Source organism: Sprattus sprattus, assembly GCF_963457725.1.
Source record: "Sprattus sprattus genome assembly, chromosome: 11".
Taxonomy (NCBI): Eukaryota; Metazoa; Chordata; class Actinopteri; order Clupeiformes; family Clupeidae; genus Sprattus; species Sprattus sprattus.
In genome coordinates this window covers 19,146,117-19,218,205 of record NC_137909.1, presented here as the reverse complement: position 1 = coordinate 19,218,205, position 72,089 = coordinate 19,146,117, and the positions used below count along the sequence as shown (strand labels likewise).

At 42.4% G+C, this 72,089-nt stretch overlaps 2 protein-coding genes across 2 annotated transcripts in view; one reads left to right on the top strand and one right to left on the bottom strand.

Moving 5' to 3' along the window:
* The first annotated feature begins 13,956 nt into the window (after nucleotides 1-13,956).
* On the top strand, nucleotides 13,957-45,479 carry sppl3 (signal peptide peptidase 3). Its single transcript, XM_080848085.1, has 10 exons — nucleotides 13,957-14,402; nucleotides 31,600-31,677; nucleotides 31,912-31,985; nucleotides 33,783-33,902; nucleotides 35,872-35,950; nucleotides 37,320-37,432; nucleotides 37,689-37,795; nucleotides 40,291-40,654; nucleotides 41,441-41,550; nucleotides 42,155-45,479. Exons 1-10 carry the CDS (start codon nucleotides 14,380-14,382, stop codon nucleotides 42,224-42,226), a joined length of 1,140 nt encoding a protein of 379 aa, XP_080704211.1. The 5' UTR covers nucleotides 13,957-14,379; the 3' UTR covers nucleotides 42,227-45,479.
* A 15,851-nt stretch (nucleotides 45,480-61,330) lies between these two features.
* nt5c2l1 (5'-nucleotidase, cytosolic II, like 1) overlaps nucleotides 61,331-72,089 on the bottom strand; it is a 25,523-nt gene continuing 14,764 nt past the window's right edge. The window contains exons 7-18 of the mRNA XM_080847929.1: nucleotides 70,308-70,401; nucleotides 69,940-69,993; nucleotides 68,864-68,947; nucleotides 65,886-65,927; nucleotides 65,099-65,206; nucleotides 64,934-65,000; nucleotides 64,315-64,485; nucleotides 63,651-63,702; nucleotides 63,202-63,262; nucleotides 62,685-62,861; nucleotides 61,631-61,726; nucleotides 61,331-61,453 (exon numbers count right to left, since the gene is read on the bottom strand). Of these exons, the coding sequence (XP_080704055.1) occupies nucleotides 61,412-61,453; nucleotides 61,631-61,726; nucleotides 62,685-62,861; nucleotides 63,202-63,262; nucleotides 63,651-63,702; nucleotides 64,315-64,485; nucleotides 64,934-65,000; nucleotides 65,099-65,206; nucleotides 65,886-65,927; nucleotides 68,864-68,947; nucleotides 69,940-69,993; nucleotides 70,308-70,401 (1,048 nt within the window). The 3' untranslated portion in view covers nucleotides 61,331-61,411. The remainder of the gene's footprint in view (nucleotides 61,454-61,630; nucleotides 61,727-62,684; nucleotides 62,862-63,201; nucleotides 63,263-63,650; nucleotides 63,703-64,314; nucleotides 64,486-64,933; nucleotides 65,001-65,098; nucleotides 65,207-65,885; nucleotides 65,928-68,863; nucleotides 68,948-69,939; nucleotides 69,994-70,307; nucleotides 70,402-72,089) is intronic.

Below are 72,089 nucleotides of genomic sequence, written 5' to 3'. Positions count from 1 at the left end.
TGTACAGCAAATGTCAAATCATATGCTATCATCACCAACCATCATTACTTGGTCCTCTCTTCATGTGTTTGGGTTTTCACTTACTACTACACTCTGCTGCTCTATCAGCTGTCCTTCTTTCCACCAGTGTGACCCAACCGAGTACATAAAGAGTACTTGCATTCCTGTGTAGGTTAACTGGGAGAGCAAGGCGTAACAACAACAGAGTCACGGGTTTGATGCTCAGAGAGCTATGGCGTCAAGTGTGACAGACCTTATTTTGTATACAGTACAGAGGGCATTCTGTGCTACGACAGACATTCAATGCTGACTCACAGTATGTATCCAACCAAGGCCTTTCCTGCACATCATACTGTTATGTGGACAAAATGAACATTCGATGACCTAGGATATCTATTATGTGGATATAACTACTTTAGCTATCAGAAATTAGGTTGTTTTGTCCACAAAGTGAGAAATGCTTTCAGCCATTTCCCCCCCAAATAACTACATGAATCACTACATGTTTTTATTTCTGTCCACGAAAGAATGTGCTCTCTTCAAACCATCATGGACATAATGCTAACGCCTATGTGTTTTCTGTGGACATAAGGCATTGTGGTGTTACATGTGTAACAAATGAATGTCTGTCGTAGCTCAGAATACGTTCTGGACACAGAATAAGGTCTGTTATACTTGGAACACCCTTACTAATGTGTATTGTGATTCATTTAGGATAAAAACTGCCCATTGTTGCACCACTGAATCCTTTCCAATATTGCACAAGATACTGACTAATGGGAAAGGAAGTGTCTCTGTGGCAGTGTTTCAGAGCACAGCTCAAGTCTGTGAATGACATTTCATCAAAATGCCAAAGAAAACAATGCTGAACTTGTGTGCTATTTATCTGTCAGATTAGAGGAAGCTACCTGTTCCGATCTTTGCACCTTTTTCACTTCCATTATGAAGTGATACCATTCTGTGAAACCTTTTTCAGCAAAGGTCTAATGACAGAGAGGGCCTTCCACTTTGTTTTTTTGCACTCTGATAATGCTTTACCATTGAATTAGCATTAGTATTGAAAAACACTAGTTGAGGCGAAGGGGTGTTAACACATATTTTAACTCAAATCAAATGCTAAATGAAAACTAAACTGGAAGCCTGCTATTGGAGTTGTCCAGTAGTGTAGCCTAGCACCTATAAGTGCTCACCGAGAAAGCCTCTGAGTTGAGTTCATAACTCGGTGCACCCGTAGATGAGATCTGCAAAATGAGCATCGAAGCACATGACTGAGAGAGCACATGGATTTTTTTTTCTCCATGAGAGGCCAAATCGAGATTAGGTCCACATTTTACTGATCCACTGAGCCCATGCGTCTCTCGCAGGGCTCGATGAGCTGAGATGAGATGAGGAAATGAAATGGATCTAAGTGGCAACTCGTTCTTCTCATCGCCAGCACAGAGGCAGCACGTGGTTTTGGAAGGGAATCAGGAATGTTCAAGGCTCCATCGACACTACCCCTTCTTCTCATTATTCCTCATTTTTTCTCTTTTTCTCTCACACACACACATACACACACACACACACACACACAGTGTGATGGTGGGGGGTATGTGTATCCATCTTTCCCATTCCCTTTCCTTCCATCCTCTGTTTCCCTTTCTCCCACCACCCATCTACAATATTCTTCTTTTGTCTTCCTCCCCTTCTTTCTACCTCACCGCCTCCAACCTTCCCTCTCTCTCTTTCTCTCTCTTTCTCTCTCTCTCTCTCGCTTTCTCTCTCTGTCTCTCACCCCAGCCAACCCCCGACCCCTCCTCTCAGCTTCCTGTCTCTCTAATCCGTAATCCTGTGATATGCACTCAGGCGGCGCGGCATCTGCAGCTTTGATCAGCGCTCCTCTCGGAGGCCCTGTCAGCGCACCCGGATCCCAGGGCTGGCACCCCCCAAACCCAGAGGGGCGCAGTCGGGAAAAAAAACCTCCTGTACCCCACCCACCACCACCCCATTTCTCCACCTCTGTCCTTTATCTTTTTAGGAGGGTCTGCCCTCTGTGCATTAGAACCCACATACTGCCAGTGTATGAGTTTCAGCTGTGAAAACTAAACTTTTTTCTGAGACAGAGGAACCAAAGCTGTGTGTGTGTGTGTGTGTGTGTGTGTGTGTGTGTGTGTGTGTGTGTGTGTGTGTGTGTGTGTGTGAGAGAGAGAGAGAGAGAGAGAGAGAGAGAGAGAGAGAGAGAGAGAGAGAGAGGAAGAGGGAGAGAGAGAGAGTGAGGTTTGGTCTGTCGGTTAAAATGGCTTTCTCTGTGTTGACAGTAAGGTGATCTGTGTGTTGATAGTGAGACGACACTCTGGTCTCCCCGGCACGAGGCCTCTACCGCCCGGCGTCCATTCCACCCACTGGAATCAAGTACTGTGAAACCTTAGGTCTGCCTAGGGTTGCCCAACGCCATTACAATTATACCAGGTTTGTGCAACAGCACATTTCCCAAAACCCAAAAAGACATTCTAAAAGGTACTCGTTGTATTAAGGCCTTTCCATTATTAAAATCATTAAACAAAATGTGTGATCTGCTCTCTGTCTCCTGGATTGACAACCTCAAATTTGATACCTCAAAGACCTTCTAATGCTAAGGTCACTTCAGTCCTCCCAAGACCGCACTCGGCAACATGGCAGAGAGCAAGAGTGAGTGGCATCCCCTTCTACGCTAGACGAGAGATCAAGTCCCAATGAGATACCTCAGCACGCCGAGATCCAGGCCAAACTCACGGCAACCTTTTGACCTGGGGAAGATCCACACCGGATCAAAACATTGTCACCCTAGAGGAGGGAAACAGCAGGCGCTTTTCAAAGGCAAAACACACTTGTGCACAGCACACACGTCACACGTGACACATATGCACGTGTAAGTGTAGGATAAGCCAACACTGATACATAAGCAAACAGATAAACTCTTATCATTCTTCCAGTGAAAAAAAAATCCCCCTTCCTTCAATCTAATGTCCCCCATAGAGAGCTGCTGGTGAGCCATGGTGGACACTGTTGGGCTTTACTGGGCCCTAAACCATGGGGATGATGAAGACAGGCAGGCGACATGTGCACTGCACAGGCGCTGCTGACGCAAATGAAAGGGGTTAGAAGGAGGTCAACACATGGAAATCACATAAAGGCCTGCAAACACACACACACACAAATGCAATCTCATAGACGTACGCACACACACACACACACACAAATACAATATCATAGACGTAAACACACACAAAACAAGATAGATGTACACGCACACATACACACACACACACACACACAAATATAATATCATAGACTTACACACACACTCACACACACATACACACACACACAAATACAATCTCATAGACGTAAACACACACAAAACAAGATAGATGTACACGCACACATACACACACACACACACACACAAATATAATATCATAGACTTACACACACACACACACACATACACACACACACAAATACAATCTTATAGACATACACACACACAAATACAATCACATGGATGTACACACACACACAGGGGTTACACTGGGGTTAAACTGGGTGAGGGCTGTCTGGGGCTCAGCCCCGGCACTAACGCTGTTCACTGTCATCAGCGGTCAACCTCGCCACATACATCTTCAATTATATATTTTTTAAACTTGGGAGGCTCAATAATTCACAGAATGACTAAACCACATTTTCACTCCTACTATGATGTCTGACTAGATGAATTGCAGCCCTTGGTATGTATCTTTAGAGTGTGTAAGATGTAGCAATGTGCCAACATCAGAAGTTTCACAGGCTTTCCCTTTGTGCTGTCAATGGGTTTCCCCAAAAGCCACCTTGAAGATCAACCCCCTCTTTTGTTCGTATGATGGCGCGCATGGCAGAGAGATAGATGGATGGCAAGTTGGGGAGGAAAATAGGTTAGCAACTGATAGAGAGACCTGATTTCATTTCATAATGTATATTCGTCTTATATTCTGCTTCAACAACAGCCTAAGTGTCAATTTTGCTAAATGATATTTAATGTTAGACTGACTTTTAGCAAGACAGACGGACTGATTGCATCAAATGATGTTAAGCTAGCTAACTTTTACATAAGGGCAAACCCTCATTCAATTTTAACTGCCACGTGGTTTGAGCAGAATATCACAGCTACTCAAATTAAACCATGTCTAGGTAATGCAAGGTAGTCTGATTATTTCCTCTCTATAACTTTATTGACCAGTGTCATTGTGTATTTTAAAATGGTTGAAAGTAAGTAAATTACATTATTTAAAAGACTGGTCCGTTCATTTGAATTAATTTGCATTAATATTCTCTCCTTTATCTGCACCACCATTCCTATATTTGCTACTAATGGACAGCAGATTTCATTTATAGATAGGTTTTATTGTCATTAAAGCTGTAGTGTTGCACACTGCAACAATCAGAGAATTGTCTCAATGACACTTTAAAGTCAAATTGGATGATTTGCGATTCAAACATAGGCTTTCATATGTGAAACAATTTTGTGCGTCACTGTTGCGCTGATGTGCACCCCCATGTGAGACCATTGCAAACGACAGAGCCACCTCAATGTAACCCCTGCTCATACATATACACGCTCGAATGTAAGCACACATGCAAAACACAGTAACACAAACATGTGCTTGGTCACATGCCAGCACACACACTCACACACACAGACACAGACACAGACCAGAAGACAAATTACACACACAGGCACGCATGTCCTTCTTTACACTCAAAAACACACACACACACACACACAGGCTTACTCTCTGTCTTTGTCTTTCTTTCTCATACACACACACACACACACACACACACACACACACACACACACACACACACACACACACACACACACACACACACACACACACACACACACACACACACACACAAACTCATGGTTTATGTCTGAATGCCTGAACACACATTTTAGAGGCCTCACATGACTCAGGGCTGGGGTGGGGAGGACGAGGACGCGGACGAGAACGAGCTGCTACTCTCAGCTGACTCTGCACCAGCTCTGGTCCAGTACTGGCCCAGACGCGGCGCTGATCCAGCCCAGGCCTGGCTGATGTGTGTGTGGGAAGTGTGTGGAAGTATTGATGATCCCGTTTGAAAGGTAGTTTATGCATAGAGTTTATGAAATGGTGTGCCTGATGTCAGCAGAAAACTGCAGGAGCCGTTAGATAGACAGGATGTGACATCAGATAGGATCTCAACCGTTTCTTCTCTCTTTTCTGTCCTCTTAACAGAAACTGATGGCTATCTAACCTCCACACTCCACCTCAGCTTGCTGCTTCCACAGCATCGTGCAATATTTCTGTGTGTGTGTGTGTGTGTGTGTGTGTGTGTGTGTGTGTGTGTGTGTGTGTGTGTGTGTATCTGTATCTGTCTGCCTGTCTGTCTGTCTGTCTGTTCCGTCACTGTGTGTGTGTGTGTGTGTGTGTGTGTGTGTGTGTGTGTGTGTGTGTGTGTGTGTGTGTGTGTGTGTGTGTGTGTGTGTGTGTGTGTGTGTGTGTGTGTGTGTGCTTGCGTGCGTGCATGCATACATGTGTGTGTGTGTGTGTGTACGTGTCTGTGTGAAGGGTGTTATGGGGTGGATTCTGATGAAACATTTTGATATGCTTGGGCTTGAAATGCTTCTTACTGTTACTGATGAGAGAATTACACTCTCTGGTGAGAGGCCATGGTTGTGCAGAAGAGGGAGGGAGAGAGAGGGAGAGACAGGCAGCACAGATTTGAAGAGCAAGCAGGGATGAAAGAATGAGCACTCCCCCATCCTTGTTTTTGACCTAGATAGCATTCAACAGTGTATTTCTCTCTGTCTCTCTATCTCTCTCTCTTTTTATCTCCCCTTCTTCTCCTTCTTAACATTTCTAACCTCATGTCTATTTAGTATTTTTTCCAGACAGCGTAATGTACTTTGCTCCCTACTGACTCCTTGTTCTACACATACACTGACTAACAATGCATTCATAGACAGCCATAAAGGCGGCAGATGGTGCACTCCATTGTGGCATGTTATGGGGTGTGGAAGGTAGACATAGTGCTCTTTTATGGATCTATAATTAATGCTCACGAGTGGGCAATCTTGTGTAGAATAATAACGGCATCACAGAACGTATAACAGCTGTGCTGTCCTTGGCAGCATGTTCTTGTTCTTTGTCTTGACAATACTGCCACCTAGTGGAGATATGTAAAACCTCACCCAGGCCATTCACACAACCAGTGAGGCAAGCCACAAATTAACATGGCAGAGGTATGACATCATCTCCAGTGACTTTCTTCACAACTCTGCTCAGAGAAGTGGAGCAGCATAACATTTGGGTTTAGGAGAGTTGTTCAGTAGATCCAATGAGACTTATTTTTGATTCTTCTGTGTTTTTTTCTGTTCTGTAAGACCTGGCCCCTATTTTGGCGGCCATTTTGTCTACAGCCCATTAAGGTGTTTCTCTTTGTGCCCCTTTTAGCCTTTAGTCCATGGAGGGTTAAGACAAGCATGAGATTAACCTCAATTAATAAGTCCACTGCCAGACGAGGCCCATAACGAGACACACTATTCACTTCCCTATTAACCTGCCACCTTTTAGCTCCTCACCCCTGGCCCCCAACACACACATGTGCGCGCACACACACAAACACACACAAACACACACATGCGCACACAAACACACACAAACACACACCCACACACATGCGTGCGCACACACACACACACACTCACACACACACACACACACACACACACACACACACACACACACACACACACACACACACACACACATGCGCCCACACACCCACACACATACACACACACGCACACACACACACACACACACACACACACACACACACATGCGCGCACACACCCACACACACACACACACACACACACACACACACACACACACACACACACACACACACACACACACACACGCACACACACACACACACACACACACTCAGACATCAGACATACTGAGAGGAAGAGGGACCCAGCTGTCTAATCCTGCCCGAGGGAACAAAGCTGACTGCCTCACCAGGGACTCCACACTCCTTACAGTTAATCTACAGGAGATCCACTTTCCAAAAACCACAGAACACATCTCTTAGCATACAGTAGCCTCTCTGTGAGGGCACATGTCACAAGTGTCACAGAGGTTTTATTACCGGTCTATAAACCAAATTCATAAAATCGATATACGTATGTTAGTATAAATAATTAGTGACCATACATGTGGACTTGTACACATATAGAAAACAAATCATGTTATGGAGAAATATAGCAAACAGTAGGAAGCTATTAGTGCCATTTAATGTATTTCTGAAAGGAAGGAAACCTGGCGCCTGAGAAAGAAAAGCCTCACTTTATTGTACTCTGCATATTCCATTTGTAATACAATACTGCATTTCAGATATTTATCCATCCCAGTGAAGTACAACACAGAGGGCTCTGAAGTGCTCCTGTTATAAATGACAAAGTAGTTCATCAGCATCTATTTTAGCATGTGTAAAAATTACATTTTAGAGTCTGCATTAGTTTCTAAAAGTGACGTCAGAAATCATCAAAGATGTCTTACGTTGACTGACAGAATTGTGAAAATGTATCTCCAACACGTACAACCCATGTGCACAATACAACACACACAAGAAGAAGAAAAGTTCCACATTCAAATGGATGTTGAGGTTCGGAACATTATCATCTCTAAAGTAAAAATCTCGCTCTATTAAAACCTCTCTCTATAATAAAAGCGGTCTTTGAAGGTATATGTAAAGTGTTCTTCTCAGAACTCAGCTATAAGCTCTCTGGAAAAGTACCTTTGAAGCACCTTTAAGAGCACTATGAAAAAACCTCAAGGATGCTTTTATGAGAACAACCCAACCCTTTGTTCATAAAGTATTAACATCCAGCCATTTCATCTAAAGTTTTGTACTTCGAACTACACAGAATTTGTGTTAAAGAGGCATAATAGGTATTAAGTAGTGTTTAATTAAGAGAGGTATTAGGTTGACTGTGTATAACCTTTTTAAAGCAGACAACTAAATCTTAATAATTTTAGTGACATTACAATGCTACTACCATGCAATATGTAAACAGTAATAACAAATGTAGCTATTACAAATTACAACTAATCCATGCTCAGTACATTATCCTCAAATGACTGATTGTGGTAACTTAGTCAGTGACCCTACTACTCTAGAGATGTATATTGCAATGGAAAATTACATTACACTGACATTACGCTCAGCATTTGAAGACAAGCACATCTGTCATGCAGGCTGTGCACAGATACCTTACATGAATTTACAGGAAATCCTTAAGGGCTTTCTGGGAGCTTCTCATGGTTAGATGCCTGGCAGGGAGATATGCTAGCCATTTCACTCGAGTCCATCCAACCGAACAAAACAAAATAAAAGAGAAACATAAAAGTGGTTGTAATGAGGCCTGAAGTTGAATGTTTAACTACCTCCCTCAACTAAAGTCAGACAAAACTTAAGGTTTAATAGGGTACCTCATCCTATGCTAGGCCTTGTTTGATCAGCAATTGGTCCACTGAAAATGTACATCAAGCTTTCCTTTTAAAGCTTTTTTGTGTGTGTTTTTCTAACTCTTCAGTCTCACACAAAAAAGCTAAGACAGTCTTGCTTCAATCAGTCGAGGAACATACCTGAAGTCCAATCAATTCTGTCCTTTAATTACAGGAAATCACACAAAATTTCACTTAGTCATGACTAGACTATTGTATGCCTCGTTTACGTGCATTCTTCAGTCAATCAATAACCACACATCATATCACACAGAACTCTACTTAGACTCTCAATAAGAATGGCAGAGTCAGCACATATGACTGCTTCTTCAGCTGCTCAGCATGTGTTGCTGGTTAATATTAGAACTGATTTTTAACACATCACTCATCCCTTTCAAGGTTTTGATGCTGGCTGGCTGGCTCCTATAGTGACATTACAGGGCTATTGCATTTACGTTTACATTTAGTCATTTAGCAGACGCTTTTATCCAAAGCGACGTACAAAGGAGAGAACAATCAAGCTACGAGCAATATTATAAGACAATAACAAGAATATCGATGTTGTCAAGCTCCAGTATCGCCACTGTGCTCCTCTAAGAACCCTTTGGCTGTGCCAGAGTCCAGGAGTGCCACTTCTACATTTACAATTCTGAATTTAACAGACACTTTCATTCAAGCCATGTACAGTACCGATGTACATTATTATCAGTATGTCTGCTCTCTGCGTTTTGGACCAATGACACTGGTGTTACATGCAACATGCTCTACTCGTTGAGCCACAGGACCAAATTATATAAAGTAAGGCTGGTTGGACTCCAGCTGTGGCCCCTCAACACAGACAGACTTTTGTATGAGCCTTAAATATGTTGAACCCACCCGGTCTGTGGCCGCATCTATTCTGAATCTCAATTTACCAACCTGTCCACTCCCTTTATTATGGTTTCAACGTTTTTCTGATTTACGTCTACACTGTTTACTGTATGTTTACACAACAAACTGTTCTATTTTCCAGTACCACTGTAAAATGAAATGCTATGTAAGGGAATAATCTAATAAAGCGATCACAAAATGCTCATCAAGCATTGTTTTTACATAATCAACTGCATGCACTTTGTAAATCCGTTCAAACATTATTGCAGAGATATTTGATTAACTTTAAAAAATAACAAACTTTTTAAGCATGCCAGACTCTGGTCTAGAGCTACACAGCTTTCACGCAGTATTACATCATGGTAGTGTGGATGACTGGTTTCAGCTCCAATGAGATATCCATTAAAATGATATGATATTCTGAGAAATCTGTGCAATATACAGCCGCGGAAAAAATTAAGAGACCACTCCAAAATGATCAGTTTCTCTGGTTTTGCTATTTATTGGTATGAGTTAAAGTAAAGTTAACATTTTAGTTTTATTCTTTAAATTACTGACAACATTTCTACCAAATTTCAAATACAAATATTGTCATTTAGAGCATTTATTTGCAGAAAAATGACAATTGGTCAAAATAGCAAAATAAATGGAATGTTTTCAGATCTCGAATAATGCAAAGAAAACAAGTTCATATAGATTCTTAAACTACACAATACTAATGCTTTAACTTAGGAAGAGATCAGAAATCAATATCTGGAAACACCGCATCTTTTTTGTTATTTTTCCCAATTGTCATTTTTCTGCAAATAATGCTCTAAATGACAGTATTTTTATTTGAAATTCAGTAGAAATATTGTCAGTAGTTTATAGAATGAAACAAAAGTGTTTATTTTACTCAAACACATACCAATAAATAGTAAAAAAAAGAAAAACTGATAATTTTTAAAAAGTGGTCTCTTAATTTTTTCCGCGGCTGTATAGTAGCATAGTATGTTTTGCAGCATAACTGACAGCATATCAGAAGTCCATGACAAACAGCATTGCTTTTTGAACGATGCAGTTGGCTGATTTTATCATCAAAATACAACTACAGCTTACAATATTTACAATAATTCTAAATGAGCTCAATGAAAAAAATGATCATCATTATTCTCTCAATGAAGAATAAAATACTGTACCTTTAAAATGAATGGGAATTTCAGACTACTTACTCCTAGATGTGCTCTTTTTGTAGGCAACGGAAGAATTATACTGACACAACCCAAATTATCTCGACCTTTACAGCAGCAGCAATGCAAGAATGAACACAAATGTGTTGTTTCACCTCTCTGGTTGCAACCTCTCTACGCCCCTTATTTGGTGTTAGGCCAGCGTGTCTTCAATGGCAGCATCTGTGCTCACATACCCTAATCCACACTGAAGGACACATCTGCCCCGGAACCCCAGCATCTCTTCTCCTCACCACTTGTGCTCATTTATCCTAGCGACACAGTTAGCCACACATATCCTCGTTAGTCATTCTGACACCCCGGCCATAGTGGGAATACCGGTTCAAATTGACAAATTAAATGGACTTGCCTAGATCGAACGTTTTGTGACACTTTGTAAAGCCAACGGGCAGACCACCCATTTATGCTTCACTGTGGACAGCGGGATGAGATGGTCAAGGCTCTAGCCAATCACTTGCGGACTCATCTGATGTTTCTTTAGAGATGTGGGAATTTGTAGATATATTCGGAAGAATGGCAGATTCACTGTGTGCTCATAGGTGAAATATGGGGGGTTACAGGGAGACACTAAGCCTATGGCAATCCATCCCATGAATCACTTCACTAACTATAGTGCCTTTTAATGAATACTCTTCACAGTGACCATACAGAACAGGAAGGAACCCCTTTATTTGTATTAGATCCTTCCAGCCCCATTCCCATACTCAAGAACCATTCTGATGTGTGTGCTCATTTGCTGTCACCTGGCCAATGGGTGTTGTGCCTGGTTTCACTGAAGAAGAACACTGTTGAGTTTAAGCCGACATTTAGTTACAACCCCTACAGGTGCACTTACTTCTCTCTCTTATACCTGCCTCCAGGTGTCAGACCAGCCCTATGTGCACATGTCACTCGAAGTAAAAGCATTCTCCACCTCACCAGACTGTAAGGCATTCCTCTGGCTTATCAACCAGACCATCCAGCTGGTGTATATAAAGCCGGAATCAGTAACTGCATCTCAGATAACATGGTGTGTGGGATGTTATACTGGTGAGTGGACTGGTAACCTTTTGTAAGTTACTTGGCATAGCATAGCTATGTGCATCCATGTTTGTGTTGTGTCCATTGTAATTGTTTTCACTGTTTCATTGCCTGGCCTTTTTGCTTAAGGGTTGGGATTGGCTCACCTCTATACTCTGACCCGTGGGTGACCTCCCCTGTTTACTACTATGCCGGCGGATTACATTTTGGATTTATTGAACGTTACTCTTAATAATCAGCCAGACAAGCATGTTCCTCCCCCTTTTGCTGCTAATCAGCAAATGTCACAAAAAATAACCAGGGGCTGGTAAAGATGCAGGAGAAAAATGCCATTGTAAAAAAAAACAAGTGCACAACACCGGGGTCAATTTCAGAGGTAAAGAGCAATGTCGTAATTCAGTCTGACATCAGAGTGATGCATCAGGCCTATGGTGCATATAGAAAGGAGCAGACTTAGTAATGCAGAGCATAAAGAGCATCTTCATGTAATATATGGGAGGTCTACAGCAGACTAGGGTCTGTAATTAGGTCATAAGGTCATATCTGAGAGGCCTCTTCTTAAACACCAATGCCACCCATCCCATATGGGTATAGGCAGGATTACAGAAACAGTCCTGTCCAAGAACAAAGTCTTATTAATTGCTTATTACAGACTCTTAAAATACAGCTGCTTGTTGAAAAAGTAAAATAACTGACCTCAAACAACATTACAGTTAGCATAGGAGTGTGCCGATTGCTTGGTTTGAGAGCCCTCTAAAAGTGCGAAATTCTCCCGTTGGTGAAACCCAAAATGGTGATATGGTTGGAGGCAACAGATTGTGTGTAATCTCTTACACAAGCAGCTCCTTGCAGATTTTGGTAATCCCAGCACAGGCTACGGGGGGCTGGGGGTGGGTTCCAGACCCTCCAACCCCCAAGCCTGTTTTTTCCTCTTCAGTAAAGACACCCTCATTCGCAATCACCCTCCTTGTCCATCCTCCACTGAGCCACTTTACTAAGGAATGGATAGTCAGACAGCCTCCTAAAACTCATTTCCTGGATTATGCTCCCCTGATCGTAGCTCCCTGGCCATGTTCGTCATCTCCAACATCACAGCATGCTTTTCAGACAGAATTGAATTTCAACATTTTAACACCAGGACATCAACAGCATATAAAACACTGATGCTTTGCCCCATAATCTTGTGTTGTGTTTGCTTTGTTTTATGTTCTGTAAGGCTGATAAACTAACTTTAAGAATTGGCCCACAAAGTTTCAATTCCGAAATTATTCTTTTGTGGCAAAAGGTTTTAAATGGAATCCTTGGTGCTATAATTATGTTTACTTAAAAAAAAAGAATCTTTCCACCAATAATGCTCAAATCAAATACAGTGAAACAACGTTAATAGACAGCATGTATTAAGTCAGACATTCTTGACCTTAGACATTCACTGATACTTTTAGAAACGTGTGTGATGGCACAGTGAAGGTAGTTGTGAAAAACCTGAACGAAATGGGTGGGAAAAGGGCTTTGGAATGATGAACAATGACCTTTCTGTTAGTGACCAGTCTGACTGGCTCTGTGTTGTTTGTGGCCACAAACTGAACTCTATTTCCTAGACTACCTAATTTCCCTCGAGCTATTTTATGGATAACATGTGTGCAATCTATACTATAATTGTAGTTAATAAAGTGTGGTTAATAAAACTCGCTTTGGGCCTGATTAAGTGATGTAAAGAACAGTCGAGAGAATTACTGGATAGGTCTACTTAAGGCTTCATAATCATCTGTACTTAAAATAAATCAACTAAAAAGTAGTCAGCGCTGCATACAGGAATAGACACTGAGATTTCCCCTTCTCATCACAACACGGAAATGCCTGGAAATGCCTCCTACGTAGCACCACACAACAATCAAAAAGGCTTCAGTTTGTTTTATGAAACAATCAAAGAAGCTAGTAGGGTTAATAAATGCTCAGCCTCCCACACATGACGTGCAGGTCAACATTGTAAGCAGGAGGAGGCAACACACAGAATTGAGAACAAATTAGGCTTTATGGAAAATATAACGGAATAGATTTCATTGTTTACACTCAAATAGGTCTACTAGGTTTAGTGTGCTGAGTGAATTGATGGTGGTCGTTTTCTACATAGCTGTCGTTCATAGGAATACCTTGTAGACAACCCATTCCTTTTGGCATGCTAGACTCCAGTGCTACACACGCTATACACTCTCGCGGCTCTAGCAAACCATTGGCAAGGACGATAGTGCGCGTCCCCGTGACAGTCTCGCCACAGAAAACAAAGCTGCGCGGCGGCTTCCATTACAGCCAGTAGAACTCTAGGAAGATCTGCACAGAGACATCTGAAATATCGTTCATAAGATGGATCTACTGCTAATTTAGGGACAGCGGATATAGAGGCCTGCTTGGAGGACAGTAATACAGCAGGACACTCGCTGGACTGACAAAACATTTTTCGGGAGTGCTTTGTCTTGGCCAGCTAGCAAGCCATCATTGTCGTTTCTGTTACCAGCCATCCAGCTATTCTGCTAGCTGAACAGCTACGGAAAACAGCGCCATGTTGTTGTCAAAAGGGGCTTGTTAGGAAGACAAATCTTGACTGAAAGGCGGAACATTTCCCCACCAGGACTCTCCGTTTTGCTTCAGGTATCCCGAATCTGCGCTCCAGTGGCGGAGCCCTCGGACTGTTGTCAATCGGCGACATGGCGGAGCCAAGCTACTCCTGGTGAGTGCGCATAGCCCTAGTTGGGTAACAAGGCAACCTACACGATTAGAATGCAACCAAGAACGCAATTGTCTCCGAAATTAATATGAATGTGCATAACTTGTAGGTTTGTATGCAGTTCAAACATTGTTATTCCGGATTGATTTAAAAGGAGCTTCGTCTGTGTTGTGATCTTACGTGCTAACCGCCAGCTAGCCAGCTAACGTCGGCTGTCCAAACGTTAGCTAGCTGGTTAATTGTTGGTCGTAGACTCTAGAGGGAAATGGTAGTGGGTTGATCTGGTTCAATAGGTTTGTATCAAAAACATCTTTTTTACATGGATCCCACCATTTTTGACTTATTGACCACTTTTTAATATGCATGATTGGAGAACAGAAAATGGAAGTTAGCTAGCATGAATTTGTAAGTGCAACATTGTAATTTATCTATGTAGCTAAGAGTAGCTATCTGATTGCTGACTGGCTATATATTTAGTAGCTAGGCTAGCTGTGCATGCTAACTATCCTTGCTAGCTGTATTTCCTAGCTCAACAAAGAATAATCATGTACAGCTAGCATAGCATAATGTCTTATTACAAGCTGACCAGCGTTCGCTAGCCACCTCAACTGAAATCTCATTCAATTGATCAGGTAACATCGGTGTGCTGCAGTTTCTCAATGTATTCATTGCATGTCCGCATCTTCAGCCGGTTCTAGTGTTACAACTCCAGCTAATTTGGTATTGAAAAGTGTCACTATAGGAAGTAGGCTAATGTTAGTGTCTTAAGTGGTTTGAATCGGTAATAAGAAAGGGACAAAGTTACAATTAAGATAAAGGTTACTGGCCGTAACGACACTTTGTAGTTGGATGTGAAGACGTATGATGAATCAATTTGAGTTTAAGGGACAGATTAAACGTGAGTAAAGCTCCTGTGTCAGATGTTTTGATTGTGTTATGTATGTTTACCTCGAAGGTTTGGAGGACCTAAAAGTGATTGCTCTTAGTCAGTTCCACCAAATCCTCTTTGTCCAACCTGATTAGTCGTATCTCATGTAGACATTAGTGCAGCGATGACAGCCTGTTGGCAGAAACGGTTTCCAGGTCATAGAATCAGGGTAATTCTAACAAGTCTGAAACAACGTGGCCCATCCAGCTAAACCAGACGTTGATGCCTATCTGCGTAATTTTGGATTTTATCCATCCAGCACTTTCTTAAATGCCGACGGGATGGTTTGCTCCTAAACCCCAGCCAATGAAGTCAAGCTGGTTCATTTTGCATTGTTTTGAGTAAGCTCCAAGCAGTGATCCTTAGCAGTTGATTCACCCTACGGAAGACTACTATTGTGCTGTAAGTGTTTTCAGGACACTGTGAATCCTCAGATAACCCAACCACCAGGAATACTGCAGGCGGCACAGCTGGTCAAATACCATCTCTCCTGAGTGACATGACTTTTATCTCATCAGTGCATCAAATGTGTCAAGAAACGACTCCCCAGATAATGAATATCAGTACCAGTCATGAGTGCACTGTCTCTCTCTCTCTCTCTCTCGCTCTCTCTCAATTACTCACTTAACCATACACACACACAGACACTGTGTTTAGAGTGACTGGGTTCAGCGTCGTTGGAGATGATAATAACAACACAGGTCTGTCTTTGGTAACCCACCGTCTAACGCACTGAGACTTATTGTCAGGAGCAGAGAAAGGCCCAGTTCAGGGATGAGCTCTCTGTGGAAGCAGCCGCCCTCAATGCGAGGAGCAACAGCAGCACCAAAATGAGCGCTTGATAGCCGTTAATTCTGTGGTGGAATGCTCTGGTCAGTGAGTCGAGAGGAAGAGTGCTCCACAAGATATCCCCCCCCCCCCTCACCCCTGGAATGCTGCTTTGCCACGACAAAAAAAAGAAAGAAAGAAAAGAGAAAGAGGGGAAAATAAAAACGGAAAGCGCTTCCATTGGCCTTGTGGATGTAAACGGGGATGCTCATACTCTGTGTGGGATCTGAAAAAGGATCATCCTCGTCCAGAGTTACAGCTTCGGGGTTATTGCTTGATTAGCCTAACCATGGCACAAAGGAACACATTTGGCAACGTAACTGCACCTACAGCTGTGTGTTTTAGCGGGGTGTTGTATCTCGTTTCACACATTTGCAGGCTTTTGCAGTTTTGAATGCGAATATGCTTCTCAGCACACACATGCTTTGTGTGAAACAGATGTTGATTATGGTGGTATTGTGGTTGTAGGGTGTTCGTCCACCATGCTTCCTCGGCCAGTCAGCTTTTGTTTTTCTTTTGTGTGAGTGTGTGTGTGTGTGTGTGTGTGAGAACATTTGTACTTCTCAAAGTCATTGGCGGTGCAAGTGTAAGCTTTAGTTGCATTTTTTTTTCATGTCCCCCAAAAATGTACCAGTTAAAAATGTATCACCAACAACTACTATCAGCACTTTTTTCATGTAAGTGTGAATACAGTCTCTTTTAGCAATTTTAGGGAAAACAAAAAAAACTATTTAAACTATTCCAGGCATATGATTTGATAAAACACAGTACGCCATTATAATTGTAGGTCAAAGACCTGCTTGGGCTTGTTTTGTGGAAATTCAAAGTTTGGTGTGGTGATTCTAATCCGGATGCAAGAAGTCCCGCCTGGAACCGTTTGCTTGGAACAACTGTGGAACACAGTGCTTCATGAGATGCCGAATAACACTACCAGATTCCCCAAACGGGGGTCACTTGTCGGACTGTTTCATTTGTCCTGATTTGTATTTGATTTTGTTGTATTATATATTATTAGATTAGATTAGACTGGAATGGTATGGCCCAATGTAGTTGCTGATTGTTTAAGGGGTGGTGCTGGAGGTGTTTTTATGCCTCAAGAAACTTCATTAAGGCTGTAGGGATTTAACAATCCTATGCAAGACCCATTATAGTAATCTGTTTAAACCTTATTTGGTGGAAGTATGCGTTCGAGCCTCGGCTAGCAATCTGGCAGAGAAACACCTTGAAATTGGTCTGGAGAATGGGAAAAAGGACTAGCAGCTAAACCTCAGGTGTCTGAGAATCTTCATCATGGCATACAGGTGAGCATGACGACTGTGTCTGAACATCTGTTGTTGGGCTGTGTATTGGCAAGAATCTGGCGATACAATACACACCATGATCCAAGAGATATTCAGTATATTTGAATATATTGCGATACTGTAAGCAAGGTAATGTATTAATATTAAAAAGAAAAAATCTAATTTAAGAAAAATAGCATCGTATAAAGGACACATCACCCTATGCGTATGGGAATCTGAGGAAGAAAAAGTTGGATCTGCATTTGCATTTTTCACAGACCCTGTAACAGCCTATGTCAGTAAAGAAAATGATACAGTGCTTTTGAGAATCGATACAGTATCACAAAAAACAACATCGCGATACTCAAGTGTATCGATATTTTTGTCATACCTCTGATAAAGGTAGGATTCAGAATCACCTACAGCATATTGTTGCTCAAAACATTTGTGCTCCTTAATGTTTTGAACGCATATCTATGAAAATCTATTTGCTAATGTTAGAGATGACAAGCATTGATCAGTCATGGAATTTTATCATTAAAAGCCAAACAGAGGTACCTGATCTATACTTTAACATCCGTAAGCATGTTTCAGCATCACGTCCACTAGGAAAGCAAGCTCATACACATTACTGGTGTCACCTCTCTATAAAGTCTACATGAACACACAACCATGTACACATAGTTAGGCTCAACAGCATCAGGAATAATCATCATGGTGTATAAATTCCATCCAATTACATACGTACGTTATAGGCTGCTGTAGTCATCGTTACTTTGAGAGTTTCCCAGGATGGGGTCAGACAGAATGCAATATGAATTGGCCAAGTAGTGTTTCTAAGAACTGGACATTTTCTCAGAACACATTCACTTTGATATGATTTTGGCACCACACTTTATTGCCACAAGAATATATATATATTTTTAAACAAACCAACCAGTGTTCCACTGCCAAAGCCAATGTAGGTCTGTTTAGTGAAATGCAAATGTTCTATGTTTTATACATGTCACAACTATGCAGCACTGTTCTCACAGCCTTTACTGTGGCCTGTGTTGCTATGGCTGTCGTTAGTGACTGGCAACCATATAAAGAGGCCACCATGTAGGGCAGTTGGCCACCGAATCTCTGACCATATTTGCGCTTGCGAAATGGCTTCGATATGAGCGCTCACAAAGATAACAGGTCAATGGTAGAGATACCATTTCCCATCTGTCTGTCTCTTTCTCTCTCTCTGGTTTGAGGTTGATAGCTGTCTCTGCGTGTTTGGTGTGCTTGTGGCTAAAGAGTAAATGTGTCTCCCTGTGAGAGCAGCAGTTTCCCCTCGCCCCCGTTGAGTGCCCTTGGGCAGAGCACTTTCCCCCCAGTGCTCCCGCAGAGCTGCCCAACACAGAGCAGAAAGAAGCCAGGTAATGGTAACCATCGTAGCACTCGCCGTAGCTGATAATGAGTTGAAGAATAGTAGGCCTCTTGTGTTGGGTGCTAGCAGCTATAGCCCCCTGGCATTTGCAATTTATTCTAATATGATGGGGAAATCAATCAATTACACAGAGCAACAAACGATTGAAAAAAAAAAAAGAGGAAGTGGGTACTGCAGTGTGACATCAGAGTCTATGGAGAGGACTGTTTTCAAGCACCGGGCCTTTCCCAACACCCTGGAAACACAGCTCATTGCTCATTCTCATAGTACACAAACGCATTAAAGAGTTCATCACTGGCCTCAGATTTCAAGATTAAAGGTGTAAGACAAAATATGCGAAATGAAGTGTCTAGTACCACTAGTGGACAGGATGTTGTGATAGTGTTTTTATGCTCATAGCTTTTTAAGATTCAAGTTATTAAACAAAAGATTGATTTATTTCGGTCTTTGCCACCACTATCTCAACCTGTACCTAAAAACAAACAAACTAACATAAAGAGCTACAACACATAAAACTGGAGAACCCAAATTGGACTACTGTGAAAACAGATTAAATCAATTTTCTTCCTTGCGCATGTATGTTGTAAAGAAACAGTCATAACCTCAATTCATGTGTGATGTGTTTGGAGAACCATGTGTCTTATTGTTATGCTCTGCCTCTATAACGACCTACGAGGAAGACGGTCTAAAAATAGCTAGGTTGATTAAAGAAGTCAAATGGCAGGGGTACTCAAACTGAGGTTGACTGATGGACTCTAGGGACTGACAAGCAGAGATCAATTTCTTGTTGTTTTTTTCATTAAAAGAGAAGGCATGAAATGTGAAAGGGTCATATGCTCATTAATACATCAGGTTGGAGCAGTACCATTTATTCACAACATGACATTTTCCCAGTGTCTTATATATGACACTTAGACTTTGGTTGTTTTCAAGTTCCTCTGGATACTGTTTTATGGTTATATTGTCTCAGCCTAATAAGGGATCTTCATTTGTTGTGAAAATGGCACTGGGGAAACAAACTTCTGGTCAGTAGAACTGATTAACAGAAGAAAGTCATCATCCATGTTCACACTGGATCCTTCTCCTTTTCACCTGCAACTGAATAACATTGGCAATATTTTAACATCTTAATTAAGCTGTTTCAATATTAAGTATTTGCAAAGAAGCTTTGATGGTGCACATAACTGCATTAGTCAGAATGTCGCACTCAATTGTGTGTGTGTAAGTCTTTGAGGCGGCTGCTTGCTACAGCGTTGGGGGTTAACGGTTGCGCAAAATCACATAGTATTGCATGTTTAACTGTGGTAGAAAATACGTTAGCTTAATGCTAACGTATATGGAAAATCCTATAGACACCGCGCTAGGTATTAGCATCAAGTAATTCACGTTAATGTTTTTGTATGAGCCTGACATTTGCTCTGCAGATAGATAACAGGTTCCCTAACAGAAAGTCTGAAGCTTGAAGTTCTTTTCAAACCTTTACTTGGGAAGCACTGTAAAACTGAGTAGACATGCAGAATATTTTAGTAACCTCATCTCGTATCATTCGTTGATAGAATGCAGGCTGCGAGGCTCGCGTAAGGGCTTACGTAAAAAATGACGCAAGTCTAGAAAAAGGGGCCGACGCACGCAAGACGTAAGAAGTCGCGCAAGGGGCTTGCGCGGCCTCTTGCGCTTGCGCTTACGTAAGGAAGCATGAATCAGCCTTTTGTGTGCACTCATTGCTGACCTAGTGACATCTTTCAAGTTGGAATCATTCTAGAATATCTGCGCTCTCTTTTCACGGGAAGTACTATTACTATTAATATATTATTTATACATATATTTTCTCTTTTTTATCCATTCTACTTCTTACTAGCTTGCATCTTTTAGCTTTTTTGTTCAACGTTCTGGAACCTTCTCTGATGTTTACATTGGAATTCTGAGTGTATTGATATACATTTATGTCACAGCTTTATGAACTCAAGTCAACCTCCACAAGTCTAACTACGTCACAATAGGTGATTTCCTCTAGAAGTGTGTGTTCCATTGTTGCCAGCCTTTGTTCCTTTCATACAAAGCATGTCCATAGATTTCTCAGGAAGCGCCTATACAGTAATTCTTCAAGACAGTAACAATTAGGGTCGCAGAGAACCAGCCTTACCAGTTGCCAGTTGTATAGCACTCCAGAGGAGGTGTCACATTGTTCTGTTCAGTTTCACATTGAAATGTCACTACCACCCCCACACCCCACTTAAAGGTCTAGTCCATGATTCTGTTCCAATAGACTTTTTGTCAAATTCAGCAAACTGCTCCTCAGGGCGCACTAGCTGTCTATTACCTGTGTGCACTAAAACGCCTCTGGTGTTTGAACAGAGCCCTGGCTCTGTAAATGGGGAAATAAACAAAGTGGCTCGGACATGCACTATTTCATGTTGCTTCAGGAGCACGAAAGGGAGGGATGTTATTTGATTGTCTTTTGAGCTTAAACATCATCAACCGTTTGTGAATTGCAGACTGCACCTTTAACGCACAGCCTTCAGGCATGAGGCTACCCCACCAGTATCCTGCCCGCTGGAGCTGTCATTTTCCTCCGCGGATGCAGGACGGAAAATACCAGTGGCCACAGAAAAAAAAATGTTTGTGATATTTTTAAGCCTGTCAGACACCACGTTTACACCACGGGTCGGTCAGTGCCAAGGCCAGATATCGCCAGTCACTGGTGCAAACCAGAAATGCCTAGAGCTGTTCGATGCCTCGGCACGGAGAGTTGAGTTTCAGGTCCCACTCGGCTCCATTGAGCAAGTGTTTCCAGTGTTTCTTTGCGGTTAGCTTTTGAAAAGAGGTGCTCACTTTCCAGTAGCTCGTCCAAAACGGCTGAAAGCTGGTGCCTGGAGAGTTGCAGTGCATCCAAGAGGGTGCCCTTTTCAGGTGCTCTTAGAGCAAATGGACGATTCCCATACTGTGTCTGATGTGGGGTATAGTATTTTTTATTTTGTATTAAGTGGCTGCTGTAATTGACCTCTACAGAATGGCACATTAAAAGCTAGAGTACATCCTGTTAGGCGAGGACAGTGCAGTGGAAATGCATGAAAATGGAAACACAGGCTGGGGGTGCCGGGATGGGCTGGTTTTGACGGGACTCCAGGGGTGGTTGGCTACCATTTCAATCCAATACGAACACGTAGATTTCTTTTAGGACAGGGAGTGTAGAAGAAAGGGCTCATTTCAACACACACACGCTCATGCAGCCGAGGGCATGTTGAACTCCGGTTTGTTTCTGCAATAGGCATCACAGAGACCCACACATGACTTGCCTACTCTGTCATTGTCTTGTAATGCTGCTGTGTGTGTTCTGTTCTCCTACTACTCACACTTTCTTCCTCTCTTATGAACTTCTACATCTCTTACTTAAGTTGTAAAGCTCTTTGAGTTGCAATGTAAAGGTGGTTTTATACAAATGCATATAATAATTATTTAAAAATGATGTACATCATGATTGTATATAATAATGATATATAATTTATTTATTTTTTAATTCTGTTGGGTACCATCCAAGAGTCTGCTTCACAACCCCTTTCACAGTTCCCACCAGTTTCTCGTCTTTTTGTCTAAACTGTCATTTTCTTTTATTCATTCTTCACTGCTACAATGCCAACCATTCTCTGATTCACCACCACTGTTCTTCCCCTCTCTGTGCTGAAAAAATCAGGCAGTACGGTCGTCATGGTAGCCTTACCCAAGGAAGTGTAGACAATATCTTAACATAGAAAATACCAATGGGTGGGGTCAGAAGTCTGTCTTGTGGTAGCCAGTGTTGACTGAGTGAGAAAGCTATAATGTGTACCAGGTAGAGAACAGTTATGTTGTTAGAGGCCATGTCATTCAGGCCTCAGGCCACAGCTCAACTCTCTCTCTCTTTCTCTGTCTCTGTTTCTGTTTCTCTGTGGGTGTGGGTGTGGGTGTGAGTGAATGTCCTTGCAGTTGGCCACATACATGAACTTTCTCATATTCTTTTCTTGGCATTCTTTTGCTGTTTGGGGTTGGCAGTTGCCACCACAGAAAAACTATTGTAAACGACTCACGGGACACCTCTTGTTCATGAATAAGTCAAAAAGCATTTAAAAGTTAACCCATAAAAAGTATAACAGTAGAATGTTCAAGGTTGATGCTCTGCTTTTTAAAAGCACGAACCGAAAAAGATAATTTTGAACACCATCAAGAGAGGAATCGATGAACCTGCTAAAGCCAAAAACTGGCCAGAGAAAAACATTTAAGTGCTGTTTACGTGGTGTCACTCAAGGTCGCTACTGTCATTGAAATGAAGGAATGGATGGAAATTGGATGATAGACACGTCACACATCGAAGCAAGGCAGCACAATATTGCTGCAGTTAGAGGCCAGGAGGACGAGTTAGTTACCAGGAGGAGTATGAGAATATACAGTGCTGCTGTCATAACAGTGCGCTGCTGTAGTGTGACTGGCTTAAAGACAGAAGCTCTATCAAAGTGTTTCAGACAGGGTGAACAGAGACCTTCAGTATGAGAAAAACAATGTGCCTTTGGATAATTGAAGCATGTAAATCTGTTCTAGCAGATTATGAACATTGAAAATGAGCATAAGTGGTCCTCTGTAAAAAATTAAAGCAGGGTGATGACCAGATTCCCTGGTGATCAGATCAGATCAGATGTACAAATACCTGATGCCCAATATTGTTTTAGGCATTTTGCTGTATTGTGTGTTCCGCTTTCGTTGTTGTTCATATTGTATTTTTTTGTTTGTTTGTTTTTTCATGAAAGTTGCTGTACTAAAGTGTCAAAAATACCATGACCATTTTCCTCCTTTGTGTCTAGAATCCAGCTGATCTTAGCTAAAGAATATATATATATATTTAATGTGCACTTTAGGGCTATCTTTTGGTATAAATTTTTTTAATTTTTGTTAAACACAAACTATGAGTGTGCATGTGTGTATTCTGTAGATAAATGAAAATGATCGCGATATACAGTGGGGCAGTTGAGTTGACATGTGAACTGACTAAAACCATTTTGATGGAACAAAATGCACACCCTCAGCATACCACTACAGACATATCACCGATTATAACCAACAATAAAATAAATGTGTTGGTCTATCCAGGGGCGTTTCTAGGATTCTAAGAAAGGGGGGGCTTAGCCCCAAAGGGAGTTGGATGTTTGCGCGCATGGCGCGCAACATTTTTTGGGGGGCACATTTAGGGCCGCATATATCCATTGTTTCAGACAGTTCATAGAATCAGAAAAATTGTAATTTTGCTCTTCAGTTTTGCTTGCATTTAGTATGTGATGACACAAGAGACAGAATTTCAGGGTCACAGTGAAATTTGAAAACACAAATAAGAACTTTTCTCAAATAAAGAGAGAGAAATAATTGACCTGCTTGTAAAGGAAAGATGGATAAACTAGCTTTCATATCTGCTCCCAAATCCTAATTCTTAAAGGGAAAGTGTCAACTTTTGAGTTGTTTACTTGTTTTATTATTAGCAGAAGGGAATATGATTTGACCAACATTTACATCTTTGTCCGTGTAGTTTTAACATACCAGTGATATTTTTATTTATCTCATTTGGACACTATGGGTGGAGAATGGACCTGACACTGTCAAGTTTTGAGTTGTTTGCTTGTTTTATTTTGGGCAGAAGGGAATCAGATTTTCAGTGTCAAATCTACCATTCAATGGGGGGGGGTGATAAATATTGTATGGTGGGCTGAAATGGAAGGCACCCAAATGCATTCACTATAAGCAAGTCAAACAAGGATTCACTAGCATTAACTGATTATAAACAACAACATTCTATAGGGACTGATATTAATGTTTCGAAATACTAGAGAGATATATTACGTAATGCAAAGAATGGAGAGGTGTCGATAGTTATTTATTGTATTTCGAATTTCTTCGTTCACACTCACTGGGACAGTTTCTAACAAAATAGCTAGCTAGCTAGCTTAGTGTAAACATAGCCCACCACAATATTCTCTTTAATTTACCTCAGGTAAACCTTAATTTAAGCAGTTAACAATCGTTAACAACTACAGATAGCCACATTCTGTAACTACCTTTACTTACCATTTCACTCCATGCATCATTTACTTTGAGCTAAACTCCTTGGCTATAATCTTGGATGTTGTTGAAGAGACCTTAAGTTACTTGGCATAGTGAGAGAACCAGCGCAGCAGCCTCCGCGAGATCCCAAATATTGTTAATGATATGCTATTGGATTGTAATTTTAAGGGGGTGAAAACCTACAAACCAGAACGCACGCAAGCACATATGTAGCATTTGAGAGTTATAAAAAACATGTCCATGTGAGAAACAATCGTTTAATTTAATGTCATAACCAAAAAAAAAAAAATTATGTTTTTTTTTTTTAAGCCAATAATGCCAAATCATTTTGGGGGGGCTGAAGAACATTTTAGGGGGGCTTCAGCCCCCCTAAAACAGGCCTAACGACGCCCCTGGGTCTATCAAAAGGTAGAAGGATACAAAAATAGAAAGCTAGACAAATGCTTGACAAACTCCATGAGTAAATTGTGTTCCCATAACCCTCATCATATTGCTCTTAACTCTGTTTAAGTTTTAATGAAAGAGGAAATGCAAGACGAAGCGTGATTTATGTTTTCTATTTAGGCTACTTGTTTGGTATTTGGTCACCCTACTCTAAAGGAACACAAATGTACTTATGGAAAGACTCTGGAAACTAATTGTGAAAACTACTTAAGAAGTGGCCAAAGGCTTGTATACCAAATAGCCTACTTTTTATTTAAGGCACACATGGGTAATTCTCTCTCAGCTATTTCATGTTACTGCTTGCTGCTGTCTGTGGTGTTGAAGATGCTCTGAGTTGATGTACATCTAAACTGACAACATTCCCTCTATCAATAGCCTATTAGGAGGGTTAGGTTGACGCTCTGCTGTGTCTCTATGGGAGTTGTATCCATTGACTCTGGTGTGAAATTCAAGAATTCCTTCATAGCCCTGTCCCTTTACATGTGCCTTTCTGGACAGCTGGCTGATGGAGGGTAAAATTGTGAACCCCCCCATTCTTCCTCCTCTGATAACTATAAACATGAGATCTAATAAACTGGCATCAGTTTTTGCCTTTGCTCACAAGCTCATACATATAATATTTTGGTAAAATTAACGGTTTTATGATAAAACAATACCTTCCTAGTTGTACATTGATTGTACCACCTGACCGTGTACCAGCCTAGCTAGGAGTTGAAATTAGCCATTTGTATCAATATTTGAGAGAAATTTACAAACCTTTTCACTCAGTCATGATTGTCACTTGTGGTCCTGTGGATGATGTAATGTCAGGAAATGATTCATAATGACAGGACAAAGGGGTTTTCCTCTTTGCATTCCCAGGTCGCACAAAATGAACGAGAGCAACATCTAATAAGGAAGACTGATAGGGATTTTCTTTAATATTAGGGTTAGGCTATGTTCACCATTGCAGAAATTAACCTAGGAAACCAGAAAAAAATGCATAGTTGGCCTAGGAGTTTGATACAGAAATTGTTCCCGATCAAATTTCAATTAAAAAGCGATCAATCCTTAAAACAATATTTTTGCACACCCCTAGTGGTACAGCGCACATTCTTGGTCTTATTCTTGGCATTTGATAAAATTCATTCATGTGATAAAATGGCTGATTTAAAATAGGTTCTTCCAAATGACTCAAATTACCTGGAGCTTGTGAATCAAGATGTATCTCTGTGTTAGTAAGTGTGAGGCCTTTGATACCATTGTATATGTATAGTTTGGGTAAGCATGTAGTGGTTTGGTCGTTGGTATTGCTTTGGTTCCTTTGCAGTGTTTTGTTTCACGTGTGGTGCTTGGCCAGTCCACCTGCTGAGTGATAATATGGGGTTGTATATTTGCAGTGCTCTTGCAATTCAGTCTGAAACTGTTTCACAAGGTTCTTATTTAATGTAGTGTGCTACTGAATCAATCTGATTTAGTAAAAGTGATCATTAGAATAGCCGTGTTACTTGGGGATTGCAGCTGTCCTGTACAAAAATCAGCCTTCTTGGAAGTACATTATACCTCATTACGTTTGCTTGTATTAGTAATGCGATCATTGCCTGACACCTCATGAAAAAGACGGCTGTCCATTCTATGGACTACAAAACACAAAACTTGCTCATCAACACGGCTGTTACAAATCCTGTCAAAATGGCTTAAGTTTGGATGGCACAGATGTCCTCGTTTCACTGCCTGTAATGAGAAACAAGCTCACAAGGCCTTACACTACTGACCTGTGAACCCACTTTTGTAAGAGCAGCTTTAATGAATACACAAGTCCATGGCTTACACAGCAAATAAGGTGAACGTCACTAATGTCACCATCCTATGTATCTTATAGTTAGAATTAAACAAAAAAGTTATCTTTTCATATTTTTGTTCCTTCTACGTCTGAACCTTGGGTAATTTCCCTAGAATGAGTGTCTGCCTGCAAGGTGTGACTTATTTTCTTGCATTCTCTGTCACCACACATCTGTTCCAAACTAGTGGTGCATTCCCGGAAGGCAATGCGAATATGATGGCGCCGCAGTCAGTCATTGCATACCGTAACCTCTGCAATTACATGGATGCTAACACTTCGTCCTACGAAAGAAAGCTTTGACTCTCCTACCACCTGTTGGATGAGCATTAAAAAAAATCATCTTACCAGACACAGGGCAGCGATTTTCTAACAGCAATAACTTACAGATATTCTGGCACTCATAGACAGACAACACACACTCTGCTATTCAAATATTAATCAGTCAATGTTCAAAATGAGTTGATCTCTATTCATTGTGTGCACTGCACTTTAGCGAGATCTAGGGAGAACTTGACCACTTCCTTCCTCTGAATAATATCTGTTGTCTTTGCCATCTCTTGCTGTGGAGAGAAGGCAATCAAGATGCTTTTCAGTAGTGGTACCTTTGTAGTGGAATGACCTCTGACCTACCTAGTGCTATCCAATCAGGTGACTGGCACGGTAGCCCACATTTAAAGAGATTCACAAACTGTCAACCCTATGGAGTCGGAGGCCTGTCATTATTAAGCACAATTTAAGAAAATCACCATTTAAACTTTTGGTTAAATCAACTGCAAACACACAGTTTTCAAAAACCCTTTTCAAGATGTGTTGAATTTGGATTAATGATATACTGATATTGGAAAGAATGAGAAATGGTCAGAAATGACATAATTACCTGTGCACTTAAGACCCTGTAGAAAAAGTGTGACCAGCTCACACACACCCTCTTTCAGTCAGTGTCCAAATTCTGACCAAATAAGCTCTCAGCACAGAAGCTTCCCAACTACTACTAAGCTCACCCTTTTATCAGGAACTCTCCTTTACTGCCCCATACCACAACAGGCCCACAGCACAGGGGTGATGTCATTTGTCAGAAGAAATACACATTATTCAAAGTTAAAATGGTACCCATAATAATTAGAACACAGTCAGGCCTTCAAAATAATGATAACAACAGTTATAGGTCACATTCAGCATTGAATTAATTGATTTCACGAGGGAACCTGCCCAAACCATAAAGTCGTCCCGGGACGGGAGCGCACTTCTTAAGACAGGAAAAGATCCAATTCATTTAAGCTTGATTGTTGAACAAGCATGGTATGTACACTGTCAGGGCTGAAACACACGCATAGGCACCAGGCTGTTTTGCCCGGCGCCTATGAAGTGGAGCCACGTGCGCAACCTGCCTAGGCCGAGTGTGAAATTGATGAGCAGTGGGCCTTACGCTGAAAAGTTGAGAATATTTCAAATTTGAAGCGCACCTAAAAAACCCTAGAAAAACGCGATGTGCAGCGGATAAAAGGCGCACGCGAAAGGCCCGGTACCGTAGGAAACAATTGTTTTGCTAGCATCACGTTTTTAGAAATGCGGTTGGTGTTTTCGTGCCCTCAGTCATTCTTTTTCATATGCGTTATACAAAGACACCTTATAATTAGTGATTTAACAGAACAATATTTGCACAATTAAACAGAGATTTTGATCAACGGTAAATGAATGAGAGTAAATTAAGTGTTTGGTGTGGGGTTAGCGATAAGTGTGCACACCTATGCTTCAACACCACCAGCCAAGATGAACCAGTATAGAGAGATATGTGGGTATGTACAATAAGGACTGTAGAAGCCTGGAACGCCGCTTCAGAGTCCCAGAAAAAGTATCAGGAATGTCGCCATTTGAGCTGATCTGTAATGAGGCATGTCATGCCTGGAGGGCATTTAAAGGGTATTCCAGTGTTCGGATAATGGTTTGTAAGAGTGAACCAACATGCCCGCCCATATACCACAACAAAAAAATATGCCATTCCTGGACATCGATAGGACTGAGAGCTTTTTTGAGTAGCTTTTGTGTTTGGGTAAGTCATCCCGACACCACGCAATGCAGGTCAAGTTGATACCTGCAGAGGTGTCGCCTGCGTCAACTCTGCCTTCGAATGGCTTTCTATTCCTGAAGAGGAAGTGACTTTCCCTGAAGAGGAAGTGACCTCATGCAGCTGCAGTCACCTCAAAAAGGCACAGCGCCTCTGGCTGCCCCTGGCGTTTACTACGAGGAGTCAAAAATATCAGAAATAGCAGGATCACTCGCCTCAACCGCATCCAAGAAAACTGAATGACAACCCGCAGCAGCCTGAAGGCGGTGACCACGGTTGAGGGCGAGATTTCCTCCAGTCCTCCCGTTTTTGAGAGCCAAGCTACTGAGGCAGGTCAGGGAGCGAGGGCAGGGCAGACCTCACAGCCATGGTCCACATTCCTCACCCGCCGACCCAGAGCTTGGCGGAGGTGGGGAGAGGCAGGGATGGGGTCATAGGTCGCAACCTTTCCCGTCTTATATGAGGTTAATGTCACAGGCTTCAACTTGGCTGGCAGGCGATAGGTGGTAGTGGTGGCCGTGGGGACCAGGGTTAAGTGAGTTTCACAGAATTGTTTAAGTCGACGTGATTGTTTTTTCGGATGGTGGGAAAGATGGATAGAGAGTGACGAGCATTAGGAAATTCTGTGAGTAGCGGCAGAAGCTTATTTGCATTTTGTTTACGGTTGTTTTGTGTGTGTGTCTCTCTCTCTCCCCTTGTTTGCGCTCTGTGTAATTAGCCCTTAGGACAGGGGCTGGTAGGATGAAAGATGTGTACTGATGATGGCTTGCTTTTTATGTGTCGCTGTCAGCTTAGATTCGGGTTCCTCTCAACGGAAACGTTAAGTCAGCAACGCCTTGGCTGACTGGTTGTCTCTCTTCATACACGGGTCTCACAGAATTTGTTTCCTTCATCAGTCACACACACACACACACACACACGCACACACACATACCGACATAGATACACATATACATACTGACATACATAAACACTCACACACAAATGTCAGCGGAAAAGGGTTGGGAATGACAATAGGTGAAGCTTGGGAGGCAGCCATGTTGCTGTCAGATGTGGTCTGAGGTGAGCCCTCTGGAAGGTGGGCATCTGTTTTATCCTGCCTTCTCTTTTTCCAAGATTCTCTGTAGTGTTATTAGCCTGAGGAATTTGACCAGGGGAGATTGTTCTTCATGGTAATAACCACAGGTAGTGGTTACCAGAATAAACTGGCATAACACACACACACACACACACACACACACACACACACACACACACACACACACACACACACACACACACACAGCCAAACAGCTACCTGAAGTGGACTTGTGTGTATGTGTTGAACTCTTACACCCTGTTACAGAAGGGAGATTCCTGGTGTCAGGAAATAAGATTAAGAGGTGTGGGTGCTTTTCAGTCTATTCTGGTAAACTCCTCTTGTGATTACTTGCACGAAGAACAACAATTCGACCTGGATCCTCATGGGCAAGGTGATTGTCGGCTTGATCGTATCTCAGTTCTATCCGAGGTCTGCTTAGTTTCGGTGTCCCAACCCGGCAACTAGTCAAATTAACACCTCTCCCTTCTGTGCTCCTGTAGAAATGCGTTGATTTTTGACAAAAGGTGTATTGGATTAGAATTGTCGACTGGACCTTTTTAAATGGGCAGGAGCTGTCAGCAGTCCTCCTGGCCATCTTGCAGTCCTAGAGAGACTGTCCTGGTGCCTTCGCTAATGGATCTGATTAGTCAGTGGGACCTCTGGTAAATTTCTGTTATATATTTGGAGACATTTTAAAAAGGCTTCACCCTAACGGCTTGGCTTGGCTTGGCTTGGGTCTCTTTTCTAGTGTTGGATCTTTGTTGCAGGGTGTGGTAGGGCTGCGCTCAAAATAGTAATGTGAGGATTCTTTCATTAGCATGTCTTTGTTTTGTTTCCATCTCTGAGAGGCTTGTCAGCTCTGATGGTTTGTCTGATGGTTTGCCTTCTCATAGTAGCCCAGGTGCTCCTGAACGTGTTCTTCTGACTTAATACTGGAAATGTAGTAGTAAGAAGGATCCACGAGAGACTTGAGAATAAAAGCTTTTAAATGACAAAAAGAGAGGTTTTGCATTACTTTTTACGGTAATTCCAACCGACCAGAACTGCCGTGTATTATTCTTGTTATTTGAGTGATGGTGGTATGGTGTTTCATCAGTGTCTTTTCTTATGTTGCTATTATTCGCATATTGCCAGTTGTGTTTATTAAGGATAAAGCTGTTGTTTTTGTTTTCATCACTTACAAATGAAGTTTAGTGTTTAATCACGTTTCTTTTTTGTATCCCCTCTCGTGTGTGTGTGTGTGTTTGTTTACAGGGCGTACTCCCTTGTGGACTCCAGTCAGGTATCCACCTTCCTCATCTCCATCCTCCTCATCGTGTATGGCAGCTTCAGGTGAGTGTTCTTCCACAGCCCCCCCCCCCCCCCCCCCCCCCCCACGTACACGGCCTGGTTTAGTTAAACAGAGTTTGGGTTAAGACTTAAGGGTTGTTTTTTAAATGAAAGAAGGTCATTCTCCTTTTAACACCGTTTCCCCTCTTCTGTCTTTAATCTCTCCTTCCTTTGTTCTTCCTCTATCACTGCCCTCTCTCGCTCTCTCTCTTTCCCTCTCTTTCTCTCTCTCTCTAGATCATTAAATATGGACACTGAGAACCAGGAGAAGGACAAAGATGGGAATCCCACGACAACCTCCTTCAGCAACAGTAATTCCAATAACAGTGCGTGTCTTCGTGTGTGTGTCAACACACACACACGTGCACTCGCGCCTGCACCCACACAAGCACGCGCACATACACACACAAACGCAAAGCCCCTCACATAGCATCTAACTCGAAAAGCTGAACTTGTCCAGATGTGATGTGGATCTTCCAGATTCCCATCAGATCTGCAGTCAGCACTTGGGACAAAAGTGTAGTTTATATATATATATATATATATTTATGTTAAAATATAGGTTTGTCAGGATGCTAGCTTGTGACTTGCCATGTTGATGTATCTTTCTCTTAAACAGTAAATAATAGTGTAGACTGGATAGCAGTCACAAGTTTTTTTTTTTTTACTACACTAGATTACTTATTTTTGACTACGATGGTCACATTGATTGAGGAACTGGACTGTGTAGCTGTGTGCTCTTGTAGTGACTGTAGCAACCAGGGTTTTTTTTTTTTGTCTAGCGTGGGGAATTTTTTTGGTTGTTGTTGTTTATTCCAAGACTTGGGATATGATCTTTTAGGGATAGTAAAAGCCACTCTAGTGTCCAACCGACATTTGGACTGTTAAATTATGAAGACCAGCCACTTCTTTCACCGCAGTTTGTCTTTTTTGATGATGAGTCAGGTTGAGCCTGATTTTATATGGGTGGACATTTTTTTAAATTTTTTGTAGTCAGAACTGTCAAAACAAATTAGGAGAAACCTCCATTTAAAAACATCAAAACTTCAGACAAGTGGCAGTTAATAAATTGCTGTGCAGTCCAGACGTGTGTGTGTGTGTGTGTGTGTGTAGTGTTTGTAGTGTGTGTAGTGTGTGTACTGTGTGTGTAGTGTGAGTGTAGTGTGAGTGTGTGTGTGTGTAGTGTGAGTGTGAGTGTGTGAGAGAAAGAGAGAGAAGGAGAGAGAGAGGAGATTTGCCACTGTGTGGGACAGATAGGAGTAATGTGATTAGATAGTAGACAACGGCTGCAGTCTAGACCGGAAGACCTGTCAGCACTCACACCATTGAGGAGACGGTGGCCGGCTCTATCCGTTTCTCTCTCGCTCTCTCAGGACACACACACACACACACACACACACACACACACACACACACACACGCACACACACACACACACACACACACACACACACACACAGACGTACAGGCAGACACATGGCCTGAGGCACACCTGTCCCAGGACCAAGTGGGACTGAGTAGGCCTCTGTGGGTCTGGGGTTTCAGCACACACACACACACACACACACACACACACACACAGAGCCTCAGAAGCTTCTTGATTAAGTCAGAGAATGCCTCTGTGGGTCTGGAACCGGCATGGGATGGCCTCATAATCCATAGCAACGAGCCAGCGAAAGAAGCCATGTGGCTTTCACTCACACCATTCTGACAAGAGAACTCTGTTTACACACCGTTGCCTGAGGAACCAATTCGGTGAAGTGTAATTGGTCAGTGGAATCCGATCCAGGTGATATTGTCCCTCTTTATGGGAGTAACTTCAGCCTTTGCGGTTGCCTTATGTCAGGTCTGTCAGTGAGACTGTTGGAGCATAGACAGGAAGAGACCCCTCAAGAGCAGTCCTCTTTGGCCATTTGTTATTTATTTCTATTTCTCTTTTTCTCTCTTGCTTTGTGTGTGTGTCTCTTTGTGCGTGTCTGTCTCTGTGTGTGTGTGTGTGTGTGTGTGTGTGTGTCTCTGTGTGTGTGTCTCTGTGTGTGTGTGTGTGTGTGTGTGTGTGTGTGTGTCTGTCTGTGTGTCTGTGTTTGTGTGCATGCCAATCCTCACAGGTATTCAGACCATAGACTCCACACAGGCACTGTTCCTGCCCATCGGGGCGTCTGTCTCTCTGCTCGTCATGTTCTTCTTCTTCGACTCTGTCCAGGTGGTCTTCACCATCTGCACTGCAGGTACGTCAAACCACACCACATACATCTCCGCAGACAACACCCACGGTTACAACCACGTTCCGCACAAGAGATATACCACAACCCTGTCAACAGACACCCACACCAGGCCAACCACACACTACCACTCAAGAAACGCAGAATGGCACAGCATGGCATCATGCACTGTTATACACTGAACGCTATGCTACTACTGGTGCCTATGGCTGAAGGCGCAAAAGATCCACACCCCTTTCTGCACACTACTCAACACACACAAACCACCACCACCACCAGCCTGCCCTGCCCACACCCTTTGATTCCTTCCCACCAAAAAGAACCGACTGATCCACAACCACTTGAAACAAACGTAGGCACTGTGTGTTGCGTCAGGTCTTCCCTTGTGCCCGGACGATCCACTCTCTTATGGAGGTCATGATCTCCCTGATCAGCCCTAATAACATGGAATTCGAGAGGGGGGGGAGGGGGCCCTCGTCTCAACCGTAATCATCTAATAAAGACAAAGCCTGTGCTCTTAGTTCTGCTGATGAGGGATCAGGCCCGATGTTTACTTGGCTGTGATGGGGTTTGGTGTGGGCAGCACACTCTCCTGTTCCTAGAACAGCGCCGCTACCGCCCCGTGTGCCCTCTGCTGGCAGCATCAAACGGCTCCGTGAACAACTCAGGGAAAGGACTCCTACCGCTGGCTTAAAGTCAGTGCTGGCCTCGGGTGAGGCCAGTGCTACTGAACCTTTTTTATTTAATTTTTTTGATGAAGTGGTCTCATTGAAAGTCTCCGGCAATGTGCTGCCTTGCCTGCTCACCTAGTCTCAGCTGTAGTCTCTGGATGTGAAGGACAAACCCCTTTAGGGGAGTTGCACTGAGGCCTTGGTAATGACTGGTGCTCCCTCTAAAGCCGTTTCATTTAGATGCCACTCGCTCTTTTCTCTAGGAAAGAAACACGCTCCACTTGTGAACAAATACTCTGCAGCAGAACTAATGAAACATTCACTGCTTCGAGTATGAATGCTGCAACGTCTTTGTAAAAAGGGTTGATGTATTTTTCTTGGGTCTGAAACTTCCATTGAAGGCTTCTTTAGGTGAACGGTTCCTTTATCTCTGTGTAAGCAGGCACAGCACTCCACACACAAGCCCTCTTCGCCCCTTTTGTTTATTAGGTTTTTTTCCCCCCATGAGCGTGCACAAAGAGAACAGCGAAGTGGACTTGTTCTGACTCGCTGCCGCCCAGCAGGGACAGCGTGGACCCTGCGTGACGGATGAGTCGCCGCGCCGCGTTCCCAGAAACGAACGAACGAACGAATGAACACACGATTCAGGGACGCATGAAATATTCAGGCATTCTGACACGCCGTTTTCCTCCACTTTTCACCCACAATTTGCCTCTTGAGAAGTGCAGGGTAAGGCCAGCCTAACCAAAACTCACTCAGCTGTGCTTCATCGAGCGGCATAACTTGGCGCCCCCAGTGAGTTGAATAAGCCTGTAGGCTACTGACCCTCCTTAAGGGGGCTGGGTTCTACTGTCACATTATAGGCTATGAAACGAGCCCCATAGAGGTGCTGATGTTTCCAATAGATTTACACCCTCCTAATTGGAATAGAAATAGATTTCATTAGCTATTAGCTATTGAATACATGATTGGTTGAAATCCCCCATGCTGTCTATTGGGAGTAGGAAGTTGTCGGATTGTGTGACTGCGCTAATCAATAAAATAAGATAATAACAATAAGACATGATTTATTTGCTTTGGTTAAAACACAAATGTTTTAATGTGCTTAATGTTTTGATTCTGTATTATTATCTGATATTTTGATTGGCAGGTTTTTAACTGAAAAATTATTGATAATTTACCAGGTAAAAAAACGAATCGTGTGTGTGTGTGAGAGTACTCTGTCTGTGTGGGTGGGTGTATAGGTGTGCCTTGATATTGTGTTTGTTGCTGACAGTATCCTTCCTCTTGCCTCTCTTTCACAGTCTTAGCCACCATTGCATTTGCATTCCTCCTTTTGCCAATGTGCCAGTACCTAACCAAACCCTGCTCTCCAACAAACAAGTAAGTGTGTGTGCCTCATGGGTACCTATTGTAAAGTTGTTATTGCCTAGCTTCAGATGTGGGTGTGTGAGTGTGTTGTATGCATGCATGCTCAGGAGGATTCTCGCGCCCTTCAATAGGGCTTTGGGCCTCAAGTCAGGGGTATTTCTCTTCCAACCTCCTCAACAGAGTCCACTCCAGTTTCACTCACAGAGATGGCCCAGAAAAGCTTTTTCCCTCATCCTCAGCTGCCGTTTATCTGGAAATCCATGTCTTAGCTGAAGGATGACACATTTGACAGGCAGTGTTTATCATTAATGCCATTCAGACACACCTAAGTCTTAAGTACAGCTCTTCGGTGCAGTGATTTAGACATGGTAGTGCAGGTAGGAAACGCTGCCTATTTATGGCCATTCAAAACTGTGAAACCATGAGAAGGGTGGGTGGGGAAGCGGTCATGCCCAGGAAAGGAGATTCGATGTGGCATCTGAGTGTCCTAGCGGAGGCGATCCCGTCCACTCTCCGCTGCTCACTCTTTAGGCGGCCAGGGAAACAACCTAAACATGAAGGCTCCTCCTCAATGCAATGAGGAGTAATATCTACCCTTTAACAAGCTCCTCTATCAAAGTCCATTTGCACCAGAGGTCTAACTTTGTGGATGTACTCTGTGTGCTTTGTCAGCATTGGCCACTGGGCCGTGTAATCGTGTCGGCAGACATCAACCGTGGAGGAAGAAGCTCATTCCCCTTGCATGTACTGGGGCCTTCATATGTGGTTATTACATAAGGTTCCTACGTTAATGTTATTATGCACTGTAGCATGCAACATTATCTTCTTGCCTAAAGGCTCTGTGTTCAGTGAATACCTACCTGTGCCGAATTTAATTATAGAATTGATTCAGGCCCTTTTATTTTTTACTCTAGGTATACATTTTTGGTGTGTGTGTTTGTAGGCATTTTGTGTGTGAGTGCTGTTTTGATGGTATCTGACTTTGTTGTGACTATAGTGGTTGAGTCCCCTCTAGAGTGCTATCCCTTCACTTAAGGGTAAAGGCAAAGACTGGGTGGGACGTCTTCAAAAATATAAGATGTCACAGAACGATCAAAATGTGCTTATGATTTTTGGGGGAGGGAATAGAAACCACTTTTATGGCTGCTTTCACTTCTCGTCTGGTGTAAAAAAAGGAAGGAACATTTTATCTTTATTTAATTGAACCTGTCAGGCAGTGACTGATATGTATGTGTCAGTAGCGTGCTTCACACACTTGAGGAGAAGTACATGTGTAACATGGAGGAGAGAGTTGACTTGTGGGTCAAAACAACATTAAATTAGGCAGGCAGAAGCGTTGTTAGTTGTGTTCTATTAATGTGTGTGTGTTCTCTCTTCTCAGGATTTCATTTGGCTGCTGCGGCCGTTTTACTCTGGCTGAGCTGCTCTCCTTCTCCCTCTCAGTGATGCTGGTGCTCATTTGGGTGCTGACGGGACACTGGCTTCTAATGGATGGTGCGTCACCCTGTGTGTGTGTGTGTGTGTGTGTGTGTGTCTTTCCCCTACATCCCAGGATATTCCCGTCTTGTTTTTGTCATGTCTGCAGATTGGAAAGACAGTGAGAGAGTTTGTGTGTGTGTGTGTGCATATGGCTAATTGTAAGGTTTTAATCTGTGTAATTAGAAAGTGTCTTGTCTCCAAACGAGTGCAGAGTGTATTGTGTTTTCTAATGGGATTTTGTGTGTGTGTGTGTGTGTGTCTACCCCTGCAGCCTTGGCCATGGGTCTGTGTGTGGCCATGATTGCCTTCGTGCGGCTGCCCAGTCTCAAGGTGTCGTGCCTGCTCCTGTCTGGCCTGCTCATCTACGATGTGTTCTGGGTAAGCAAGCAACATGGGCGTCGACCATCGTCCAATCACGGCCCTCCACACAAGGTTCATCACACCATCACACACAGTCAGCTGAAGGACTTATTCTTCGCAGTACTTTTTCAGGACACAACTTTACTGTCATGTCATGGGTGTTCAGCTTCCATGACAGTAAACATCAAAAGGAGCCCCCCTCTGCTCTGCCTTTAGTCCCCCAACATCACCACGTAGTTTACCTGCTGTAGCCTTCAGCCTGTGCAGACAATGGGAAAAGGGACCTTAGAATACCAATCAGCAAACATGTGTATATAGATATATGTCTCATTTAAAGCTGCATAAATATGGTTTTAGAGCAATACGAATTAATTATGTATTTATGTACTATTTTCCAGACATTCTGTCTTTACACTGGTGTGTGTGTGTGTAGTGCTAAGAGATTCAGAATTTGCGATTCTCAGAATTTTTCGGTTTCTCCAGATTTTTCAGTTAGCAGTTGAGGGCGACTGGTTTTGTCAGAAGAGTTTGTGGAGATCCCATCTGTAGCTGGGCAGTAGACTGAACCCTCCGGGGCTTCCTGGTGTTCCTGCTGATGTGAGGGAGGAGGTGATTGGGCTTTAGCTTGACCTCACGCTTGACGGGGACTGCATGCCTTTTTCCAAACCCAGGGTTGCCGGGGAAACGGCTGTAGGTTAGGTGGAGGTGTGCGGGGGCCGGATAATGTGCCTTGAGGAGCCGTTAGGATGAGGGCGTGTACACCTGCACAAACAAATAAAAAAACAAATGGCTGTTAAAATATTATTCCACAGATCATAATGGGCACGTTAATGGCCACAGTTACCCACAATCCACTGGGGGTGTAGATTCTGGAGATTTATACTTTAGTACCTGAGTAAAGTGGCATCCTCTGACTCAGCTAGATGGTCCTGCACTTGTCTGGGGAGGCCACTTGACCGGGGGTCTGATCATTAACTGATGATCCTGGGGAGGGGACTCGACAGCCCCAGAGGTTGTGTGAGGGGGAGTCGGGTCTGGAGATGGCCTTCATCTTGGTCAAGGACGACCTTTGGGATGAGTCGGGCCATATTCACGCCCCCTTTCATACTCATCTCTGTAATCCAAAGCCACATTCATATAGAGTTAGAATAGTTTCAAATGTAGATTCAAATTCAGAAGTTTCACATGATTCACAAATGTAAACGCTGTTATTTATTTCAAACTGCTTGACATTTGTGAACATACCTGCATTTTTTGTGGATTTTTGAGACTTTACTTTTTACTAATTTCAGCCAATGGTATGTATGTACATTTAAGGGCATGATTTAATGTGTAACATCTGTGCAAAGTTCAGTTATGTGGACTACTGCACCATAACAGACATCTGCAAAATTTGTGAATCAGACCGCATCAGGAAAATCTACAAATAGTTGCAGGGATGTTCACAAATGGCAAGTGGTTTGTAAATGCACGTTTGTTAGCCTGCAAATAGATCTAACACTTTTTACATTTCTAAAATGGTGTGACATTTATTTATGATTTTTAAAACTCATACGTCTAACTCCATCCAGTCTGGGTAAAATATTATTCCTTAAATCAGCCTCTTGGCTAATTCTCTGCTTTTATAGTTGATCAATCAAATTTTTGCTTGCATGTTTTTGATGGATTGCTTTTGGTGTGTGTGTGTGTGTGTGTGTGTGTGTGTGTTTGTTGTGGGGGGGGGGATACATTTTCAGTCACAACAGCTTTCTCGTCTGTGAGATTGTTCTGTGAGTGTGTTCTGTGGTGAGCAGCAGCTGCAACACCACACCCCGAAACTAAATGACTGTGTTGACGTAGGGCGGAGTGCCTCTTTTGTGTCGGCCCACAGTACAGTAGCGTAAAAGACTATCGTTATCTGAGTCTTGGGCAGCTCCTCCCAGTCATAACATGTGTCAAGGAGATCTAAGTGCAGCACATACACAGGGTACACAGGAGAGGAAGTAAAAGCGTAAGCGTGTGTGTTTGTGCGTGCGCCTACGCATGCCAATAAGGTCAAGAAGCGGAACTGACGAAGCAGAAGCCCCGAATGCACTCCTTGTTTTGAAAGCACAACTCAGTAAATCTGTTTCAAGTGTAGTCTCCTCATTGCTTAGATCATCATCATTGCTTAGATGTTTTTCGTTTTTTGTAACTCCCCCTTCCATGTCAATGTATTCAGCTTTACCCAGGATATTACTTTCAAAATGTTTTTTAAAACACCCCCTATCTAGATGTTTCCCAAATTAAAATATTACATTTCTTTGAAGTGGAAGGAAATTATTATCCTCCCATCTTCACTCCCCAAACACACAGGTTGTCTTTTCTACTTTTTAATTTTTAATGTTTTCTTTTAGTAATGGCTTATTTGAAATATTTCCCTTTGATAATGTATATGAAAAGTGCTTTTTATTGATTCATTTAGTTTTATTGAACTTTAGTTAACTCTCTGTCTCTCCCCTCTGTGCCAACGCCCCAACCCGCTTCACCCGCAGGTCTTCTTCTCGGCGTATATCTTCAACAGCAACGTGATGGTGAAGGTGGCCACCCAGCCAGCCGACAACCCACTGGACGTGCTCTCGCGCAAGCTGCACCTGGGCCCTGGCGTGGGCCGCGACGTGCCACGCCTCTCGCTGCCCGGCAAGCTGGTCTTCCCCAGCTCCACAGGCAGCCACTTCTCCATGCTTGGCATCGGCGACATCGTCATGCCAGGCCTGCTGCTCTGCTTCGTGTTGCGCTACGACAACTACAAGAAGCAGGCTAGCAGCGAGGCCGGAGGCACGGGGCCCGCAGGGCCGTCGCCCGGCCGCATGCAGCGCGTCTCCTACTTCCACTGCACACTCATCGGATACTTTATCGGTACGGAGAAGGGGAGGGGAAGGGTGGGGATTAGGAGGAGGGATGGGTGGAGGTTAGGGTTTGTCACTATGTTTCATTCGAAATTCAAGCAATCGACCAAATGTAAGGGGGAAAAAACAAACATTTGAACTATAATGACCTGTTCCTACCGCAAGTCACTTCTGATCCAGCCATGTTGCTTTGCGTCATGAATAACCTCGCATTATGGGGTGTAACGTTTTCTGTTTTGAAATACATTTCCTCTGCATCAATAAATAGTTAATGACGACCATACAGTGTAGCAAATAATAACCTATTATTCACAACAGGTCTGTCCACATTCCAAATGTAGCTTATCTATCTTACAGTCGCTAACATTGCATTGTGCACATGGTGGCGTTTACTACTGGCGAAATTGTTAATGCTGCAGAGTGAACACCGTAGAATTAGCTACTTTCCAAAACCCTGGAAATTCTACAACTCATGTCTATGCCTCTGTGCCCAATGTGGGTTGCTGTCGGAGTAATTCAAGCGATTTGTGTGTTTGATTGAACTCGATCGAACTTATCTTTTGGAAAAAGTGTCAGCCCCTTGTAGAGGTAGGGCAGGGTAGGATGTGTGACCTTGTTCTGTGACCAGCCAACCCAGGTGTATGTGTATAGTTATGTTTGTATGTCAGGGGGGTGTTTTGTGTGGATGTGTGTCTAGACATCACCATGAATGTAGGCCTAATAGCTTTTTGTTCCCTCTCTCACTCTCTCCCTCCTTTCTTTCTTTCTTTCTTTCTCTCTCTCTCTCTCTGTGCAGGGTTGCTGACAGCCACCGTGGCGTCCCGTATCCACCGTGCGGCCCAACCGGCCCTCCTCTACCTGGTGCCCTTCACACTGCTGCCTCTGCTGACCATGGCCTACCTGAAGGTGTGTGTGTGTGTCTGTCTGTGTTTGTAATTGTGCTGTGTGTGTGTGTGTGTGTGTGTGTGTGTGTGTGTGTGTGTGTGTGTGTGTGAGACATTGTGTGTGCCTGTGTTAAATATGACTCCTCGTGTGTACCCCAATTAAATCAACCTTGCAGCCTCTCCTCAATTCAAATCAGCTGTAATGCCCTATTATACAGCCAAATTCAAATAAAAAAAAAGTGAAGTGTTTGTGTGCCTTAAGGTGTGCTTCACATGGCTGGACAAACACAAGGTATATAGGTCACGACAGGAGTTTTGAAACACTACTCTGAACTCTGAGCACAGGGATGCAGGTGTTGGCTCAGCCATAAATTACAGAATAATTACACAAGCCTGTCATGGCTACAATGAATAAGAACAGGCTGGACAAGGCTCAACACCTCTTAAGGAATTTCAACTTTGCCATATCATTGGTTTTAAAATTGTTAGTTAGCATTCCTTTCTCGCTGTGCTTGTCCAGAATAGGCTTGACAGACTGCCATGAAGTTGATTAGCTAGCATTAACAGTCCTGTCAAGTCAGATGTTAACAGTGTTGGTTTTTGTCATTTTGTTCCCCAAAAAAAAGGGTGACCTGAGGCGCATGTGGTCGGAGCCGTTTCACACCAAGGGCACCAGTACCCGCTTCCTGGAGGTATGATGCGTCACGGGTGAGACAGCGCGAAGGGAGGCAGCCGAGCCACCACCACCACCCCCAAAACCGGACGTCCCCAATGCCCCGTCCCCACTGACCCACCCTTCACACACTCCGAGAGAGAGAGAAAGAAGAGAGAGAGGGAGCAGTTTTCTGCCCCTCCCCCCCTCCCCAAATATCTCAAACGCATGGGGTTGTAGGGGAGGGAAGACGAGGACGTCTCCTCCATCACTTTCTTCCTGCCATTCTGCTGTGGTTTCTTTTCCTCCGACGCACCAGGACCAGGAGAATGAAAAGAACGACAAACCAAACGCAGGAGGTGGAGGAGAAAAAAAAAGCGATAAGGAAAAACGCAGCAGCTCTCGTCGGATCTCCACTGCCAAGCAAACTCTGTTTTTTACTCCTCTCCCCCCTTTTTACGTTTCTCTCTCTGTCTTTCAGCACCCTCTTTCTTGGCACATTTCATTCTCTCTCTTTCTCTCTCGCTCTCTTTCTTTCTCTTTGGCCTCCACCCCCCATTCTGTTAAGTGGCACTCTACCTCTTGCCATCTCTCTTTACTTTTCAGTTTGGTTTCCATCACTTTCTTTCCCCCCCTCTATCTCCCTTTCTCTCTCTATATATATCTCTCTCTTTCTCCCCCAACCCTTACCCATCCCCCACTAGTTGGTTCTGCTGAAGTGAAAGAGGCTTGTCCTCCCTTCTGGACTGGATGGTTTGTGCGACCGAAGACTGAATCGCCTCCAGCTCACATGATGATATTATAATAATTCTTTTTTTCTTATTCATTTTGGATATTTTTTTTCTTGTTGTTGGCATTTGTTGTTGTTGTTTTTTTTGTGTGTGTGTTTTTTGTTTTGTTTTTTGAGTCGTTCAAAATCCGCATCATTTAAAGACTGAACGGACATTTAAAAAAAAAAAAAATGATGGTGACGTGATTATTAGTATTTTTTTAATCACTGCACAGCAGAAAATGCAAACAGGACCGCCGCTGTCTGCAAGGACGATCATGATGACCCCGCCCATCACTGGGACCAGCACAAGCATTAAGGCCAACACACACGTTTACCATTTCCTTTCTCTCTCGCTCTCTCTCTCTCTCTCTCTCTCTCTCTCTAATTACTTTTCTCTCTCTTCTCTTGTCGTTACAGATACATGTATTTTATTTAGAAAGAAAAAGAGAAAGATTTTATTCTTGCCATATAAAGAAAATGATGCATTATTGAAAACAAAACAAAAAACAAAAAAAGAAATAGTGTGTATTCACACTTTTTTGTAAATAGATGTACACACGTATTAAGGTTATCATGTTTTGGGGTGGGGGAGCTGTGTGTGTGTGTGTGTGTGTGTGTGTGTGTGTGTGTGTGTGTGTGTGTGTGTGTGTTTGTGTGAATGGTGTTTGAAATTTGTATAGAAACTAATTTCATTGTTGCTTTTAGCTACGGGCATGGAGGCTGAGATTTATGGCGGTATCGTGGCTTGAACATTTTAAGGTTTTGGACAAGTGTATGGGTGTGTGTGTGTGTGTGTGTGTGTGTGTGTGTGTGTGTGTGTCTGTGTGTGATAGATGTGTATGCAAGTGGTGTGTGTGTGTGAGAGAGAGGGGAGGTTGTGTATGCGACTGGTGTGTGTGTGAGAGAGATGTGTACACTAGGGGTGTGTTTGTGAGAGATAAATGTGTGTGCAAGTGGTGTGTGTGTGTGGTGCTAGGCTCTGATGTATAAATCTGACGACAGAATCAGCCCCACGCTCCTCTTCCCATATTTAGTGCAGAACAAGATGTCCAGTGTTTTTTGGGATTTTGTTTTGTGTTCGATTTTCGTTTAGGCTAACGGCTCTCGTCCAACCATGCTTTTGCCCAACCTGTGTTTGTTAGAGAGATTGAGAGAGTGAGTGAGAGAGAAAGGGGGAGGGGGGAGAGAGTTTGGTTTGTTTTGGTTTGTGTGAATGTGTTGATCTTTTGTGTGTGACTATCCATAAGAGAAGTAGTTCTGTTGTTTTGCCCTTGAGGGCTGGGGAGGGTAACATTTAAGGATTGTAAAATTAAAATAAATCAGTGCGCCCTGTTTCCTTCTGGACACGGTCAGATTGGCACTTTTTGGTTTTGTTTTCTCGTGTGTTAAGATGTGTTTTGGGGTGTCACCGTTACTACAACAAGTCCGTTGAATTCTTTTGAGAATAAACTGGAATTTGAAGGTGTGTGTGTGTGTGTGTGTGTGTGTGTGTGTGACTGTGTGTGTCAGTGTGTGTTTCAGAGTGTGTGTGTGTGTGTGTGTGAGTGAGCGAGCGCATGCGAGCGAAAGAGACAGAACACAGTTTGCTGGCTTTGGGATGTCTAGGTTTCTGGCTTTTTTTCCCTTCCCATTTCTTTTCTTGTTTCCAGCATTTATGAGCCTCTCTGTCAGGTCTCAGGCCTTGCATGTCATGTACAGCGCGTCAGTCATTCCTCTGAACTACATTTCAAAGGGCCATAGCGACAGCACCCACCCCAACCAACCCTACACGCATACACACACATACACATGCACACAAACCCAGAACCCTTCAACATGGACGTTGGCACAAAGAATAAAGAAGATAATTCTAGATGGAAATCAGGACAGTGGTGACTTGGCAACCTGTGGCTGTTTCTATTCAACTTGTTTGTTTGATTTCTGTTGGGTTGGACCTACCCTCCAACCCCCAGCATAATGTTGCAGTAACGTTGCACCCCACTCCCACTCCAGATGTGGTGTTGACATTGACTCGCTCAAAGTGACATGACCCACCCCAGCTTCCTGTCACACCACCCTCCTCTAGCAACATGGCTGTTCAGCCTGTAACCATGGACATGGGCCCCACACACCCCACATCCGCATCCCCCAGCCCCCCATGGATGTTACCAAGCAAACATACACAAACACACGGCAAAGATGGAACTTCAAAAACAAGTACACAATGATGATGAGATGGTTGCGATAAAAAAAAAAAAAAGACTTTTTTTAACGAAAGATTGCTCTTGGTTTATCCCGTTTGTAATATGATTTTTTTTTTGCCACTTAGTACTGTAGAGTTTTATTTTATACTCATCTCCCCCTACCCTTCCCTACTCTTTCCTGCTGCCTCCTCTTCCCTCCACCAGGGGGCAAAGGCTCTGTTGGTGTTTCTCAACATTACAGCCAAAATGGATTCTGTACAAAATTAAAAAATACAATAAAAATAAAAAAAATAAGCTTAAAAAAAACAAAAATGAAGTGAAATAACTAAATAAAGAACTGTGTAGTGAAATATATGGAACCTGACGAGCTGTACCTGGAAACATTTCATCACCCCCCCCCCCCCCCCCCCCCCCCCCTCTAACCCCAACCTACCCCTAACCTTGACCCCTTGCTTACCCCCCTCCCCTGAGCCCTCAATCAGTCAGGATTGTGCTGTAAATAAACACGACTCTAACTGTACTCGTCTCCTTTGTCTTTTTCTTCAGCCCTTAACTGATCTCCTGGTGTAGTGTTGTGGCAGCTGTCCCCTCAGTGTGTATGTTCTGATGGGTGAAAGGAGGAGACAAGGAGGACCAGCACCCTGATCAATTATTCTTACAGAATGACCCCTCCATAAACATGTCTTCATGGTAGTGGTTGTGCAGAATCTGACAGTTTAGAGGATTAGGATATTTTCTAAGCTATCAAAGGTTAAATATTTGTAAGTTTATATGGGCAGATGTTTTTTTTACCCCACTTTTTCTTGTTCATGGTGGTCAACATTTTTACAGCGCAAGGTACGTTAGAAAGCTTCCCACACAAAGTCAGAGTAACATAACATAACAGAGTAATAAAGCCTCTGTTGACTTCAGAACTAGGTACGTAACCATGATACAACATCATACTTACTTGAGTGATACCAAAGCCTGTTGATTATCCGTCATGGGCCCCTTCCATGTGCCGCAGTGGGGGCACTGCCCTTTGGACACGGTGTTACATTTCAAAGACCTGTCACCTACTCAAGCATTTGGTCAAACTAGCCCACAGCGAAAGTGAAGCATTGTAGTGAATCTAAAAAAGACTTGGCCCACCTAGATTCGGGTTTCTGAATCTCATGCCTTGCTTTTAGTCTCACAAGGGACTCCTCAATTTCATTATTTTGGTTTCCCAGGGTTGCATCAATAGTGTGAGTGGGTTTGCTGGGTGGATTTGCCTGGAGGGGTGTTTGTTTGTTTGTTTGAAAAAGATACTTTTCCCATTTCCTCCCTGCTTCCTTTTGATGCTGCACACAGGAGTAGTGGTGTTGATGTCATTCAGGTAAAGCCGCAGAGATCCCAGTGAAGTCTGTGCATCAAACAGGTGTGAGCACAATGAAGACTTGAAATAGCCAGCATGCAGTGACCAACATACCCTGTAGGGGGCAGAACACCAGTTGTAGCTTAAACACTTGCAAATGCTCAGCAATTCTCCCAACTGTGACAGCTTGATGCATCTTACTGTTTTGTCAGGTAAAAAATAAAACTCCCATTAACAAATTAACACTGGATGAAAGAAAATATTATTGTGTTTTATTAAAAATTATATATAGATCATATTTTTTTTTTAAATGAGTGCGTTCAGGGGTTGTGGAAATCACATTTTACAAGTCTAATCTCAGTTTGACAAGAAACACAGGTCCTCCGCTCTTCTGCTCAAGCCACATTCTCATCGGGAAGGCAAACGTGTCACACCAGTGCTACGTCCTTGCATTACATCTCTGAGATCAGTTTCTCAAGCAAATTCCAATCCTTTTCCCATCCTGCTCGAGGGACTTAGCAACAAACTGTGGCCCCAGAGAAACTAGCCGCTAGATATTCACAATCTGCCCGGCCCGGCACGTTCCAGGGTTTCCCCCTGTTGAGCAGTGGTCAAACTGGAAGTGGAAAAACCCCTCTGTTCAAGCCCCCACTAGCAGTGTGTGTGTGTGTGTGTGTGTGTGTGTGTGTGTGTGTGTGTGTGTGTGTGTGTGTGTGTGAGACTAGGACTGAGAGAGCGCTATGCTAGAAGTAGGAATCCTCTGCTGTAGGGAGTAGAGTCCCTGAGCTCCTCACGCCCCACTGCTTACTAAGTCGCTTTGTGAAATCATCCCTGAAGTGATATGGAAATAGAGAGAGTTTTTCTCTAATGTGTGTTTTTGAGCATGTGGGGAACATGTGTCATTTTCATTTGTGGGAAATGGCTATGAAGTAGTTTCTCTGCATTTTTATTTTCCTTTTTTCTCTTTCTTCTTTGTCTTCTTGAAAAAAGACATGGTATTGACCATTTTATTAAAAGTCAGCCTTATAAAGACTATATAGTGGGGATATTTGAAGTTAAGACCTGTTCAACTTCATCTGCAGTGATGCCTGACCTTTTCAAAAGTATAGCAGCCTCCCATCCCCCAGCAGATGACTTCTCTTTTACAAAAGATTTAACACAAGCAACTCATTCACATTCTGCCAACCTTAATTTCTTTCCCCCAGTGTTTTGCCAGCTTTTCAACAAATTTTGTATTTCATTTGTGATGATCAATCAAGCATCTCACATATTTATTTGACTTGGTCGTTTTGATTATGTGGAGTCTGCTACATTAAAGTATTTCCAGCAGGTGGCAGCACAGCCCAGATTAAATAAGGTTGCAGTCACATACAATACATTCTGCAGAGTGCTTTAATGCTCTTTTCTATTTTCATCAAACAGTGCAGTTCGGGAAAATTGGAATGTGTATATTTACTGACCTAATTCAAACACATAGATGTGTATTTTACCTCTCAAATGTTATTTCCAAACCCTGGGACATGTGGGTGTGCGCGCGTGTTTGCAGGTGTGTTGTAACATGCACCTCAATACATTGCTACTGTATAATAGAACACACACGCACTGTGCCACTCCGCATTCCAGGTTGACAGCTCATCTCAACTTCATCCTTCCAGCCACAAGGGGGCAGTGTCGCTCTGGACTCGCTCAAATTTCCCAGCGTGTCTAGAAAATGGCCGCCTGACCCTGCAGAGCGCTGAGTCAGGGCTTTCCAGAGGCCAAAGGAGAAGGAGAGAGGGCTCAGGGTGCCAATGAACTGCTGAGTCATCTTCAAACACTTGTTCATCTACAGCAGTCTCTTTGTCTACAGAGCAGAACCATGGTGTCAGTTTGATCAGTACTGGTTTGGTCTTGCTTTTGGTTAGGGCTGGCCTCAACGTACACTGATAGATTGTGTAGACTAATTTGATGTCAATTTACTGGCTGGGTTGTTTTAAATGGCATGGGAATCTCTTAGCCAAATGCACAAGGTACATTTGCAATGAGTAATTATTTATTCACTTAGATCTTTATTGTAGATCAAATGAGATCATAAGCTGTCGTTAGATGTTCCGTCTTACACCAAAAGGAGAAGAGTGGAGTCACAACTGTAAAAAGAACAATTGCTGTATATTAAAGCCCCAATATGCAACAATTATACTTCAGGATTAGGGTTAGGATAAGCAGTTTAACCTTAAAATAACTGCTTTAAAAAAATTGGGGCGCTACAATGACTTTTAATATGGAGAATCGCGTCCGGGCCATTGCGATAGCAGGGTCCATAGGCATATAACTGCGTTCTGTAGTTTTGCCTGCCGCAGCCCGCCGACCTGACTTGTTTACTTTCTGCCGATCTAGTAAGTAGCTTATTTGCCGTCTTGCTTTGTCTTATGTTGCACTTGCTTGATGTTTGACAGTGTAAGGACAGTCGTTGAGTAACTAGTTTGTCATAATGTCAAAGTCAGCACATTTCAAGAGATTTCGTTAGTTTTAGCTGCTAGCATACCTTTAGCGAATAGCTATTGTTCCGTTGTGCTGCTTTAACATTCACACATGCATAAGTAAGGGGCAGTGTGGCACTTGTCCACACACCACCTGATATCTGTGTTCTAACCTCTGTAGATAACTGTCTATAACATAGTGTTCCATACTTCAGGTATGAAACTGCACATGTACTTTGCTTCTGCTGCTAAAGAGGAAAGATAACAGTGACAGATGAAGACTGGACAAGAGCTGTACTGTACTGTATGTGTGTGTGTGTGTGTGTGTGTGTGTGTGTGTGCGTGTGTGTGTGTGTGTGTGTGTGTGTGTGTGTGTGTGTTGCAGGGGGGTGGCTGAGGGTCACTAAGGTCAAGCCATGCATCGGAAAAGAGACACACTGGCTGTGGAATTTCTAGGGTCCACCCCTCCACCCTCATTGGCCAGGGGCCTCCAGTGAGGTCCTCTTCTCCCTGCTGTCCTGCAACCATCCTCCATCCACACGCGGGTGGACAGGATTCCACCAGAGCCCTGTGGATTCTAGCGGGTTCCATAGGGAGTGGAAGAAGCCGGAAGGCAGGGAGGAGCTGGAGGAGAAGGTACCACGGGGGGGTTGTGCCACACACATGCAGGTGACACCACCCTGAAGGCAATTCCAGAGCAGTGTGATGTGTGCTGACGAGTGGCAAAATCCCAAGCATGCCTGTGACACTACTCTGATTTGAAGGAGATAAGCAAGAGCACTCTACAGCCCTATTTGAGGTGCTTTGGGTCATCTTTGGGTCAAATTTCAACTACACAGAAAAATAAGAATAGATGTTTTGCACTGGAGTCCATTTAAAACACTCACATGATAATAAACCCACTCATGAACTCATGAAATCACTGTCATTTACAGATTGCTTGTAACCCGCGTTGTGATATAATCAGTACCTGTTCACTATCCTCATAAATAAATGTCTGTCCAATTCCACAAGAAATGAAAAACAATTTTGATGTAATTTGTTACTACTCTCGTCCAGTTTAACAATTTCATATTAACATTCACTCGAAGTCAAATTCTAATCTCTGAAGCAAGAATTCACTAAATGTTCTCTCCAGACAAACCTCCCAAACAAGCTAAGTATAGAAACCCTGTTCCACAGCCTTAGCTAATCTAAACAGCCCAACAGTCTCTTTGCTGTATAGAAACAATGTTCCATAGTCCTGGTTAATCTAAACAGCCCAACAGTCTCTTTGCAGGTTGGCTATACATTCGCAGCCCAAGAGAAAAAAGGCCTGTAAGCATTTGGCTTGACAGCCGCGGCTGATGAACGAGGTTCTTGATGACTGTTAGGTAATGAGCAGTAATTGTGAGCCTCCTGATTGGAGAAGTGGGCTGCCCTACCCCCCTATCACCACTACCACCACCTCCACCTCCACACCCACCTCCCCCACCCATGCAGCATTCCGGGGCTTGTTTGAGTAAAGGGCCTGTTTGCCCCTCGTGTGCAGTGGGCTCCCCTCTCACACGCCGACCTTTGAACCCGAGCTGCATTCCACATGTAGGCTGTGAGGTACAGGGAGGAATTCCTCTGAAGTTAATGGGTTGCTGTTTTTTTTCCGTCTTCGTTTCACTCTTATAGAAGAACACGCCTGGACAAGATAGTCAGGTCTCCTGTACGTTTGAAAGACTGCTGTCTGTACAACTAAAGCAGTAATGGACAGAGCAATAATTAAAGTATTTTTGCCATGAAATAAGAATCAAGGTTTTTTTTTTTTAGGTTTTTACATATCTCAATTGTGTAAAATGAAGAAGACAAAGACTGACTGACAATCATTTGGTTAATTTACCAACCCGTCCGGTCCCCAAATGTGTCTCTACGAATTTCAAATATGTTGTGTGCCTACGCACCATACGTCATGTTAGAGTTTCACTTGTTAATATCCGGTTTGACAGTCCTTCTCTGGCTTTGGTGTGTTGGAAACATGCTAGTCATGCTCGCCTATCAGTCTTTTACAGTTCAACTCAATGAGCATGTACTGAATTCCATTTATAGAGCACCTCAACGTGTGTTTCCCACAAGGGTTGCCTTCAGGAAGGAGAGCCCATGGGAGTGAGCTGCACCCGAGATGACTGAGGCTTAAGATAGTAGGTTTGGGATGTTTTCAGACACGTTACCCACCACCCACCCCTCTCCCCTGAAGCCTTTCATGGCGTTAAGAAAAGAGCCACGTTTAAGAGAAGGAAAAGGGGCCGTGCCACACACACGGCAAGAATGTCATGCATCCCGTGTGTGGACCCTGTTTCAGCAGCTCAGGGGAGGGGGAGGAAGAGGGGGTGCTGTATGCCTATGGGACCCTTCATCACCCCAGTATGCACACACACACACACACACACACAGACACACACGGTGACACAGGCAAAGAGTTATTTGTTATTCGAATTTGTATTGAAGGGACACGGAACATGTCAGTGACTCTGCACTGCGCATTTTGAGAAAAAACAGTGAGATTTAAACTGAGAAACAGCAGAGTGAGAGGCTGCAGGGTAATGGGGGGGGGGTTGGAGAGGGAGGTGGTGTTGGGGGTTGGGGGGTCAAAGGGTAGAGGAAAAAGGGAGGAACATTTTTGGAGGAAGGGAACCGGGTGGAGGGTTGGGTTGGAGGGGGGAGAACAATAACAAAAACCTACCTCCCAGGTCTCAAAAGAGGCTTTCAACCTCGCTTCAGCTTGCTGCTGACTAAAAAAAGTTCAACTTTGTTTGAAGCAAGAGTTTCAGCTAGTCTCCATCAGTGTGTCAGTGTCGATCTACCATGGCAGCCATTTTGTGAACGAAATTTACAGGAGGATTATGTGTGTGTCTGTGGCTGTCTGTCTGTCTGATCTATAGGGTGTTTATGTATTCACATGAAGTTGACATGGCAAAAATTATAGATTTTCCAGTTGTCTAAAATATTTCTCAACATTAATGTGTCCAGAATTTTGGTCAACATTTTTGAATGACACTGAACCGGTAGAGAAACCAGCTTTCTTTTGGGTACATTGTAAAATTAAAAATTCTTCCTGGCTTTTAGTATGTTTCAGTTAAATATGAATACCTAGCAACACCAACTCAAATCTTAACCTTCCGCAAATGATTGCAATTTCAGAATATAAATCTTAAAGCCTTAAAAGGACAAGGCTTCTGGAATTATTTTTAACATTTAGCATCATGAGATATACTTGCCCGTTAACTGAGATGTAAAGTTAAATGACTTAAGAATTGGACATCTTTATTTTCATTCAATTCTCCTCATTACAAAGAAACTAAATATTGGTTTTTCGTCTACAACTTTCATTTATATCCCAGTCTTCAATTTTATTCACAAGCTATTTTCTAATTTTGGTTGGGGGCTTTTAAAAATGTAAACTGTTTACAGAGTCCCTTTCAAGAAGTGAATGTAAATGAAAATGTGAACTGACATTTCAAAAAACTCTACATGGTTTTCTTTAAAGGAAACTTCCAATACGAGTCAAAATCAGAATAATCAAGTTTTATTGACTCATTTCTAAATACAAATAATAATAGTAATAATCATATTATAAATATACAATGCTAAGCAGAACTGATGCCAAAATATATATCTTACTGACACAAATGATCATGTATTGTTATTATAACAATTAATTCAAATCTATTTCACCTTAACTCAAAAGGAAAGAGAGGCTAATATCTGACCTGTATTTTCCTCCTTTTAAATTATTTTCTTAAGTTTTTCTTTTTTCTTCTTCTAGCATGATGCATTTCCTAATAGCTCTCTCTTTCTGTCTGCTTGATTGAAATGTTCTTAATGGCATTGCACAATTTCAGGGGGTCTAAGGGTGTTCATTAAAATGTGCCAATAATTTGCCTAAATCAGGCATTTAACGAGTTATATCACTATTCTAATAAATTAAGGGGAAAAATCTGAATGATAGATTTAAGTGTCTGTTTTTCTTACCACCACGCCCTAAAGCAGGTGATTTGTTATCAACTATTTGTTTAATTGATTATTTTAGTTAAAAAGATCAGCCTTAGGTCAAGAGTTCCAACTTATTCTTTTGCAGTGACCAAAGACACACTTGGCCATGCAGTCAACATACAAAAGAGATTCTTCTTTGCTAAATAAGCTCAAGTCAGAAAAGAGCAAGAACAGGTTAACCTGTCACCTCATTTGGCTCTCTGTAACTGACTTTATCAATCCACAATTCTGGTCGTTGTAGGTCGTGTCTGTAACTACATTAGTAATTATTTCCTGGGGGATTTCATTGACCATTTTAGAAATTGGTTAGAATACATAAATATACATAAGAAGTTACAAAGCTGGGGCATTTCGCCCTGTGCAGATACTGTTATCAATATTAATATAATCCATTGTTTAAAGATCTAAAAGGGTAATAGCAAAGGGGTAGTTAACACATACACATATTTACACAATGTTGTTCAGAGTTTCTCAGATGCAGGCTGCTGCATGAAAACATGAAAAAGGCAGTAGGACTTAAATGACAGGAATAAGAAAGGGGGAGAGGAAGAGAGAGAGAGAAGGCATCCCCTCTTTTACATCTATTGAATATGTGCTTCTGTCTAACATCAAACACTTTTCTGCCACTAAACAGCACAATCAGATCCTTACACTGTGTGTGTGTGTGTGTGTGTGTGTGTGTGTGTGTGTGTGTGTGTGTGTGTGTGTGTGTGTGTGAAGAGGGGTAGAGGGGTGGAGATTGGGCCCTTTCCCAGCAGACAATAGCATTATTTCAGCTCCCCCGGTCAGGAATGCCAGATTTCACAGCCTGCTACCCCCCTTCCAGCTGTCAATCACAGGCTCATGAGAGCCAGCCGCTGCCCAGGACCACCCCTCATCCACTGCCCTGCCCAACAGCCCAGCGCTGGCCACCACAAAACAGAAATAAAAGGAGGAAAAAAACCTTTAGGACCTTATCCTCTGAATGTAAAGTCAATCCCAATCCAAGACACCACACACTCATTCAGACGCTCACAAGACTCTTGATTTATCATGCCTGTTTTTCAAGGCCCCCTGAATCAAACAAAGCGTGATCATCTCTCGACTGGATCCATATTCTGGCTGAATGGGTAGGATCTATTTGAGGGATCATTTGGATCAGTTGCAAAACTGCTATGAATCTGAGCATGAAGGTATTTGTTGTTCAAATCTGGTAAATCTATTTAATTACTTAACAAGCTATTTTTATTTTTACGATATAACTTTTACTTAATATGTATCTTTTATAGCCTACAGTATGGTGACATACTCAATAAAATAAAATAATAATAATACACTGAACATAATTTTGTTGCAAAGCAAAACGGAACATTGTAGTATTTCATGTCACTCGATGGTACAGTTTGATTAATGTCGCACAGATTGCTGATGAGAAATTTGTGAATGGAATCCAGTGCGCCGGGGATTTGTTGTTCAATTAAAGTATGCTGTAGCGGTCACTGTTATCTGACCAATCCTAGACCCGGTAAGAACATGTAGGAGCTCTCCATCGAGCCAATAGGGTGTATTTTCGCAAAGACTAGCGCAGGGATAAGCCAATCTTGAAAAAGCATGCAAATGAGGAATGTGCTCTGGCAGGATCTGAATGTCAACTAGTCTAAGATGGAGGCTTCCGCTGGAGCCTCAGAGGCCGCGCAAGAGCACGAGCCTGCTTTAGCGAAAGACTACAAGTAAACCAAACCAAATCAACCTCCTGCAACGCTTTTGGAAATAGAGAGGTGAAATCTTTATATGAAGCGGATCTGAAGAGCGGTAGAGACGTGTTATTTTGAGTGTCATTCGGAGAACTTTTCTTCCTCTATTTTTTTTTTCTTTTCTTTCTCTTTTTTTCTTAACCCTTTTTTTCTTGCTGGAGTGTCCCTCCCTTGGCTTGGCACCATTCATGAGATTTTGGGGTTCTCCGTCCGTCGGTGTACGGAGCATCTGAAGGACCGGGCTGAAATGGCGGGAGCTCAGGGCGAAGCGGGGAAGTTGGGTTGGAGGAAATGTGGATGGAAATCATCTGATTTGATCTAAGGGGTCATCAGGAACCAGGCGAGCTGCTCTTCCGCGACCATCTCATTTTCATGCGCATCAGAAACATGCTTTCAAAAATTGGGAAATCGAGATCTCTTCTTCTTTCTACGAGACTGCCATTAGCCTATTTATTTAATAGCCTATTTGGGAGTCGATCGGTAGCCTACTGGAAAATGCATGTGCAGAATATTATTTCGTGTTTGCTGTTTTCATCGGTTATCTAGGAAATCGATGGTTACGAATAACACCATTTGAAACGTGCTTCAGATTGCGAAAATACGGAGGTATTCGATGTTCCGCTGGTTAATGTGGGGGTGGGGTGTGGAGGGGGCATCAAGTTGGCCTTCTACTTCTTTGCCTAATTGATTGGCTCCTAGGTTATTTAGACTATCAATTTACCTATATGGGAAGCTAGCCTGGTTTGAAGAAATGCGTAGACGTGGATTCATATTTGTGAATAGTCAAAGAGTTGACAACGGTGTAACTTTACTTAACAAACACGAGGCGGAATTAACTAATGAGGTTATAAATAAAAGGCATGCCTTTTAACCGAGCTGAAATGTTTGGCAGAGATTTCATGGGAAACCAAGCTGATTAACCAATTAATTTTACTCTGTTTAGCGTTTAATCAATCGAATGTTCTTCGTCAAAGAATTTGTGTAGATTGATCAACAATTTGCGTTACTGTCAAATTGCTAATGTGTACAAATAGGACCTCACCTTGATATTTGGTTGACATTCCTCCTACTATTCGTTTCAGAATGTGTTGACGTTGTTGATTACCCTTTTTAATGGTTTCAGAATGCTTTGATTCAGGGAACTCTTAATCTTAAAAAAATCAAGATAGTAGCTCACCTTGTTAGCCTGTGTTAGTTGAATTCCCTTTCGTTGGTAGGTTTTCATGTAATATATATATATTTTTTTTTTCAGATCGACTGTGTGAGTGAGTTGATTACTGAATTTTTTAATAGGTTTTACATGTGCATTATTTCTGTGTATAACATGTTTTTAACCAGAAGAGAAGGCTGTGAGCTTAAGAGTTTGGATGTCCTAAATTAGTTATGACATTCTGAAGGTGTACAAAATGTGTGCTGCATTAGGCAAGTGTCTTGATCTTGACAAAATGTAATGTCAGGGTACACAGTGAATCTTGTTCCAACAATGTCTCAATAACTTGAGCATAGATATAGTTCGTTTAGGAAAACTTTCCACATCAAAGGATTTTGTTAAAGTCAAAAAGTTTCACTCTTTTGGGACCTGTAAGAAAATTGCACCATACCCTTTCCCTTGGTAAATGGTGACTGATCAGAGATGGATAGTTTTAATACACCTTAATGAAGCCAGTGGATTGGTCAGGGACTGATTGTGGTAACCGTGTGGTCTGGAGAGATTGGCTGGGGGGGAAATGGCGTCAGGGGGAGTCCCAGTGCTGGAGGAGTTTGACTGTGGTGCTGTCCACTGCCCTTTTTCTGTTGTGCTACTGGGCCATTGAGCAGAAGCAGTGCAATATTAAAAGGGCATTGGCTGCTGGACCAAAGACCCTCACCTTAACTCCTCTGCCTTCACCTTTGACCCCTGCTGAGCGTTTGACAAACAGGAACAGGAACTTTGGAGGGTAACTGATGGCATGTTCAAAAGTTTTCCCAGGAATGTCAAAATGAAGCAGGGCCTCCCCCACGATAGCTGACAGACCTGGGCCTGGTTTGGTCTGGTCTGGTCTCGTCCGGTTCAGTCTCAGGTGCTGTCTGATTGTGAGGTATGCTTTCGCATTCCTGGTTTCAATTTCCCCTAAACATGAGTGTTTTCGTTTTGTTCAAACCTCTTTTGGAGCTAAAGTTCAATCATTTACATTTCTAAGCTAGTCCATGTTTGAATATGTTTAGTTATTTCTTACCAGCTAAACTTGCTATGGCCGGTTAAGGGTGTGAGCAGTTAGTCAGGCTCACAGTAGTTTCTCGCCTGTCTTTGACCAGTTTTTGATCTCACTAGGTTTACATTTTTTTTTTTTTTTTTTAAATAAAATAAGCACGTGAGATGGCTGTTAAGCATAAGGTAGCCATCAGCCTATTTTGGAAGTCCAGAAGAAGTTGTCGTAGTCCATGGACAGGCTATCAGTTGTCAGACAGCCTATGGTGTGTGTGTGTGTGTGTGTGTGTGTGTGTGTGTGTGTGTGTGAAATGGGTTGTGTTGCCAAAAGAAGATGGCCGTGCTGTGCTGTGCCTTTCCTTGCTTTTTCTGTTTTCCACATGCAGGCACGCAGGGGTCAGCTGCTTTGACGATGTTGCACTACTGTACCATCTAGTCTAGCAGTGCAATAGTATTGTCATAGCATTTAGCCTCTGCCATGTCTCTGCTGCTCAAGGGAAAGGATGTGTCATTTAAAGCAGGGCAAGGGTTTGGTGGTGTATTTAAACTAGGTTACTGATATCTTCTGGGTTAGGGGAAGTGTTTTTTTTTTCACTTCTATTGTGAGGTGATGCATTGAAACTTTTTTTTGTTTTTAGTGTTGTTTGGATTTTGTTTTGTTTTGCCTAGAGATGATTAGCCAAGTGGTGTTGTCAGTGTTGTTTAGTTATTAACTTTAACCTCACACTAAAGTATGTTAATCAATCATGTTAACCCAGTGATCCAAAAAAATATGTTTGTTATAGTATGCAAATATGACATCAAATTATTGTCATCAGTATGGCATGTGTTAGTTGAAGAATCCCATATCACTCAGTTTAAAGAAGGTATACAGAGAAGCAAAAGCTTCAAAAAAGGAGAACGCTCCGCCATAAAGGTGGGTGGGAAGGGGTATGTATGGTGGCAGGTCGAGTGGGGGAAGGGAGAGACTGCTCGCTGGAATGCAGGGAGGCCAGTCCAGTTACAGAACTCAGCCAGGCTGGGTGGGGTGGGGTGGGGTGGTGGTGGTGGGGGGGGTGGTCGGGACCAGAGATGAAGGGATTGCCCAATAACCACACCGTTCAGAGATAACCCACACTACTGTTGAACGGTGAAGTCCCTCTATGACGCCATAAAGAGTGTAAGAGGAATTTTTGTGGGGGTTAAAAAAAATAAAAGGTTCATATCGGATTGATTTTTTATAGACAAGGGGGTGTTGGATGTAGCTCCACTGCCATGCAGCCAGTTTATAAACCAAACACCACCAGCAGCAGTAGCCAGGCCAGGTTGTATTGATCTGTGTGTCTTCTGCATTGAGCTGCTGAAACGCATGCCTGCAGGCCACGTGACAGCGGGTTTAGCCATTACTCCCCTTTTAATTCTACACTTCCCTGTCCTGCTTGTCCTTGAAGCTGCGGTGATCTTGGAGAAAGAAGCCCCAGTCCTGGGTACCTAACCCCCCCCCCCCCCCCCCCCCAAACTCAGGGACTGTGTAATTTCATCAACCCACCAGAGGCAGGCAGTCAAATGTGTTGCTCCTGGGTTAAATCAGAAGCTGGTGCTATCTGACCGTTTGTGTGTGTGTGTGTGTGTGTGTGAAAGACAGGGCAGTACACACACACACACACACACTGGGAAAGCAGAAGCCACTTGAACAAAGAATGCAACTTGTTGAGGCTCGCCTGTAATGGTTCCTGAAAAGTTGTGGAATGCGTGGAATGAGAGACTGTGTGCCCCATCACCCAGCAGTACAGATTGCACACAGGCGTTCTACGGCACACACACACGAGCAGTACAGATAGCACCACAGGCGTTCTACAACAAACACGCACAGACAGAGGCAGTGAAAAGCAGAGATACCACACCAGCGTCCTTCAGTCAGGACGTTCAAACTGGAACTGTGAGCTCCCACAGTCAGACAAAGTGCTATCTGCTGACCAAGTGTTCCTGCTTTGATGTCATGTGATGTGATGTGATGTGATGTGATGTGCTGGTTCAGTTTATACATTGCATATGGAAAGTGTTTGATGTGATATGTCATCTTGAGGTTTGAAACATCCCCTTTTTCGGTCACTGACATTCCACAAAATGTAATGGTTTTAGTTGTTGCTTAATACTTATTACTAAAACATTGGTACTGAATTACTGTATAGGTCGTGTCTATTAGCCTACATTTGTGTGGGGAAAGTAAATATGGTGGTCAGTGTTTGAGGACCAGTCATTGATGAATGTCATACGAGTGCCTTTAAATAAAAAGTGTAAAGGAAATACTATTCAATTGTGCTGTGAAATATATATATATATATAATGTATATACCAGAATACCAATAACCTCTCCTTAAAAACAAACAAAAAAGCTAATGAGAAATATACTTTTCTCTTAAAGGGACAAAAGATATTTTCAACATTACCACTTGTACACAAATATATGGGCAAATTGTTTGTACCTTTATGAGAGCTGTACGTCCCTATTGGTCGTTTCCTATACACACGAAAGATTTGCTTTAAAATGATACACGCAGGCCACTTATTAGCTAACATTTATATTTCGCCTTTTTTGAAATAACAGGTGTTAAACGTGTAGCCTAAAACTGACAGCATTGCTTGGGCCAATTGTTCCCATTCGCTTGTTAGCATAGCCCGAGTTAAATACAATGACAAGTAACCTGTAGCCAATTTTTTTCTTACTTTTCCTTAACTAATAATAAACCTTATCACGTTGTTACCATAAATAGGCTATAAGGTGGCCATGTTCAATTATCAAACCAATCTATGGTGGGAATAGCCTACGGTCGTTAGAAAATGCGATTTCTGTAGGGGTTTGACGCTTCAACTGAAAGACAACAGGAAGGCTTCATGTATTGGCTATGGGTCCCTGTAATAAACAGGATTGGTAAAGGAAGCATGTAGCCTATGTAAGAAATAGAAGTGCGTCACAACGGGTTCAGAGCCGCTTCTGGTGGTGAAAGATCAATTTTACCCGTTAGGATTCTGTAGCCATACTTCTGATTTATTGATACAGAACTGAATTGAGAGGATTTAGATGTGTACCTAGAACATGTGCAAATAACCAACAGACATGGGCTATATCCTGAAAAGGCAATACACGATTCAAATAACGTGTGAACAAATAGGCAATAATCAAATCACAAATAACTTGTGACAGTGTATTTCGCGAATGGAGATGTTTAGGGCTTTCTCTGTTTCATCTGCAATAACTTTGAATAACCACAGCCTTGTACAAGATATATTAAGGCATTTATTTCATAAATTGTAAATATATACATTCACATTGTCTATATTCAACAACAGCGTAGCCTACTTTAGAAATAACATTCTCTGATGTGGACGATATAGGCACACAAGTATGACACTTGCTCATTGATTCTAATTAAAACATTAAAAAAAACCTTCATTCGCACGTTGAAATGATCTTTAGGGTAGGCTATATATGTTTCTATCGCCATCTAGCGGGAAAAATATGTTCGTTCGTATACGGGAGCATTCGGAGGTGAGGAGAGGAATGCTTGATGCAGGCACTATGGGCAAGGCACTGCGTGTTTTTGTCGGGTTAGCATTGTGATCGTTTAGGGACTATCAAGTCAAACCATCATAATTCTACCATTTTAAAATATATTTAAAATGAATGCATGAACGTCTTCATAAAAAGAAGCATCAAATCGAAAGAAAAGAGCCAAAAACTCACTTGACCGTGCACAAAACGTGTCTCAGAAGGTGATTGGCATTACACAAGACTGAACCAAATATGAAAGTTGGTTTAACAATTTATCTTCATAATATTAAAAAAAAATCGCTTTGGTCTTATTTTATTGGTAACACTACATAAATGGTGAAAAAGGGGTGGACAAATTAACCAACTTTTACATGGATGCTCAGCACTGCATTGTCATGGATGACAAAGTTAATTTAAAAATGAAAGTTTGAAAATATAGCATTGGCCTGTTATAGACTTTTTAGTGGTGGGAGTGTGGAAACCATGTGCACATTACTTTAACTGCTCTAACTGCTCTGCCTGGCAGGTATGCAAAGGTGTGCCTTGCTGAACTTTTGACTGCATATGCTGGGGGGCGATTTAAAAAAAAAGAATGTTGAATTTTCAATAAATGTGTTTCACCTTAAACGTAGTCACAAGCCATTCATAAGAACTCTATCAAAAAAACACATATTCCAAACAAACCTATTGTTAAATAACATAAATTAAATCACACTATTAAAAACACTCCAGAATACAAGTCATTTCCTACACTATTAGCAAGTAACAACTATTGTAAAAAATACAGTCTGAGACCTAATCACATCAAGACTACCACAGCTGGGGTTAGTATGTTACTAACACAACCAAGCGTCCAACACATGCAATAGTGGTCATCATCTCTGAGCCCTTGGATGTAAAGAAAAATCTCTTATTAACAAACAGTCACCTGCTCTCCTTTCTTCCTCCCTTCATGCACACACACACACACACACACACACACTCACACACACAAACACACACACATCCTCATGTCTCATCTAATGCCGTAGGATTCTCCACGTGGGTTTTCTATAGAGAGAAAAAAGTGAATCAATCAATACATCAATATTCTAAGCTTAAATGCACACATTATATTTAATGTAATATTTCATCAAGTACAAATGCGTAGAAAAGCAGTCAAATGTAGCCCAGTTTCTGTCCTCAGGTTAGAAACACACTGGTAGTGTATAAAGATGCATGTCCTACCTTGATGTCCCCCGTCTTGAGCTCGTGAATGGGCAGTGAGTGTTCTAAGGAGGAGTGATCTTTGATGAGGTGGTCCACTGCAGACTCATGCGGCATCTGCCGACAAGATCATTTATGTTCAGAGATTTTGATCATCAAAACATTTCACATCCACTATTTGTTGTACGGAAGTGAGATATAGTCTCCTGGCAAGTCTACAGCATCGCCACCAATCGTGTTGACTGTTGTCATTTTAGCTCTAAACATCTGTTCAACAAACGTTGTCCTGTCTGCCTTTGATAATAACTCGCCACCATGAATGCTGGCGCCGTGGCTGGTTTTACCGCCTTCATAGACTCGGTACGTCTCAGAGTTGGAGGGAATCTCACTAGCTAAATCAGGAGAGGGCATCCCATACAAGTGTGCATGGGTGGAGGGGACGCCACCAAGCCAAGCCATGGAGACATTCAGCATCAGTCTTGATTTGTTGCAGCTTGCTCCAATTATGCTCTAAGCCTACTGGGCCACTGATAAGCATCACCTCGATTTAAAAGTCCTACTATGACTGTGCAAGACTTTCACAGTCATAAATTAGTTAAATATACCACAGACAAGATGAACATTTTATCAATGTGCATCTGAAACCTGGAATAACACCTATTCTTATGTACGTATCATTTGGTATTTTAACACTTGCTACAATGTAATACATAATTATTGACAACTTTTTGTGAAACCTGTAAAACACAGTAAAGTTTGTTTGAGTAAAACAGACATTGCAGAGAATGTGAATGTTTTGTCAAGTGTGGTCCCTACGAAGGCAATACCAATGCTTGAGCTGTGAGAACACTAAACCAAGCTGATATGAATGAAAACTAGTCTTTTGAACACACAATGTTCCCACTCTTAACAAAAGACACTGAGAGAGAGAGAGTAGAAAGAGCGTATTTGAGAGTGAGAGAGTTTGTGTGTGTGTGTGTGTGTGTGTGTATGTGTATGTGTGTGTGTATGTGTGTGTGTGTATATTTGTATATGTGTATGTGTGTGTGTGTGCATGCTTGTTTGGGGGACTGACCATGACGAGTGGGGCCCTGAAGGCGAAGCTGGAGGGGTAGTTGAGCAGGTTGAGGCAGGTGGAGGCATACAGGTCGGCATACCGCAGCAGCTGGCTGGCAAACAGGGTCTTGGCAGAGCCAAAGCGCAGCAGGCTGCCCATCTTACCGTAGCACATGTCCATACCGTACGTCACTTTCTACAAAGAAGACACGAGTTAACACACACCTCTCTCTTTATCTCTCTCTCTGTCTGCACCTCTCACAAACAAATATGATGCATGGACACTGTTCCACATGGTCTCAACAGACACACGCATATAAACACACTTAACAAACCAGTTAATGTATGAAACTCAACAAATGACGGTCATGTGAATAGATGTGCCAGCATTGACACACAAACACTGATAGGCTATACAGGCAGCCTGGGTTCAACTTGCATTTGTTTCCTCTCCCAATTGATTGAATGTGTCTATAGGCTCTGGTGCATCAGGCCTGAGCAATCAATCCCAGAGCCTACAGGGAGACAGAGCTCACCTTCATCTTGTTCTGGATGGCACTGATGTTTGGACGCTCTTGACTACCGCTGTCCAAATGTCTGCAGAGACAGAGAAGGGTGGTGTTACACTTATGGATAATAATTCAGACTCAACAATAAATCAAGATGAGAATCCACCTTAAAGAAGCCACCAACTATGTTCAGACTTGAACTCCCTTGTCACAGGTGGACAGGTGGTATCACTTGTGTTTTTTTTTTGTTTGTTTGTTTGTTTTTTAAAGATAAATACTCAGAGAAATATATTGAATATTGAAAACTGAACACAATTGTCTCAGATTGCAATTAGTTATCTCAGTGTTTTGGAATAAAACACGTGATGAATTGGACTTCTAACCATAGAGATCAAAAAATGTACAACAAACTAAAACAATGCTTGGGACTATGATACTAAGACAAAGACTATGATTCTGTCTTGTTGTTTGCTCACTTGTAGAAATCAGTCAAGTAGACATCCAGAGTCTTCAGCTCCTCAAACAAATCTAACGGGTAGATGAAACACAAAGACACAAAGGTAAGACAAGGCTTATGGTCATCTATCCATGACATCCACTTCAAAATCTTATATGTATATTGACATATTCATTACCGGGGAAAGAAAATGGTATTTAAAAAATAATAATTAAAGAATTGACAACAAGTGATTTGTGTGATTGAGACTGTGGATGAGTGGGATTTCATAGACAACTGTTATCCTCAAATCCTGTAAATGTGTACTAAGGGCAAACACAAATTTTAAGTTTTCAGCCCACGAGAACATTGCTGAAGTAAATCGTTTAGAAAAACCAGAAAATGTACCTACATTATTAAATGATTTTGTGTAATGTTTTAAAATCTTAACGATTGGTCTCTTTCAGTGTGAATGGAGATTCATGATTCACAGAAGAACTGTAACTGTTGGGATACCCATTTAAGCAGGACATCTGTAACATCCTCAATAATAACAAGTTATGGGTCTAAATGGGCTGTTACAATAAGTACTGTTAGTACTACCGAATACAGGTCCAAGATGTAGTATGAGTCTACGCTCAGTCGAACACTGCTTTAGCTTGAGTATAGCACCCCCTTATGGCCAGTGTGTGTTCCCAACTTACATTTCTTTTCCATCCAGACATGAAGCTCTTTGATAAGGTCGGGCACCACCAGGAAAGTCTTCCAGCCCTGCCGTTTCTTGGACTTGAGGATGTCTGTGAAGATGTGGTCTCCCACGTACAGGATTTGTTTGCCCCTCACGTCCAGCAGGTCACACACAATGTCAGAGGAGCCTAGAAAGCGTTATGGATATAAAGGAGGAAAAGATTAGAAATTATTCCACCTGTTATTTATCCCTTATCTTCTTGCCCTTTAGAGATCACAGAATACATTTTAAATAATGAAATAAGGCTTTCTTTTCCTGAAAACAGGTTAGTTCTCAAAGAGCAGCTTGTAAAAGAAAAGTAGGTTGGTCTGATGCACATTAGCTGATGTTGATTCTACTCTGTTGGTTGGTAGACAGACTACCAATGGCTGTACCAATCAGCTGATCTCACCCATGTGCTGCCACTTCCTATGGTCCTACAAGGGAAGCCACAAAACCTCAACATCCTGACTTAGCACAGGTGTTACAGTAAGGTCACTGACACATAACTACCTAAAGTGATATATGGACCAGTGATTATATATGTTCTATCAGTCGTATTTGCATCAAAGTCTTTGAAGCTTTCAGTCTTTTACCTCCAGAGTAGACCGTCCCGTGCTGCAGATCTCCAGTATAAGTCCCGATGCGGAGCTTTCCTGTATACTGACAACACCAGCAGAGAGAAAAACAGGTTTACTACCACTTTGGCAACCCACACACAGAAGCATAACACAGCCAAGTAACAGTGTACATCAGCTTACCGTGTCCACCTGTCTCAAGACCGTCCCCTCACCAAAGAACACAGGTTTCCGTGTGTCCACAACAACCAGGTCAAAGAAATTGCGCCAGGTTATCTTCGGTGCACTGTTCTAGAGTAGGGGAGACAGATAATAATAATAATAATAATAATAATAATAATAATAATTAATTTTATTTAGATGGAATAGTTGGTACTGCTCTTATATCGTTAAACTAAAAATCAAGGGGAGAATGTTTTTTTTTCTTCAATGAATTAAATTGGATCACAGCTGTATACTATATGAACTGCTACAAACACATGGTATTCATGGCACAGTGGTTGACTTGACTGTTTTCTGCAGACACAGAAATGCTTAACCCAAGGTCATTCTGGCACATCATACAATTTACTGACAGCAGGGAAACTGCTTCTGGTGTCAAATCGGCAAGTGCAAAAGCCCAAAGTGCAACTCTCAGCTCATAAAGTGTTTGTACTGATGGGCCTAAGAGCAGGGCCCGAAGGGCTTTAGAGATGACACATAAAACAAAACGAAGACTGAAGAAATCATAGACATATCCTTGATGACCAGAGAGGAAAAGAGAGAAAGGGGAGAAGCAGAGGGAGGGAGAGAGAGAGAGAGAGAGAGAGAGAGAGAGAGAGAAAAAAAAGGATAGGAAAGGAAAAACTTGGAAGGACAGAAGAAAATAGATGAGATTCATCAAGGAAAGAGATCTCATCCGTCTCTGACTGAAAGAGTGATGAGTGGATGGAAGTAAGTGACTGGTCCTGTGACTTCCTGAATAACTTACCCTTCTTTCAGGAGGGACTTCTAACAAATACTTCATAATGGCCTGAGGGAAGAAAAAAGAATGCATACATTTTATTACCAGGATTGCATTCAGCGAAGTCAAGGTTTTGTCCGCTGCCTCACTTAACTTGTGTGCGTGTGTGGTATAGTGCTTGTGCGCACGTGTGTGTGTGTGTGTGTGTGTGTGTGTGTGTGTGTGTTTGTTTGTGTGTGTGTGTGTGTGTGTGTGTGTGTGTGTGTGTGTGTTTGATAGATAGATAGATAGATAGATAGATAGATGGATACTTTATTGATCGCGAGGGAAATTAAGGTCATCCAGTAGCTTACACTTACAAACAAACATGGGTAACAATAAATACAAAAATCACAATAAATACAAAAAACAATACACATAGGGAGAACATGTACACATGGGGGTGGGGTGTTTACATATAACATCAAGTTCAAGTGTTTTTATTTGTCACATACAATAAATTGAAGTGAAATGTTAAAGGGTCAATGCTCCACACTGTGCAAAAATAAATAAAAATATAAAATACAAAAAATTAGTTAATTTATATAGATAAAATAAAAAATATAAATAAAATCAAATTTAAAAATAAGGTGTTGAATTAAAAATTTGAATTCAAGTGTCTCACTGCCTGTGGATAGAAACTTCTCTTAAGTCTCTCAGTCCTTGAGTTAAAGGTGCATTAAGGATTAATAGGTATTCGCTAAAGGTATGCTAGCAGCTAAAACTAACGAAATCTCTTGAAATGTGCTGACTTTGACATTATGACAAACTAATTACTCAACGACTGTCCTTACACAGTCAAACATCAATCATGTGCAACACAAGACTAAGCAAGACGGCAAATAAGCTACTTACTAGATCGGCAGAAGGTAATCAAAGTCAGGTCGGCGGGCATCGGCAGGCAAAACTACAGAAGGCAGTTATATGCCTATCGACCCTGCTATGCCATTGGTACGGACGCAATTCTCCATATTAAAAGTCATTGTAGCGCCCCAATTTTTTTTAAGCTGTTATTTTAAGGTTAAACTGCTTATCCTAACCCTAATCCTAAAGCATAATTGTTGCATATTGTGCCTTTAAGGCTTCGTAGGCGTCTACCCGACGGCAGCAGGGTGAAGAGGCTGGCATTGGGGTGTGTGTCATCCCTCCTGATGTTTTTTGCCCTCGACTCCACCCTCTTGTGGTAGATGTCCTTCACGTTGGGTAGGGACGCTCTGATAGTCCGCTCAGCTGAGCGCACCACCCTCTGTAGGTTGGCCTGGTCTTGAGCGGTACAGCTTCCGTACCAGACGGAGATGCATCCTGTGAGGACGCTCTCCACGGCTGAGGAGTAGAAGGTCTTCAGGATGGAAGGGGAGACCTTGAATTTCCTCAGCCTCCGGAGGAAGTACAGTCGCTGCCTAGATGACTTTGTCACATGTTGTGTGTGGAGGGTCCAGGTTAGGTCTTCAGTGATGTGCACACCCAGGTACTTGAAACTAGGAACCCTCTCCACAGGCTCCCCGTTGATGATGAGGGGGGTGAACCCGCTGTCCTGCTTCCGCCGGAAGTCCACCACCTTTTTTATATTTAGGGCCAAATTGTTGGACTGACACCACAGTGCCAGGTCTGCCACTTGGTTCTGGTAGGGCTGCTCGTTGTTATCAGAGATAAGACCCAGCACCACAGTGTCGTCTGCAAATTTAATGATGGAGGTTGAACTTCCGGAGGCTGTGCAGTCATAAGTGTAGATGTTGTACAGCAGCGGGCTCAGAACACAGCCCTGGGGGGAACCGATGTTGAGGGTCAGCGGCCCAAAGGTTACACCACCCTCCACTTTCACCACCTGGGGGCGGTCAGTAAGGAAGCTGAGCACCCAGTTGCACATTTGGGTGTTGATCCCCAGCGACCTCATCTTGTCGATCAGGCGGAGGGGGACTATGGTATTGAAAGCTGAACAGTAATCAATGAACAGCATCCTCACATAGTTCCCCCCCCCCCACCATCCAGATGAGTAAGAGTGGTGTTTAGCAGGTTGGAGATGGCATCGTCTCTGCTTCTGTTTGCTTTGTATGCAAACTGGAGGGGGTCGAACGAGTTTGGCAGGGAGGTGCAGATGTAATTTTTCACCAGCCTTTCGAAACATTTCATCACTGCAGAGGTCAGGGCCACTGGACGGTAATCGTTCAAACGTGATGGTTTACTATTTTTGAGCACCGGTACAATGATAGACTTTTTAAAGCAAGATGGGACGACAGCTTGGGCCAGGGATGTATTAAAGATCATGGTGTACACTGGAGCTAGTTGGTCAGCACAGGATTTAAGGACCCTTTCAGGGATCTGGTCAGGCCCGGCAGCCTTTATCCAATTTACCCCTTTGAACACCCTCCTCACATCACTCACTTACTATGAAGGGGGGTTTGGTGTTATTCCCAAACATGTCGGCCATGACTGCCATTGAGTTGTGATCTTCACTCTCCATCTCAAACCGTGCAAAGAAAGTGTTGAGTTCATCAGCAAGGGAGGGGTCAGAGCTACACACCGAGCCGGCCTTGTTCTTAAAGTCTGTCATTATTTGCAAGCCCTTCCACACACTAGCGGGGTCACCAGCGGTAAAGTCGGCTTCCACTCTGTCCTTATATTGGCACTTTGCAGCTTTTACGACCTTCCTTAGGCCATAAGCAGCCACTTTGTAGCCCAGCATGTCCCCCGTAGTAATCCCAACATATACATATAACAATGTGCTTTACATGTGACAGGGCTGTAAGTAGTGGAAAGTAGTGCAAAAGTGTTCCTGTGCATGTGTGGATAGTGCAAAGAGTCCTGTGCTGTGTGTGTGTGTGTGTGTGTGTGTGTGTGTGTGTGTGTGTGTGTGTTTGTGTGTGTGTGTGTGTGTGTGTGTGTGTGTGTGTGTGTGTGTGTGCATGTGTGTGTGTGTGTGAGTGTGTGTGTGTGTGTGTTGATGGTGCCTGTAACAGCATACTGACCTCAGTGTAGCCATAGTCGCTGTTTGTTGCCAGGAACACTTTGGCCACTTCTTTAACACGGCTCAAGAGCAATGGGATCCTTGGCTGCAGTGGACAGAAGAGGTATAGCAACCATCAGCCATGTAGGTCCCATTCACACATCATCATCACCACTTTCATCCAAAGCACCATGCAGTTCACATAACAGAGCCAGTACGCTATAACATACTTTATTAGTGGTATGGTGCTATGTGAATTTAATGGCAAAGCAGATTTCAAATTGCCATAACCTGGGAGGTGCTATAAGACATAATAATACATTATGCTGCTGCGCTGTTGATTGCAGGGTTGCAGATGCCAGGAGTGTCTCAGTCTAATTCCTTATTCTCACTAATCAGACGGTGTGTATCTGTTTTCTGTTCTTGTCACTTCTTGCCAGGCTATTAGCCGAGCTAACAGCGGATCACAAGGAGTTGGGATGAGAAGAGGAAATGAGACAAAGAGTCGATCTGACGGCGCCTCTAATCAGATTGTGTCAGGATGTTTTAATTGCTCAGGCCTGATCTCATAGGTGTCCCACAGACATTCTTTTATCTCCCATGGGATTAACTTTAGGAGTAGCCAGAACGATGACTAGGCAGGTACCTTAAATGTTCTTAAAAAATTTGGCTTGAAGATGGGTTTAAAGGAGACTTAGTGGTCTTTATTTAGTGTAAACTATTACTGGGAACTGGCAGAGTACACACTGTTTTCTGTAGACTAGTGTTCCCTGGAGCTAGATTTATCAGAGAGTAGATTCTCTGTGTGTGGAAATCAGTAAATGAAATGCATTCACAGAGCATTTATCCACTGTAAAGGTAGTTTTACTCAAAGCACTTTACAAGTCTGTCCTCACATCTATCAGCCCACAGCAGAGGCTGCAATGCTTGGCGCTAGTTCACAACATTGGGGGTAGCTGGGAGTTCAGTCTCATTCAAGGACACTTCATTTGGAGGGATAGCCAATCTGAGACTGAGAATTCTCTGATTCTTGCATGTCTGTGAGTCTGTCAGATTACCCACTGCTGCCCTATGTGAGGCCTGGCCCATGTTACTCACATCTTTCACCACATATTTCTCCAAGTTCTTTATGGTCCTTTCCTTCAGTGAGCCCTAAGAAGTGACAATGAAGACAATTAATCCAAGGATGAGTGTTGTTTCAACAAAAGTGTTTGTATGTGTGTGTGTGTGTGTGTGTGTGTGTGTGTGTGTGTGTGTGTGTGTGTGTGTGTGTGTGTGTGTGTGTGTGTCTATGTATACAAACAGATGTGTGACATGTGTCACAAGTATATGTATGTGTGTGTGCTTGCGTGAGTGCGTGTGTGTGTAACATGCATACTGTATATATGTGTATGTATATAGGTGTGTGTGTCTATGTGTATGTGTGTGCGTGCATGCGTGTGTGTGTGTGTGTGTGTGTGTCTTACAGTGTCATGAACGTGATCCATAGCATCTCTCACATCCTGAAACATACTCCTGAAGGACATGAAGAGATCTCCATGCTGGAAGCCCTGGGTGCATCTGAGGAAGACACGGGAGACAGAGAGAGAGGGTGGATGGAGAGAAGCAGGACAGAGACAGAAAGACAGAGGGAAGAGAGAAGAAAGGGAAAGAGAGATGGCAGTAAAGGATGAGAGGAATAGAATTAAGGAAGAAAAGATCACATTTGAGCCTGCTCTTCTCACCATCAACTATATCATCTTTTAATTTGTGAATATTAATATTTATATGATTTAAAAAATATTGTTTTCTTGCATCTAGCCTCTTGTAACATGGTTAACAATGTACTTATTTAATGAAGTGAAATGAACAATGTATAGGCAGTTTCATAAACTTGGAACTTGGACTATTTGAAATACAGGCCAAAATTGCATCAGACGTAAATTTGACATCAATCTGTAAAATAGTTTAACTGGTTGAACTCATTTAGCAGAGGAATTTCCTCAGATATGCATCAAACTTAGCAACAAACTTTCCAGATACGATGTGAACATAATCACAACTGATGTTATATACTGTATATATAGCTTCCTATCAAATGAGCCACTTCAACACATAGAGCTTATGCTCCAAAACACACATATATGATGAAACATTTTATTTAAATGGTACTTCTTAGATGATGTTAACACAAGGAACAATAATGAACTCTAAAAAATATTGTATACAAATATTTAACCTTAAACTGATAGCGAGAAACGGCATTTGTTTCAGATGTCCACTCCAACACAGAGTTCACAAAGCTACCATATATGAAGATGTGTATATCTTCTGCAGATCATTGAGGTAAAATTGTATTTAATACGTTTAAGTAAGTAAATATATATTGAATAAACAACAGTGAAAATGTGTGTGTAAATATATACACACAAAATTATGTATGATTACTACCCTTGCAGTGGTCATACAATAACCCCTTGACACATTTACTATGCAAACAGTTTGTAATGTGATAATGTTCAGTTTGTAACTGAATACTAAGTATGCTTTATTCAGTAGGCCTAGATTTTGTATGCCAGCAAACCCTTTGCATGAAACAACTCCATCAACATGTATTCAAAAGCTAACAATATCAACAACGTTTTGTTAATAAAATAATTGTTGAAAGGTGTATTCTGAAATATTTGTCCCCAATATCAACATTGTCAAGTGTGTGTTTTTTTTCTTAAAGTTATACAAAACCAATTGACATAACCAAAGTCTTTTTATCCTTCAACAGATGTATATTCAATTAAAATTCAGGGCTTAATTCTAGAGCCTTTTGAAAACAAACTGCTCCCCTTGTTGTGAAACTACATGTACAGTACCTTGCATAAGTATTCACCCCCTTGGATGTTTTACCCTTTTATGGCTTTTATAAATCAGTCATGGTCAATATAAGTTGGCTTTTTGGACAAAAAAATTCACAAAATAGCTCTCTTTAATGTCAAAGTGAAAATATATTTCTACACAGTTATGTAAATTAAATACAAATATGTAATGAAAATAAGTGCTTGCATAAGTATTCACCCCCTTTATCACCCCCTTTGTATAGACTGACCTAATTCAACAGAGGTCCAGCCAATTGGTGCTAGAAGTCTCACAATTTGTGTAATGGGGGTCAGTGTGCAGTGAATGTGTCTCAAGTGATTGTAGTATAACGACACCTGTGTCTGGAAGGTCCATTCACTGGTCAGTATTCAGTAATCAGTATTACTGGCTATTGTTAA

Bases quoted from the DNA above. Each gene is read 5' to 3' on its own strand.
- sppl3 (XM_080848085.1), top strand. From the start codon at position 14,380: ATGGCGGAGCCAAGCTACTCCTG. The intron at 33,903-35,871 runs GTACGTCAAACC...TCTCTTTCACAG, and splicing joins CTTCACCATCTGCACTGCAG to TCTTAGCCACCATTGCATTT. The intron at 35,951-37,319 runs GTAAGTGTGTGT...CTCTCTTCTCAG, and splicing joins CCCTGCTCTCCAACAAACAA to GATTTCATTTGGCTGCTGCG.